General features: G+C 37.9%; 1 protein-coding gene across 1 annotated transcript; it reads left to right on the top strand.

Annotated features, from left to right (window-relative positions):
* The first annotated feature begins 35,453 nt into the window (after window positions 1–35,453).
* Window positions 35,454–59,704, top strand: LOC141540266 (vomeronasal type-2 receptor 26-like). The gene is made up of 5 exons (XM_074264518.1): window positions 35,454–35,578; window positions 38,116–38,407; window positions 52,423–52,495; window positions 57,590–57,700; window positions 58,776–59,704. The coding sequence occupies exons 1-5, from the start codon at window positions 35,454–35,456 to the stop codon at window positions 59,702–59,704; spliced, it is 1,530 nt and encodes a 509-aa protein (XP_074120619.1).
* Window positions 59,705–61,892: the final 2,188 nt, after the last annotated feature.

The raw sequence follows: 61,892 nt of genomic DNA, 5'->3' as shown, positions 1-61,892 counted from the left end.
CTTATTTGTCTTTTTCTGCTTCCTTTTACATCTCTCTCATTTTTATTCATACTTTTCTCTCTACCTCTCTGGCTTCATTTTGAAAATTCATTTAGAACTCTTTTGTGGCTTTAGACCAATTCTTACTTTTGTTGAGGACTTTGAATATCGGAGTTTTGACTTTGTTATTTTCTTCTTAGTATGGATTTTTCATCTTCCTGTTCATCACAGTAATTTTCTATGATCAGAACCACTTTCGGTTGTTTGCCAATTTTCCCAGACTATTCTTTGACTTTACCTGTGTATTAGAGTAGTGTCCTGTTTCCAGGGTAAAGGGGCCAATGTCCCAAGCTTTAGGAATTTTGTACAGTTATTTTCAGGGTTTCTTCTAGGGAGCTGGAAGTTTCACTTCTCCCAAGGATGTCTGATCTTGGAAGAAATGTGTTTATTAATGTCTTGGGCTATTTTCTGTACTATGAGTTACCACAAGCACTTTTTCCTGCTCTGCAGCTGTGAGAAGATCCATCTTCAGCTGTTGCTAAATGTTCTGGTGTCCTAGTTCTCTTCCTCACCCTTAAACTGTGAGCCAGGCAGGTGTGCTCTGAGTACTGACAAAGCAACCGAGTCCTGTCCCAGGGCTTTAAAAGAGACTCCTGTAATATCCTTCTCACAAGCTCTTCAACCCTTTTAACATCTGTGTTACAAGAATTCCTGTAATGACTGCCCCATTTGAAGTTTCTTCAGGTCCTGTGTCTTCAGTTGCTGCTGTATTGAGCTCCTGGTTTACACTGAGTGCTTTGAATGTCACACAAATGGTTTCATAGTTCATCCTGGAGATGGGAGAAAACCAATGGAGATTATCAAGGATGGGAGTGTCAGGGTCTGGCCTGGGCTTCAGAACAATCCTTTCCAAGGCAGGATGGAGGGCAGAGTAGGAGAGATTTAAGGCAGAGGCACCCACCAGGAGGCTATTGCAATAATCTGGGTCTGCAGTCATGAGGATGTTCGAGTAGCAGAGAGCAGGAGGGGAATATATTAGAGAGATGCTGCAAGCAGACCTTGGAAATAAATTATATAAAGGGGGTTAAAAACAATGAGGACTTGAGTGTGAAAATGAAACTACAAACCTGGGAGATGCAGGCAACCTGCAGGGTTTCAGAGGGTCCTTTCTGTGTCCCAGAAGAAACTCAGATTTGACCCCACCTGAAAATAAGAGCACAAGACTCCATAAATTCTCATGTACAATTGACTTTCCCCTAGGTGCCTCTCACTGATGAGCATTTCTTCTCTTTTTCAGATGCACTCCTATCTGAAGAACACCCAGTTTAAGAACAGTGTTGGTGAGCAGGTGTTTGTGGATGAGAATAGACGTACAGAGGCCCAGTATGCCATTATGAACTATGTATACTTCGATTATTTTAATGATCATCTTCTGTACGTGGGGGACTTTATCCCAGAAGCTCAGCCCGGTCAAGATTTTATAATTTGTGCAAATGCCATAGTGTGGAATCTGTGGAGTTCAAAGGTCAGAGACATTATTGTTGACTTATGCTCCTAAACAGGCAGAAACCTTGACCTATGTGATGTACTCTCCATTATTGACAGGTGCAGCTGGGTGGGAAAATGGCTAGAATGTAAGATCTCGTTCTCTTTCACTTGTCATAAGTTCATACATGTGTCCCCTGTTTTCTCTGTAGCAATCCTCTTTAACATTTCTTACAGCACTATAATACTTTATTATATTTATGCACATCTACATAGGTATATTGTTAAACACACAGAGAAATTTAGTTGCATATATATACATATATGTAAAGTTATATGTATGTATTCACACAGATATCTATTAATATAGCATGTAGTTCAACAAATCTTCAATTTTTAGATACCATTTCATATTCCCATTTTTTCCTATTTCGAAAGCAGGCATGAATATATTTTAATTTATATTTGCTTTAACTTATATAGGAAAAAATGAAAAAAACCTTTAACTTGTACGCAGCACAACAAAGAGCATTCAATATATAACCATGTCTTTCCATTACATATTGCTTATTTTTTCCCTAAAAGATGTATCTGTGTATCTATCTAACTGTGTGTGTGTGTGTGTGTGTGTGTGTGTGTGTGTGTGTGTGTACGTGTGTGTGCAAAACAAAAGTAACCATGTTCTATCTCTCTTTGGAGATAAATTGTTTATACTTGCATCTGTCCTTTGTTTTAGAAGTTATAGCACACAAAATGCCTTAGACTTCAAAAGTATTATTAGAAAACCAGTGCTGTTACTGTGCACAATATTTTCTTCTTTTAACTCATTATATTTTTTATTATTTCATGCAACTCTTTCCCTTTTTTTCTAAAATCATCCAGGTCACCATGTCTAATAGCACACCACTATTCTCTCACTATTATATACACCACATCTTGTTTAGTTATAGTGGATACAGCACCGACACTCGAGCCAGGGGAACCTGAATTTACATCCAATCTGAGACTGTACACTGCCAAGATGTTTGACCCTGGACAAGTCACTTAATCCCATTTCATGCATACACCCACAAAAACACACAAACACCCCCACACACACCCCCCCACACACATTCACACATACATTCACTCACAACCAATTAAGGCCAACATTTCTTAGAATTATCTTTTATCATCTCATTGTTGAAATGAACCAAGTCCATCAGAGCTGATCATCATATAATCTTTCTATTCTGTAAAATGTTCTCAGGGTTCTGTTCATTTCACTCAGCCTCAGTTTAATTAAGTTTTTCTGAAATCATCCTGGTCATCCTTTCTTACAGAACAATACTATTCCAGTAGATTCTTATGCTATAACTCATTGAGCTCTTATGCAACTGATGGGAATCCATTCAATTTCCAGTTCTTTGTCAGTATAAAAAGAAACCTTTTTCATATATGTGCTCTTTGCACTCTTTTATGATCTTGTTGAGATAGACATTGAGTACAGACACTGCTGGATAAGAGGATATGAATATTTTCTTACTCTTTTGAACATAATTATTCTTGAGAATGGTTGAGTCATTTCACAACTCCACCAATAATGCATTAATGTCCAAGTTTTTCCATATATCCACCAGCATTAATTATCTTTTTCTGCCATCTTATTCAATCAGAGAAAGTTTCCTTTATTTGGGTTTTCATACTCAATATTGATTTAGACTGCAGTAGTCCTCAAACTTTTTTAAAATAAAATTTATTTTTTATTAATTTTTATAATTATAACATATTTTTGACAGTACATCTGCATAGGTAATTTTTTTTTACAACATTATCACTTGTACTCCCTTCTGTTCTGAATTTTTACCCTCCTTCCCTCCACCCCCTCCCCTAGAAGGCAGGCATTTTCATACATATTAAATATCTTATAGTATATCCTAGGTACAATATATATGTGCAGAACCGAATTTTGTTGTTGTTGTTGTTGTTGTTGCAAACGAAGAATTGGATTCAGAAGGTAAAAATAATCTGGGAAGAAAAACAAAGAAAAATGCTCACAGTTTACACTCATTTCCCAGTGTTCCTTTTCTGGATATAGCTGATTCTGTTCATAATTGATCCATTGGAATTGGATTAGCTCTTCTCTATGTTGAAGATATCCACTTCCATCAGAATACATCCTCGTACAGTATCATTGTTGAAGCTTATAATTATGTCCTAGTTCTACTTGTTTCACTCAGCATCAGTTGATGTAAGTCTCTCCAAGCCTCTCTGTATTCCTCCTGTTGGTCATTTCTTATAAAACAATAATATTCCATAACATTCATATACCATAATTTACCCAACCATCCTCCAATTGATGGACATACATTCATCTTCCAGTTTATAGGCACTACAAAAAGTCTGCCACAAACATTTTGGCACATACAGGTCCCTTTCCCTTCTTTAGTATTTCCTTGGAATATAAGCCAAGTAGTAGCACTGCTGGGTCAAAGGGTATGCTCATTTTGATAACTTTTTGAGCATAATTCCAGATTCCTCTCTAGAATGGTTGTATTCTGTTAGGATTACTAGGTGAGAACTCAGGTTGTCTGGACAGTGACAAGGTGAGAATTCAGGTTGTCTGGACAATTACAAGGTGAGAACTCAGGTTGACTTGATAGAAGGAGCAAGCTCATTGGCTGAAGTGGTTCTTCCCAGAAGCCCTTGCATTATCCCACGCCCATTCTCTGGGAGGATAAAAGAGACAACATTGGGCCTGGAGAGCAGATTGGACTGGAGAAGGACAAGAGTTAAAGAGGAGAAGACTCTGCACTACATCTGGCTTGACACAGCTCTCTGCAGGAAGGGAAGTCGGCTCTCTGCAGGAAGGGAAGTCGGCTCTCTGCAGGAAGGGAAGTCACTTCTCTGGACAAGAGTTAACAGCAACTGCTTGGAGACAATGGTTCACTACAGGAAGAAGAATCTGTCTGAGAGATTTGAGTAGACACAGCAGATCTCTTCTCAGAGAGCGATCCAGCAGCTTTTGGAGACGACAGCTCGCTACAATTGGCGTCCACACGTGGGGCCAGGACTTTTGCTTATCCTGACAAGAGGAGCTAGACCAGACCTTCGCAATTTGGTGCCCAGACATGGTCCTGATTCCAGTGGAAAAGCCTCCCATCCAGATCTCAGTCTCTCTGACCCAGAACCGTGAGTAACGAGGAAACTTTGTTAAAGATTAAGTGAGCATGCTAATAGATAAATAAGGAACTTAACTTGTTAAGGGCTAAACCAGGAATCTCTTATAGTGAAATGGGGCAAACACCTTCTGTTTAAGGAAAATGTTTAGAGAGCATCATCAAGGTTATGAAAAGCCAAGGATTGATTATAATTTTGGAGGAGATTACTGAACTTTAAGAACTGTGAAGGTCATATATCCTTGTTTTTTCTCTGGAAAAATAATTGGATCTAGATGAGTGGAAATTAGTAGGAGAGCAATTAGGTGAACACTACAATTGCCTTTGTGACATTTTACCCTTTGGTTCCAGACCAAACTCAGTTTCCAAAGATACAATTCATACCTATAATTTAATCCAAATGGCTTTAAAAAATGTTATTCTAAAGGAAGAGATGAAGGAGCAAAATGGGGAAGTGTCAACTAAACTAGGTGAAAAGGATGAATCAGATAACAATGAAGTTAAGTACAATTCTGAGCAACAGCAACAGGAGCACCTCCCATCTCCTCCCTCAATTAACCCTTCAGGGGTGGAGCAAGAAGGAGGAGCGGAAGAGGCAGAAACACAAACAGAATTGCCTGTGAAGCAGCCTAAGCCTATGACAAGATTAGAAAAAGCATTGATTAAAGCTAAGAGAGAAGGACAGGATATAAGTGATTTTATACATGCATATCCTGTGATTGAAGAGATTGACTCTGTAGGTCATAAAAGGAGGAAATATACACCTTTAGATTTGAATAAAATTAAAGATTTGAAAAAAGGTTGTACCCTTTATGGGGCTACATCAGCTTATGTCAAAATGTTACTAGATGATTTGTCTTATGAAGTCCTAATCCCAAATGATTGGAAATCCATAGCAAGGACATGCCTGGAACCTGGAGAAAATTTATTATGGCTTGCAGAATTTCATGAATTATGTAAAATTCAAGTCAGATGCAATTTGGAAATAGGAGTTAACACACAATTCACTTTTGAGCACTTAGCTGGTGAAGGTCAGTATGGAGAGAATTCAGAACAGATTAATTATACCATGACAATATATGAGCAAATTGCTAAGGCTGCAATAAAATCTTGGGGTGTCCTCCCTGGACAGAAAGATCGGGGAGAGGCTTTCACTAAAATAGAGCAAGGTCCCAATGAACCTTTTGCAGATTTTGTGGGATGTTTGCAAACTGCTGTCAAAAGAACTATTGGAGAAAATTCAGCTACAGAAATAATGACCAGACATCTGGCTAAGGAAAATGCCAATGAGATTTGCAAAAGAATTATATGGGGATTAGACAAAGATGCTCCTTTAGAGGAGATCATAAGACGTTGTGCTACAGTGGGAACAAATGCTTTTTACACCCAGACAATGATGAATGAGGAAAGGCAGGGTCCCTCCTGGCAAGGGACTTCTAGAGAAACTCGGCGATGTTTTCAATGTGGAAAAATTGGGCATCTAAGAGCTCAATGTAGATATGGAGATACAGTAAGAAGACAGGGTGAGAGAAGACCTAAAACCCCATGTCCAAAATGCAACAGAGGACTCCATTGGGCATCAGAGTGTAGAATAATTCAGGGAAATGGGATGAGGGGCCCAGGTCCAGGGCCCCAGGAAAAAAAGACTTGGGGCATGATGGCAGCTGATGTTACACCCAAAGAACCTTTAGAAGGCCAGGACTCTGATTTAATCAACCAGCAGAAAAGCAATCACATGGCAGAAAGGGATTACCCAATCAGTCAGCCAAAAGGCAATCAGATTGCAAAAATGGATTACACTTGGGGAGAATACAGGCCTTTTAAACCAGCAGGGCTGTGTCCAGTGCAAACAACTCCAATGTAATTGCCAGATGATGAGAAGAGATTTAGAAAGTGGTAAATAGAAGGTAATTAGATAGGTTAACTGCCTGGGAGAGAGGGTTTGCTTGTATTTCTTCAGCAAGAGAAGGAATCAGATGGGTGCCAACGAGTCATATTCGCCTTGTCCATCAGAGAGAGACAGAAAAAGAGAAAGACCTCAAAATAAAGGAGAAGATCTAAGAAACATCTTACACCGAAAGAGCATGGCTAATAAAAAGACTGTTAAAGAACTTTAAAACCAGCAGGAATCATTGGACTTCCTCACACAAGATGAGACTAATGGACAATGGACTTATGGACATTTATAAATTTTCAATTTATGATTATTTGATTATGTTATTTGTTATATACTTCTAGAATGTATTATGTTACTATGTTACTATGTGCTTATGTAATTTATGTAATTATGTGTAATACCTCCCATATTGATGGATTTATGTTTCAAGGTCATGACTGTCCTATGTTCTAAATCAAAAGAAAGGGGGAGATGTTAGGATTACTAGGTGAGAACTCAGGTTGTCTGGACAGTGACAAGGTGAGAATTCAGGTTGTCTGGACAATTACAAGGTGAGAACTCAGGTTGACTTGATAGAAGGAGCAAGCTCATTGGCTGAAGTGGTTCTTCCCAGAAGCCCTTGCATTATCCCACGCCCATTCTCTAGGAGGATAAAAGAGGACACCACTCCAGAGATAGGAGAAGACTCTGCACTACATTTGGCTTGACACAGCTCTCTGCAGGAAGGGAAGTCACTTCTCTGGACAAGAGTTAACACTTCTCTGGACAAGAGTTAACAGCAACTGCTTGGAGACAATGGTTCATTACAGGAAGAAGAATCTGTCTGAGAGATTTGAGTAGACACAGCAGATCTCTTCCCAGAGAGCGATCCAGCAGCTTCTGGAGATGACAGCTCGCTACACAACTGCACCAACAATGTATCAGTGTCCCAGTTTTCCCATAGCCCCTCCAACATTCATCATTATTTGTTCCTGTCATCTTAGCCAATCTGACAGGTGTGTAATGATATCTCAGAGTTGTCTTAATTTGCATTTCTCTGATCAAAGTGATTTGGAACACTCTTTCATATGAGTGGAAATAGTTTTAATTTCATTATCTGAATATTGTTCATATCCTTTGACCATTTAGCAAATGGAGAATGGCTTGATTTCTTATAAATTAAAGTCAATTCTTTGTATATTTTGGAGATGAAGCCTTGATCAGAACCTTTAACTGTAAAAATGTTTTCCCAATTTGTTACTTCCCTTCTAATCTTGTTTGCTTTAGTTTTGTTTGTGCAGAAACTTTTTAATTTTAAGTAATCAAAATTTTCTATTTTGTGATCAATAATGTTCTCTAGTTCTCCTTTGGACACAAATTCCTTCCTCCTCCACAAGTCTGAGAGGTAAACTATCCTATGTTCCTCTAATTTATTTATGACTTCATTCTTTATGCCTAAATCTTTGACCCATTTTGGTCTTATCTTAGTATGTGGTGTTAAATGTGGGTCCATGCCTAGTTTCTGCCATGTCCTCAAACTTTTTAAGTAGGGGGCCACTTCACTGTCCTTCAGACTGTTAGAGGGCCGGACTATAGTAAAAACAAAAGCTCATACTCTGTCAATGCCCCTCATCCCATTTGCCATAACCAGGCTGGCTCCACAAACGTCCTCAATGGGCTTCTTCTGGCCCGAGGGCCGTAGTTTGAGAACTCCTGATTTAGAGCATGTTTTCATATGATTAGAAATGGCTTCAATTTCTTCATCAGAAAATGGTTAGTTCATTCTTTTGATCATTTATCAATTGGTGAATGGCTTATATTTTTTGTAAAATTGACTCATATACGTACATGTATATATAGATATGTGTACATACCTATATAAATGTACATATTTTTATATTTGAGAAAGGAGACATTCAAAAGACAGAGTACAGTAAAAAAATAAAAAATAAGAAAAGTCCCCAATCTTACTGGTTCTGTTCAAATATTGGCTATCCTGAGTTTTTTTTTGTTTTTTTTTTTTTGTTTTGTTTTTTTTTTAAATTTAATTTTTATTTTATTTTATAATTATAACTTTTTTTTTGACAGTACATATGCATGGGTAATTTTTTACAGCATTATCCCTTGCACTTACTTCTATTCAGATTTTTTTCCCTTCCTCCCTCAACCCCCTCCCCCAGATGGCAGGCAGACTTATACATGTTAAATATATTACAGTATATTCTAGATACAATATATGTGTGTAGAACCGAATTTCTTGTTGCACAGGAAGAATTGGATTCAGAAGGTAAAAATAACAGTTTACACTCATTTCCCAGTGTTGCTTTTCAGGATGTAGCTGATTCTGTCTATCATTAATCAATTGGAATTGGATTAGCTCTTCTCTATGTTGAAGAAATCCACTTCCATCAGCATACATCCTCGTACAGTATCATTGTTGAAGTGTATAATGATCTTCTGGTTCTGCTCGTTTCACTTAGCATCAGTTAATGTAAGTCTCTCCAAGCCTCTCTGTATTTCTCCTGTTGGTCATTTCTTACAGAACAATAATATTCCATAACATTCATATACCATAATTTACCCAACCATTCTCCAATTGATGGATATCCATTCATCTTCCAGCTTCTAGCCACTATGAAAAGGGCTGCCACAAACATTTTGGCACATATAGGTCCCTTTCCCTTCTTTAGTATTTCCTTGGGATATAAGCCCAGTAGTAGTATGGCTGGGTCAAAGGGTATGCACATTTTGATAACTTTTTGGGCATAATTGCAGATTGCTCTCCAGAATGGTTGGATTCTTTCACAACTCCACCAACAATGCATCAGTGTCCCAGTTTTCCCACAGCCCCTCCAACATTCATCGTTATTTGTTCCTGTCATCTTAGCCAATCTGACAGGTGTGTAATGATATCTCAGAGTTGTCTTCATTTGCATTTCTCTGATCAAAAGTGATTTGGAACACTGTTTCATATGAGTGGAAACAGTTTTAATTTCATCATCTGAAAATTGTCTGTTCATATCCTTTGACCATTTATCAATTGGAGAATGGCTTGATTTCTTCTAATTAAAGTCAATTCTTTGTATATTTTGGAGATGAGGCCTTTATCAGAACCTTTAACTGTAAAAATGTTTTCCCAATTTGTTACTTCTCTTCTAATCTTGTTTGCATTAGTTTTGTTTGTGCAGAAACTTTTTAATTTGGTGTAATCAAAATGTTCTATTTTGTGATCAATAATGGTCTCTAGTTCTCCCTTGGACATAAACTCCTACCTCCTCCACAAGTCTGAGAGGTAAACCATCCCATGTTCTTCCAATTTATTTATAATTTTGTTCTTTATGCCTAAATCTTGGATCCATTTTGATCTAATCTCAGTATGTGGTGTTAAATGTGGGTCCATGCCTAGTTTCTGCCATACTAATTTCCAGTTTTCCCAACAGTTTTTGTCAAATAATGAATTCTTATCCCAAAATTTGGGATCTTTGGGTTTGTCAAGCACTAGATTGCTATTTTTATTTACTATCTTGCCCTGTGAACCTAACCTATGCCACTGATCAACTAGTCTATTTCTTAGCCAATACCAAATGGTTTTGGTGACTGTTGCTTTATAATATAGTTCTAGATCAGGTACAGCTAGACCACCTTCACTTAATTTTTTTTCATTACTTCCCTTGAAATTCTCGACCTTTTGTTGTTCCATATGAATTCTGTTGTTATTTTTTTCTAGGTTATTTAAATAGTTTCTTGGAAGTCTGATTGGTATAGCACTAAATAAATAGATTAGTTTACGGAGTATTGTCATGTTAATTATATTCGCTCGGCCTATCCAAGAGCACTGAATGTCTTTCCAATTATTTAAATCTGACTTTATTTTTGTGGCAAGTGTTTTGTAATTTTGCTCATATAATTCCTGACTCTCCTTTGGTAGATATATTCCCAAATATTTTATATTATCGACTGTTATTTTGAATGGAATTTCTCTTTGTATCTCTTGCTGTTGGATTGTGTTGTTAATGTATAAAAATGCTGAGGATTTATGTGGATTTATTTTGTATCCTGCCACTTTGCTAAAATTCTGAATTATTTCTAATAGCTTTTTAGCAGAGTCTTTGGGGTTCTCTAAGTATACCATCATGTCATCTGCAAAGAGTGATAGTTTGATTTCCTCATTTCCTACTCTAATTCCTTGAATCTCTTTCTTGTCTCTTATTGCCGAGGCTAGAGTTTCTAGTACTATATTGAAAAGTAATGGTGATAGTGGGCAACCTTGTTTCACTCCTGATCTTATAGGGAAAGATTCTAGTTTATCGCCATTAAATATGATGTTTACTGAAGGTTTTAAATATATGCTCCTTATTATTTTAAGGAATAGTCCATTTATTCCTATACTCTCAAGCGTTTTTAGTAGGAATGGATGTTTGATTTTATCAAATGCTTTTTCTGCATCTATTGAGATGATCATATGGTTTTATTAATTTGATTATTAATATGGTCAATTATACTAATAGTTTTCCTCATATTAAACCAGCCCTGCATTCCTGGTATAAATCCCACTTGGTCATAGTGTATTATCCTGGGGATGATTTTCTGAAGTCTATTTGCTAATATCTTATTTAAGATTTTAGCATCAATATTCATTAAGGAAATTGGTCTATAGTTTTCTTTCTCAGTTTTCAGCTTACCTGGTTTAGGTATCAGTACCATGTCTGTGTCATAAAAGGAATTTGGTAGGACTCCTTCAATCCCTATTTTTTCAAATGGCTTACATAGCATTGGAGTTAGTTGTTCTTTAAATGTTTGGTAGAATTCACATGTAAATCCATCTGGTCCTAGGGACTTTTTCTTAGAAAGTTGGTTAATAGCTTGGTCTATTTCTTTTTCTGAGATGGGACTATTTAGACTACTTACTTCTTCCTCTGTTAATCTGTTTTTTTTTTTTTTTTTTTTTTTTTTTTGTGAAGAATGTTTTCCATTTGATTTACTTAAAATTATCTGTTTTGCATTTTTAATATTCTCCATTTCTTCTTTGGTAATAAAATCCTCCCTTCTCCAAATATCCAAGAGATAGACCAGTCTTTATTCCCATAATTTGCTTAAACTATCACCATTTATGTCTAAATCATGAATCTTTTCTATCTAATCTTGATATAATATTTTAGATGTTGGTTAGTGTCTAATTTTTGCTATATTATTTTCCAGGTTTCCCAGCACTTCTAGTCAATGAGTGAATTCTTCTCCCAGAACGTGGAGTTTTTCATATTTTGAAACACTAGATTAATATAATTGTTGACAATTCTGCACCTAAATTATTCCACTGATCCACTATGTTTTTTGCCACTACCAAATACCTTTGAAGGGTACTGTTATAATAGTTTTATTTCTACAAGTTCTAGGCCTTATTTGTTTGCATTTTTCATTATTTCATTAATTCTTGAAATTTGTTTTTCCAGATGAATTTTTAAAATTATTTTTCTGATTCTAAAAAGCAATGTCTTGGTAGGAAGATGAGAATGGCACTGAATAAGTAGCTTAGTTACAATTAACATTTGATTTGATTAGCTTGGCCTACAAATGAGCACTTGATATATTTCTGATTGTATAGATCTAATTTTATTTGTAGGAAAAGTGTTTTGTAATTCTGTTCCTATATTTCCTGCCTTGATCTTAACAGACAGACTCCCAAATATTTTATATGCCTATCATTATTGTAAATGTCTTTTCCTTTCCATACCTTGCTGCTAAGATTTGTTGGTAACATATAGAAATGCTGATAATATATTTGTGCTTATTTCTCATTCTGTGGAACTGATAATGTTGTTAATTGTTTCTAGTAGCTTTATAGTTGATTCTCTAAAATTGTATAAAGATAAGATCATGTTATCTACAAAGGGTGATAGATTTTTTTCCGGTAAGAATTACCAGATTCATTCAAAAATTTCTTCCATTCTATTTGCTTAAAGTAACTCTTCTAGTACATTACTGAATAATAGTGTTGAGAATGGGCAACCCTATCTTATTGTAGATGTGTTGAGCTTATCTTCATTACCTATAATATTCGCTGAAAGCTTTAGCAAGATGCTATGTATAATATTTAAAAGAACTCCAATTATCCCAATGCTCTCTAGTGTTTTTAATAAAAAATAGATGTTGTATTTTGCCAAATAAATTCTCTGCATGGATTGAGGTAATTGTATGACATAGGTTACTTTGGTTTTCAATATAGACTGTTATGTTGACAGTCTTCGTTATACAAAGCCAACCTTGCATTTCAGATATAAATCCCACTTGGGCATGATGTAATATGTCTAGTGATAAGCTACTAGAATTTCTTTTCCCATACTTTAAGTTTTTTTGCATCAATATTCATTAGGGAAATTGGTTTATAATTTTCTCTTTCTATTTTGGCCTTTTTTGGTTTACACATGAACACAATTTCTATGTCAGAAATTTGGTAGGATTCCATATTAAATAATTTTCCCAAATAGTTTACATAGTATTAGAATTCATTGTTCTTTAAATGATGAAGAGAATTCACTGGTCCAGAAATTTTTTGAGGGGATTGGGTTAACTACTTTTCCTATTACCCTTTTCTAAAATGAACCTGTTTAATTATGTTATTTCATTTTGTGTTAAAAGGGACAAGCTTTATTTCTCTAAGGAAACATTCATTTCAGTTAGATTCATGTCATCTTTATTACCATAAATTTGGGGAAAGTATTCCTAATTTTTGCTTAAATTTTTACTTCATTCATGATAAGTTCATGCTGTTCATGTTTGATACTGATAACTTGGTTTCCTTCTTTCCTTTTTCTAATCAAATAAACCAAAATTTTATCTATTTTGTTCTGTTTTTTTCACAAAACTCAAATCTCAGTTTTATTATTAATTCAAGTTTTCTCCCTTTCAATTATATCGATGTCTAATTTAATTTTCAGAAGTTCTATTATTTAACTGGAAATGTTTAACTTGTTCTAGCTCAAGCTTTTTTACTTGATTGCCCCGTTCATTGATCTCCTCTTTATCTATGTTATCCATATGAACATTTAGAGACATACATGTTCACCCTTTACTGTTTGGCTGCAATGCATATTTACTGGCATGCCATCTCCTTATTGCTATTTTCTTGGGAGAAATTATTGACTGTTTCTAACATCTGTTGTTAGATTTACTAATTTATGATTCAATTATATAGTTTCTAATTACTTTTGGGTCTATTTTTCCATGGTCATTTATTTTAAATAATTTGTGTTGCAGCATGATCTGAAAAGCATGCATTTTGCATTTCTGTCTTTCTATATTTGATTCAGAGGATCTTATGCTCTAAGAATGGGTCAGTTTTTGTAGAAATGTTATGCTCCATTGCCAAAAAGATCTATTCTTCTCTATCTCCATTCAATTGTCTTCAGAGACCTATCTTACCTAATTTTCTAAAATTCTATTCACTTCCTAAACTTCTTTCTTGTTTACTTTCTGGTTGGATTTATCTAGTACTTACTATTTTGTAATTACTATTTTGTCCCTCCTGGTTCTCTTTTCCATGTCATTAGTTTCTCCAATGAAATATTTTATATTTTCTTCAAAATTTTCACTTATTTTTACTTTATTTCATTGATTTAATGTGTCTACTTGAGTAATTCATTTGCATTTGTCAGATTCTAAGTTTTAGTAAACTACTTTTTTTCTGTCAGTCTTTCACCTACTTTTGCATTTGGCCAATTATAAAAATTGGCCATGGACATTGACATGGACTTTTTGCTCCATGGCTTTTTAAAAAATTTATCAAATTTTATGTTTAAGGAGTTATTTTCTTTTTCAATTTTCTCAAACTGATTTTCATTTTTTGACAATCTTTTTTAAAATTATAGCTTTTTATATGGGTAATTTTTCAACACTGACCCTTGCAAAACCTTCTATTACAACTTTTCCGCTTCTTTCCCCTACCCTCTTCTCTATATGGCAGATCAACCAATATATATTAAATATATTAAAGCATATGTATGTAACATGTACAATATATATATATGGATTTTAAAGGAGAGCTAGAAAAAATGGGGAAAGGAAAGGAAAGCTTTGCAAGAGGTTCAGGATAACATATGTAGCTCATTAAAAGATAGAAAAGAAAAAGAAATCAACTCCCTGAAAAACAGAACTTGTGAAATGGAAAAGATAAACAACTCCCAGGAAAACAAAAGCTGTGAATTGGAAAAGGTAAACAAATGAAAATAAAACAGAATTTGTGAATTGGAAAAAGAAAATAATTCTTTTAAAACAACTTATGAAAATGGGGAAAAGTTCCATAGAACAAAACAACTCATTAAAAAAATCAATTGGACAAATACAAAAAGAAATAAAAAAGTGAATGAAGAAAATCATGCTATGGAATATTATTTTTCTGTAAGAAATGACTAGCAGGATGATTTCAGAGAAGCCTGGAGAGTCTTATAGGAACTGATGCTAAGTGCAATGAGCAGAACTAGGAGATGATTTTATACTTCAACAACAATACTATATTATGATCAATTCTGATGAACATTGATCTCTTCTCCAATCAGAAGATCGAAATCTCTTCCAATGAACAGAAGCAGCTACATCCAGAGGAAGAACACTGGGAAATTAATATGGATCACAACATACCATTTCCACTCTGTATTATTGTATGCTTGCATTTTTGTTTTTTCCTCTCAGATTATATTTACCTATGTGGTAGGGACCAGATCAGATTCACCTTTAGATCTAGAGCCAACCGGATTTTAGCCTCCTCAGGGTCTGAAGTCTCCTCTCTTTCCATATAGAAGGTATCAACAATTAGAGTGTGCATTGCCTTTTTGGTCATTTTAAGAAAAAAACAAAAAAAACAAAAAACAAAAACAAAAGCTACAGTCTGGAGGGCAGTGTGGTATTTCCAAGTTGCCTCTACAGACAATAGGAAGTGGCACTGAAGCAGCAGTGGGACATCACCCACAGGCTGGGTTAAGATTAGCCATTGTGCTGAAATCAGTGGCAGAGGGGAAAGCAGTATCTGCACTGGGAGCAATGTCTTTGGCTGCACTTGGATCACTCTGAGTCACTCCATTTGTTGGGTGGGTGTGGCCAGGTCTCTAGAGACTCTAGAATTTTGGGGTTATAGACTTTACCCCTGTGTTTACAGCTTCTCCGCTGATCTATTGGCTTGCTGCCAGGGCAGAGTAGCCCACACTGTGCTAAAGTGCTTCCCACAGATTTTCCACCAGCAAAGACCACACCATGCCCCCCTCCAGTCTGCTCAGGGTGAGCTGTTTCCTGTGGTCTCACTGCCTGCCTGAGGTCTCTGCCTGGCCTAATCCCTTTCCATCCCCATTCAAGAGCAAAACAGACCTTTTCTAGAGAATTTCGAGGATATTTTCAATTGGCAATGTGTTGTACTCCCAATATCTGTGGGTTGTGACAGTCAAGCACTAATTCTGAGGCTGAATTTTGATGAAATTGATTGAGGGTAAAGGAGAGCTTAAGAAGATGCATGTGTTCTCTCCAGCATCTTGTTACCACCCCAACCCAAATTGATTTTTAAGAAATAATTAATTTCTATATTTTCCCATTTTTGCCAAATTTGTTTTTTAAGAGTTGTTTCTTCTAGACAATTCCAAATTTCCATTTTCAAGCTTTGGTTTTTATTTTCAAATTGTCTTATTTTTCCTTCATAATTCTGATTCCCACATTTTTTTTTATCTCATCTCTTTTTAAAGATCTTTTTTTGAGCTTTTTCAACAGAGGCTTTTGAGCTTGACAAGAGTCCATATTCTCCCCTGAGATTTTACTCATAGGCATTTTGCCATTGTTATCCTCTTCCAGGCTTCTATTATGGTCTTCCCTGACTGATATCTGTCTATGGTCAGAGGCTTTTTTTTCCTCGTCTGCTAATTTTTAAAATTTGAGCTCTGTTCCTTGGACATGGAAGAGATAGTTTCAAACTTCTTTTGCAGAAGAACAGGGGTCTCTCACTGACTGTGTGGGGCCAATGGTGCTGCAGGCTTTGCCACTGGGCTGGTTCATTGAGGTTCACTGACTCCAAGGTTCTCTTCTATGTTTGCCCTCAATGTCTCACAGCAGAACTACTGATGCACTGGCTTTCTGGATGAGGACACAGTAGACACTGTTGCTGTAGTTTGACTAAGAGCCTCACACTAAATTCCCAATGCTGGAATTCTCCAGGCTGTCCTAGATGCACCCCACCTCTGCTAGGCTATGATGTACCCTGTGCTGTCCACAAAGGCCTTTCCTGAAGGCATTCCAATATATCTCAAGCTGAAAAATTACATTCCAAATGTTTCTGGGTTCTGTCACTCCAAAACCCAATTGGGCACCTGTTCTGCCAAAAGAGTACACCACTCTTTCACCAATTCCTTCAATTTCTCTTTCTTCACTTATTACTTAAGAAAGCATTTCCAGTACAATATTGTATAACAAGGGTGTTAATGGGCACCCTTGACCATATTAGAAATACTTCTTTTTTTTAATTTTATAATTATAAAATTTTTTGACAGTATATATGCAGGAGTAATTTTTTTATAATATTATCCCTTGTATTCATTTTCCCAAAATTTCCCTTCCCTCCCTCTACTTCCCTCCCCTAGATGACAGGCAATCCCATACATTTTATATGTGTTATAGTATAACCTAGATACAATATATGTGTGTAAATCCAATTTTCTTGTTGCACGTTAAGTATTAGATTCCGAAGGTATAAGTAACCTGGGTAGATAGGACAGTAGTGCTAATAATTTACATTCAATTCCCAGTGTTCCTTCTCTAGGTGTAGTTGTTTCTGTCCATCACTGATCAGCTGGAAGTGAGTTGGATCTTCTTTATGTTGAAGATATCTACTTCTATCAGATTACATCTTCATATAGTATTTTTGTTGAAGTGTACAGCGATCTTCTGGTTCTGTTCATTTCACTCAGCATCAGTTCATGTAAGTCTCTCCAAATCTTTCTGAATTCATCCTACTGGTCATTTCTTACAGAGCAATAATAAGGAATACTTCTCGGCAATTAAAATTCACATTATTTCGGGAACAGTACTTGCAGTACAATGGCCATCCCCAAGAAGAAGCTTCAGGATCTTGTTGAGATCTCTCCCATATCTATGACTGAGACTGGGGAAGTCATCTTCTTTGTAATTGGCCTACATATGGACTATCTTTGAATGGTCAGGGTGTGAAATACATTTTTGTGAATGGTTCAGTAGGAGAAGGTTTGTCACTGAGTGTTGGAAAAGAGTAGGTGACAAATGGAAAAAATAAGTTGGACCATGTCATCCTTCATATACATTTTTAATTATGTATCTATGGAGGTGGTTCTCAAAACCAGAATGGCAAAAAACAGCTGTGTTTTTCTTCACAAACATAAATAACTATCAGTTAAAAATGTTTATTCCAGTCTCCTGTCACTATCTTAGGTTCCCTCTGCAGTATGTAGTGCCAGTTGTCCTGCTGGATTCAGGAAGTTGCCTTTGGAGGGGAAACCACCTTGTTGCTTCAGTTGCTCCCCATGCTCAGAAGGAGAAATCTCCAGTCATAAGGGTGAGTTAATGCAAGGAACCCTAGCTCCTGGTATTTATGGAAGAACTAGCATGTCTCGTTGGGTCTTCACTGCGCATGTGACAAGGCAATAAAAGATTTGTGAAGATCACAAAAAAGAGGGATAAACAATGAGGAGAAAAATATTTTTTAGGAAACAGAATGTTGAAAGCAAGTATGGATCTAGTGTGTCACTGAAGCATTCTAGCTGCTAATTTCAGGTCTCATGGATCTGAAAGGTAGGGTGAAAATAAGGTCAATCCAATATTCCAAATACTAGTGAAAAAATCCCAATGGAGGATCCAAAGACAATTTTTCTTTTAACTAATTTATGGAATGAAGATATTAAAGGGTTACCTTTTCATTGTTGAATATATCATGGAAAGACTTCATTTCTCTTGGGATTTATAAAAGGAACAATTCCAAAACAAAAGAAAAAGGTTTTCTATAAGAAACTTGCCAGCTATTTAATAAGTCATTAATCAATCAGTCAATCAATAGTCATTTAGTATGAGAAGAACTTGGTCATAAATAATGGGACAGAGTGATAAAAAGGAGGTGAATCCTTCATTCAGGGAGATTCTATTCCAACAGAGGAGATAATACACACAGTGTCTTTATCTACCAAGAAAATGTTTAAAAATTCATATAAATTCAACAATATTAATTCTTGAAAGGTGTAAACTGGGGGCTGGAAAGAATGAGGAAGTATGGATACAAGCAGCTCCTCAACTTGAGTTGTTGCCCAACACAACACAGAAGTAATTTGTGTATTTGATACTAAAAGGCTCCACTGTCTAAGCTTACTGTCCTTAGTGATTAGGTTTAGAAGAAAAGGTGACATCACTTATGTAAAAGAAATAAAGAGAACTTGAACCAAAGCCAACTAGTGATCAAGGGCAAGAGTAGTTTTGATCTGACCAGTATACCAAGGAACTTACCACTGACTGGGTCATCCAGTAAAGAGAAAATGGGGTTTTGCATCCTATGGAAGCAGAAGGACTTGCTGCAGCTCTCCTGACTATTTCCTGCTGTGGGAAAATAGAGAAATGTTTTAATCTAAATTTTAAGCCCTTGTTTGTCTCCTGCAGATGCTGAACAGTGTAAGAAGTGCCCAGAAGATGAATATCCCAATGAGCAGAGAGATCTCTGCCTCCCCAAAATTGTGACCTTCCTGGATGTGAATGACCCTTGGGGGAAGGCAGTGACAGCTGTAGCTCTTTCACTCTCATTCCTCACAGCCCTGGTTCTGTGGGTCTTTGTGAAATTCCAAGACACTCCCATAGTCCAAGCCAATAACAGGAACCTCAGCTACCTGCTCCTCACCTCCCTTTCCACCTGCTTCCTCTGCTCCTTGCTCTTTGTGGGCCGTCCCACCACTGCTTCCTGCCTTTTCCGACAAACAGTATTTGCAGTTGTGTTCACAGTGGCTGTTTCCTCCATTTTGGCGAAAACCATCATAGTGGTTCTGGCTTTCAGGCTTACAGGGCCAGGGAGCAGGATGCGGATATTCCTTCATCCTAGAGTGCCCTATTGTGTTGTTCTCATCTGCTCTGGAATTCAAGGGCTTTTCTGTGTCATCTGGTTGGGGAGCTGTCCCCCCTTTCCAGAGGCAGACACACTCTCTGAATCCAGGCACATCATCCTCACATGTAATGAGGGCTCCGCCTTTGCATTTTACTGTGTCCTGGGCTACATGGGCTTTCTGGCCCTGGGCAGCTTCACCATAGCCTTCCTGGCCAGGAACCTGCCTGATGCCTTCAATGAAGCCAAGTTCATCACTTTTAGCATGCTGGTGTTTTGCAGTGTCTGGATCTCTTTCCTCCCCACATATCAGAGCTCCAAAGGGAAAGCCGTGATGATTGTGGAGATCTTCTCCATCTTGGCCTCAAGCATTGGGTTACTGGGCTGCATTTTTATTCCCAAATGTCTTGTGATTCTCCTGATATATTGGGAAAATACCATAAAACAGAATAAGAATCAAAGGAGTTCCAGGAGCAAGAATTTTTCTTTTTTCTAAAATTTGATTTCTTTATTTCCCCCCCCCCCCATTCCATGTAAAACACTATTTTTAACTTTTTTTTTTTTTTTAAAGGTTTGACTTCTACATTCTCTCCCTTCTTTTTCCACCTCAGAACCACTGAGAGGCCACCCATGCAGTTACAGAAAATATTTATATAAATGTCTTGTTGAGAAATATACAGGCATTATTCCTCCGGTTAAGAAAAATAACCCTTAAAAATAAATTTTTTACAAACTGTGTAACACCAACAGTTTCATCATAAAGACTTTCAGAGTAGTTTTGGATCATTGTGTTGTTGAAAAAGGAAAGTTATTTGCAGGTGACCTCTCCACTCTATTGCTGGACTTTGTAAACATTCCCTTTCAGTTTTCATATTGAAGAGGAAATCCCAAAACTCCAAAAAATCCTTAAAGGAGAAAACCTCCTTTGATTCTGCCTCTGTGAAGGGACTCCACCCCAAGCACAAACAGTTTCTTCATTGTTATCTGGGTTTTATCTCCCTTCAGCTTGTAGCCATAACCCCCATCATAAAAAGATGCAGACTGGAGCTCTCTCTTTGCAGGGCGTCTGAACATGCCAGCACCATGCCTGGCACCAAAGGCTCTCTGCCCACTAGAACAGTTTCCGGTGCCCTTTTAACTCCACCTTCACCTTTTACTTTAAGGAGACATTAACTTTACTTCCAAATCCCAAAATAAACCTCTTTTATCAATCTAGGGTTTCGGGTCTGTAAATTCCTTTACAAGGGACTCTTGGGCTGCCACTAGACCTCACTGAACTCTGTATCCTTGTGCCAAATCCAAAGGGATTGAAGGGGAGCTCCATTTGACTACCTGTATCCCGAACCTGTCACTAGACCTCAATTAAACTCTAATTTCATGTAGGTACCCCCAATTCTAAACCTCATCACTATGTGTGTGAATATCTTTCCAGATTTTTCTGATCATCATATTTACAGAATCATTAAAGTATTCCATCACAATTCCATACCACAATTTCTTTGGCCATTCTGCATTTGATGAGAATTCCCTCAATTGACAATTCTTTCCCCAAGAATAGAGGTGATATCAATATTTTTGTACATATATTTCCTTTACTTTCTTTCTTAAACCCTTTTAGTTTTCAAGCCAAGTAGTGTTAATTTTAGATGGAAGAATCTGCATAATTTTATGGGCTTTTCAACATATATCCTATATTTTAATCATCAGTTGAGAACTAGCTCATATTTTAATATATTTCATTCCTTTATGTATACATTTGAGAAGAGCTGGCTGCAACAAAGAAAGTTGCTTCAAAATTGTTTTCACTATGTCTATTGCTAACTGCATTTTCCTCCTTTATTCTATTTTGTTTTTTTCCAATTTATCCCTCGTAAAAGGCTTTTACTTTTCATCATACATTTCACAATATTCCCTCCTTTCTCACCATAGTCCCTGCTCGTATTCCTTTATCCTCCTACTATCTTGCAAAATAATATTGATTTCTATACCTATGTTGAGTGTGTATGTTATTTTGTCTTAGAGCCCATTTGAATGAATATAATATTCACTCCCTCTCCCTCCTCCCCTCTCTTCTGTCTACTAAATGCTTTATTTTGCCTTTTTAATAGAGGATAATTTATGCCATTCTACTTCTCCCTTTCCCTTTCTCCCAATACATTCCACCCACTTTTAAATTTAATATAATTTCTTTCATAAACTATACTTTCATATTCATATTCAATTCACACCTATGCACGCTGTTTATATAAACTCCTCCTAACTTCCCTAAAAATGGAAAATTTCTCTTGAATTGCAAGGATCATCCTCCCAAGTACAAATGTAAGCAAATAAATCAGGTTAAATGCCTTATTATTTCCATTTCCTGATTAACTCCTTGTGCATCTCCTGAGTTCTTTATTTGAAAGTGAAAATTTCTGTTCAGCTCTGGTCTTTTCACCATAAATACTTGGAATTCCTGTATTTTACTGAATTCCTACCTTTTTCCAGAAGGTTTATTAACAGTTTTACTGGGCAGGTGATTGCTGATTACAATCCTAGCTCCTTTCCTGTATAGAAATTCATATTTTAAATACTCTGATACTTTAAGAAAAAAGTGACAAAATATCATGTATCCTGACTGTTATTTCACTGTACTTGAATTGTTTCTTTCTAGATATTTGCAATATTTCCCATTTACCTAAACATTCTGGAATTTTACTACCCTATTTCTGGACATTTCCTTTTTAAATGCTTCAGATGGTGATCACTGTTTTCATTCCACTTCTCTTTTACCCTCTAGAATACCAAGAGTTTTCCTTGATAATATGTTACCAGAAGATGTCTTGGAAGATTCTGCTGGATCATTATTTTTCCAATGAGATGTATCACATTGTTTTCTACTTTTTCATTATGTGTATTTAGATTGATCATACCTGGATTTCTCATACAGGCATTAGCTTCCATTTGACCAATTATACCTCAAAGAAAAAAAATATCTATATCTATATCTATATATCTATATCTATATCTATCTATCTATCTATCTATCTATCTATCTATCTATCTATCTATATTTACCAAGACAGTAGCAGATTCAGAGTTATTACTCCTTGTTTGTGACATCAAGCTAAGGCTGGGACTTTGCTGCTTGATCTATATCACTCCTAAGCTCCTACCTCACAATGGACCTTTGCTAATAGGAAGTTGTCTTAGGTTAGAAAAATGTTCTAGTTCATCTTTTTCTGAGTAATAACACTCATTGTTTTAAAGGAATTTGGAGCATTTGCTATGAAATCTTAAGTGAGTTCATTCTTTATTTGCCCTTCTGAGCTCTGTTTGCAAGACGGTTTTGGGAGAGTAGAATAGCGTTTCTTTTTCTTTCTTTCTTTTCTTTTTTTATATTAAAGCTTGTTTATTAAAAAAAACAAGAACAAAAACGTATGCATGGACAATTCTTCAACAGTGACCCTCGCAAAATCTTGTATTCCAATCTTACCACAAGATGTCTAGGAAGGCTCTGCTGGATCATTATTTTTCCAATGAGATGTATCATATTGTTTTCTACTTTTTTGTTATGTATATTTCAATTGATATACCTGGATTTCTCATACAGGCATTAGTTTCCATTTGACCAAGTATACCTTATATTTTTACCAAGACAGCAGCAGATTCAGAGTTATTACTCCTCATTTGCGACATCAAGCTAAGGCTGGCACTTTGCTGGCTTGATCTATACTACTCCTGAGCTCCTACCTCACAATAGACCTTTGCTGATAGGAAGTTGTCTTAGATTAGAAAAATGTTCTAGTCCATCATTTTTTTTTTGAGTAACAACACTCTAAAATGTATTTGTCATTGTTTTAAAGGAATTTGGAGCATTTGCTGTGAAACCTGAAGTGAGTTCATTCTTTATTTGGCCTTTTGAGCTCTGTTTGCAAGATGGTTTTGGGAGCGTAAAATAATGTTTCTTTTTCTTTCTTTCTTTTGTTTTTTTTTCTTTATTAAAGCTAGTTTTTAAAAAAAAGCATGTATGGACAATTCTTCAATACTGACCCTTGCAAAATCTTGTGTTCCAATTTCCCCCCTTTCCTCACCCCTTCCCCGAGATGCCAAGTAGTCCAGGATATGTTAAACATGGTATAAATATAGATTAAATTTTATATGTTCATACATACCTATGTAATAATCTTGTTGTGCAAAAAATCAAATGAAACCAGAAAAAAACTTATAGGCAAAATAACATGTAAAAAAACAACAAAAAAGTGGAAACGTTCTGTTGTGAAGCACCCCAAGTTCCCACAGTCCTCTCTCTGGTTGTAGATGGCTCTCTTTAGCACTAAATCATTGGAGCATCTCATTGTTGAACAGAGCCATGTGCACCAGAACTGATCATCATATAACCTTGTTGTTGCCGTGAACAATGATCTCCTGGTTCTGCTCTGTTCACTCAGCATCAGTTCATGTCAGTCTCTCCAGGCCTCTCTGAAATCACCCTGCTGGTCGTTTGTTATAGAAATAATTAGAATAGAATTTCTGGGGATAACTGCCTTGAATAACACAGTAGGAACAAGGCCTTCATGAAGTACACAAATTTTGACTCTATTACATTAAGTAGACTGTTACCGCCAAGTGCTACAATTTATGATTGTTACAATAGACAGACTTACTGCTAATCACTGTTTAATGTTCACGGCAAGCTACAAGGAAGAGCAGGGTGTGTATCTATAATCTTGAAACATTCACTAAGTAACCTGAAGACTCCAGTGTTTTTTCAATATTAGTTTAGAGAAAATGCAGACCCTGGCTCTCAGATCAATAAATGGAATGCTTAGATGGTACTTGGCTGGCTCCTGTGCTTTTGTTTCCACATTCATCCTAGTTGGGGGAGAGGGCATCCACACTGGGACTCAACTAGACAGGGACCTGAATGCCATTGCAGAGGACAGGGGCCTCTTGGTGAGCTCCAGGATTAAGATAAGAGGTGAAATTAGTTTACTTCCAGGCTAAAACAAGATTTTTTTTACCAGTAAATTTAAATTTTGTAAATTTGAGATCAATGGAGTGCACATAGTGATCAGAATGGGGCAAAAGCAATCAGGTGCCAGGGACTGAGAATGTTATCTGAAAGTCTTAAAGAAGCGAGTAAAGGAAAGAGAACTGGTAATTACTACAGGACAGTTACAGGAATTTTTTGAGTCTGTAGAAAAATGTTGTCCTTGGTTTTCACAAGAAGGAACAATCCATGTGGAGAAATGGAAGACAGAGGGAAAATTAAGGAGTGAATAATTCAGAGAAACTGGGCCAGGAGTTTTTCCAGTTACTTTATTTTCTATTTGGAAATATTTTGAAAATCTCTCTTCTGCCTCCAGAAGGAGTGCTTTTAAAGTACTAAAGTGCTTAAAGTAGATCTGTCTGCTGGTACTGTGGAGGAAGAAGACAGGGACCAAGCTATAGAATGTTTAAATGTTAACAAGAAAGAACAATTCACAGAACCGACAGATCCCTTTTTAGAGGCTTCTCCTCAATACAGATCTGAAGGAAAACTAAATTCTTATAGAATTGAATCAAACAGACTAGTTCTGGAGGCAGTTAAGAGAGCCAAAAAAAGGGAGAAGACATCCTTTTAGAAATGCAGTTAGCTTTGCCAGCTATTGAAAACCCAATCCTAGCAATCCAGGACACAATAGGAGAGAATAACAAATGATAGACTTCTAGTTACTGAAAGTGTTACATCAGGCTGCTTCCAGTTATGGTTCCAATAGTCCCAATTGTATTCTATCACTGATGGGGAGATAGCCCAAATTTTATTGAGAAAACTTGCCCTTGAAAATGCTAGTGCAGATTGTAAAATTATATTATCTAGGGGCAAACTAAAATGTCTTTAGTAGAAATGTTCCAAAGGCGTCATGTAATATTCTCTTCTCTAAAATGTAGTGTTCTCTGGGAGCAGGTTTCTTGGGGGGCTTCTGGGAGCAGCTTTCATTTCAGTTCAGTTTCAATAATCACCTCAAGTTCAGCCAGGAGGTAAAGTCCAAATCCTTTATTGTCTTTTCACAGTCTTTTCTCTGTTCCTGGGGCCCAGTTAGCTTTAGTAGAGGCTTATCTGTCTCCTTGGTTCCAAGAGTTTTCTCAGAATGTCTCCAGCCAGCACAAAAGGTGGAAGTTGGAGTGAATCTTGACTCCTCCCCCCAGAGAGTGGGCTTGTGGGTCTCTGCCTTGTGAATCTCCCTGAACTCCAAGAGCAGGTTTTTCCTTTAATGAGCTTGTCACCTCCTCCCTATATATGCTCTCTTAAAGGTGTGCATCCTGTGGAATTATAGTAAGTACTAAGTACAAGTAAATTAGAGGATCATCATCTCATCAATTCCACTGAGTACCTTGTTTCAAGTTCTAGCCCATAACATCCCCATGTAGGATCAGATCAATCCCACTGAACCGTGCTAAATTAGATAATTGTTCTCTATCAATTGCAGTGATTTAGCACCTTGTAAGAATCCTGACAGTGTCAGAAAGTTGGACCTTTTTTCAAGCCCCAGTAACGACTGCTGCTCTAAATCAGGATAAATCACAATCTCAGAATTTTTCAAAATCTCACAGATGCTCTAATTGCGGACAGTGGGTCATATGAAGACAAATTGCACTACACAAAAGGTTGCGTCACATTGCAATTCAGCTGATTAACCTTTGACTTTATGTCCAAAATGGTGGAAGGGCCAACAGTTGGGCTTCTGAATGTCCCTCTCACAATAATAGGCAAGGTAATGAGAAACCGGAAACTCTCCTCAGGGCCAGCTCCAGTCCCAGATGATGGGAGCTATACTTGCCCTTATTCCTTCCAAACTGTCTGCAACCAGTACTTTAATCCTGCTTATTGACAATATGGGATGGAATACATGTGACCCCGGGAAGTCCTGATTATGTTCTTTGGTGTCACAGTGAATTACTGGCAATGTGGGAACATGTTCTCTCCCCACTGGAGTCTAGTAACTACTGTTTATGAAGCCCATCCTATGAGCCAGGCCCTGTGCTGAGGGCTTCACAATTCTGACATTTGATCCTCACTGCACCCCCAGGAGGTAGGTGCTATTATTACCCCATTTTACATCAGGGCAAACAGAGGTGATCAGAGGGGTTTCCCAGGGTGCCACAGCCAGCAGGTGTCTAAGGCTGCAGTGGGACTGGATTCTCCCTGGCTCCAGCCTGAGCTCCATGTTCTGCCCCCTTAGCTGCCCCTTTGTTCAGGCCAGGTGCCCCTGGAGCTCCTGACTTAGCCCTTGCCCTCCCCCTTAGCTTGGCTCTCTCCCTTTCCAGCTCAGGTGTCAGAGAACAATAGACTTTGGTAGCACCATGGAGAGCCCTGGGCCCCTCTCCCACAGGCCCCCCCTGTTCTGCCTGAGGCTGGACCAGATCATGGACCTGGAGCCAGGAGCCCTCAGAGGTCAGGAGTCCCGGCCTCTTCTGCTCCAGAAGAGGCCCAGGGAGGTCAGGGATCTCAGCCAATCACAATATCCGCTGGGATCCCCCTGGAGGCAAATGATGGGGGATCAAAGGAGCCTGTGCTGAGAACTCCCTCTGTGCGGGTCAGTGTGTGAAGCAAAGGCCACAGCAGAGGTTTGTGAGCTCCTGGTCCTGGGTTCTAATGACAAAGAGGCCCAGAGAGGGGATTCAGCCTCAAGGACAATGAAAAGGTGCTCACGGAGCCCTGGCAAAGGAGGGGGCAATGTGGCATGTTCTTGTGTATTATTCCCGTTGATGCAGGGAGTCTCCTGCATTGAACTGAGTTCCTTGGAGTAGGGACTATATTTTGGCTTCTTGAATGTCCCCATGGCTTAGCCTAGTCCCGGCACAGAGAGGTGATCCATAAATGCTGGGGCTTGACAGCTGCTCTGAGCTCCCAGCAGGACATTTCCTGACATCTAGGTTTGGCTGCTCTGAATTTCCATTTCTGTCCAGCTCTGCTCAGCTCCTGACGTCCTGCTTAAGGCAGCGCTCCAGTTTCTGAAGATGTACACTCCCACAGAGTCACAGATGGACAAGGGGAAGGGGGCTGGGGAAGGAGCAGACATGTTCTCGGCACTTCCCATGGCTTGTAATGTTCTTTGTTCAGTTCGGTTTTCTTGGGCTCTCTGGGAGCAGCCTCCCTTTCAGTTCTGTAATCACCACAAGAACAGCCGGGTGTTAAAGCCCACATTCCGAGCCCTTTATTGTCCCCTTGCCTGGGGCTGGGCAGCTTTCTTCCAGGCCTTTGGGAGTCTTGCTTTCCCTGGAGAGAATGCAGGAGGCCAGGCCAGGCACCAGGAGCCAGACTCAAGGTGGAATGAAGTTCTCTCCTCCTCTCTGAGAGCTTAAGCTCCTGCCTCCAGTTCTCTGGTCTTCTCTCCCTCTCTGGCCCTGGCTGAGTTTGTCTGAGCTCACATGCTCTCTTCCCCTAGGTGTGAATCTTGGAGAGCTGTATTAAGTACTAAGTACATGCACTGAACCAGAGAGCTGTTAATCCCCATGTTAAACTAGACAACCATTGTCTTTGTCAATTGCACTGATTAACCCCTTGGAAGAATCCTGGTTTCAGAGTTCTGGCCCAAAGCAATGGTTCTTGAGTAAGGGGGTAAGTGACGGCATTAAGCTGAGCCTTCTGCTCTGAGAGGCTTAGGGCTGACGGCCGCTTGGAGACCTCCCTTCCTGCCCACACCTCAGCCCCTCCTCTTTTTCTTGTTCCTGGGCTGCCCCTGTTCTTTTCTGGAGGCTCTGTATGGGACAGCACTCCCTCTGATCTGATCACTCCCTCATCCTGAGGCTTTGGGTGGTTCCAGGAGGTGTGAGGGCCTCATTCAGAGTTAATTGTGATAGAAGGAGAAATGTTCTTCTATCACAAAGGTCAGTCCTTCTAAGTGGGGGAGGGGTGGGAGATACATTTGGCTTACTCAATGTGGCAGAAAGCCTTGAGCCTGTGCCCCGCCATTGTGGGGACAAGGACCTTTTCCCTGTAGTATACAGTCTCCTTAACTTAAACCTGGCAAAATGACTCAGGGGGAGAAGGAGCAGGTACATTCACTTCAGACTCTGGGAGGGTTAATGTAGGGAACCCCTTATCGCCCGACTCACCCACAAACCGGGACAAACATTTTGGCTCTTTGCTGAATAACATTCACCTTGTTTCGAGGATACAGCAACTCTTGCTGTGACCTAGTATTTGGGCTGGGGAGGATCAAATATAAATGGCTACTGTGCTGGGGGAAGGACTTTTGTCTGGGAATAATAGCTCCTCTCCCTCATCTGTGACAAGGAGCTGCGTGTGAGCTCTCTCTTTTAGGTCCTTTTTTGCATCTTGAATTTTATTTCTCTTCCACTATTCCTTCCCAGGGTGTGGGGCCCAAAAGGCCCCTGCCCAGAATGACAGCTCAGAGTTCACTCAGAGCGGGAAGCAGAAAAGCTTGTTTATTACAGCATCTCATGAGGGCAGTCCCACTGTGAGGTAAAGAGACTCACAGCAGGAGGGCCCAAGACTCATGGGATACACACCCTTTTTTATAGGTTTTTTTTTTTTTTTTACAAGAGATTATGTGAAGGTCTGGGCTAGCTCCTCTGAAGGCTCAGAATAAGTCCTTGTCAGGATAAGCAAAAGTCCTTGCCCCATGCTGTGGGTGCCAAACTATAAAGTTCTGATCATCTCTCAGTTGGAATCCTTCTCTGGGAGGAGTCTCTTTTCTGTATCATCTTTTCCTCTGTGAGCGGGTTTCTGGGTTCTCTTCTCCAGCCAGCCTCTTCTTCTTCTTCCCGAATCCTGGCTCTGAATCTCCTCCAGCTCTTGTTCTTCCCCAATCCAGACTCCTCCTCCAGGCCGCCGTCCCAACTCTGGCCCAGAGTAGACTCACTCCAGGCTCAATGTTGTCTTCTTTTATCTTCCCAGAGAAGGGGAGTGTGAAAACTCAGGGGCTTGTGGGAAAATTACTTCTACCAATGAACTTGCTCCTTTTAAAGGTTGTATAAACTCCTTTTCATATGTAAATTCCTCCTCAGAAGTTCAAAGGGGTAAACTCCCTTTAAAGGCCAGAACCAAAGGTGTGAACCAGAGAATTGTTAAATACCAATTCAGCACTTAGTAAGAACGTAACATCATTACACTACAAATTAGGAAGCATTAAGAAGCCTGGGCCTCCTAATTGAATATTGCTGTCAAAAAAAAAAAGGAAAAAGAAAGATGAAAATGGAACGTTTTTGGTTTGCCTGAAATTACCTGCTTTTTAGGAAACCACCCATCAGCAGATGACTAAGCTGGCAGTGTTTAAACTGATAGGCTAAATAATGTCAGACATTGATAAATGCAACCAGTTTAGGCTAAGTAACTATGTCTGTAACTGGCCTAGGTTTAAATAAATAGAGGCCTAGACACGTTGTAATTCATAGGGAGAAACAGTAATAATGAAAATAAAATATAGAAAAAAACATTCACATCCCTGTGAGTTCTTCCTGTCATTTTTCCATTCCACACACCAGTAAGGGTGATTTGGATGGGGGTGAGAGGGATTTCTTTCCTCTCTCCCAGGTCAGTGGAAGTTGTAGTTACAAGAAGGGAGCATGGGAACATGGACCTGCCTAGGCAAGCCCAATTACTGGCCGCCATAGTATTCCATATCTTTCCTTTAAAGTGTCAGTGATCCCACTGAGGGAAAACCGCAGGGGCTGTTTGCAAACTATTTTGTAATAGAAAGACTAAATAAACAACACTGTGAGGCTCTTTCTGAATTTTGTTGAAGTGTTTACAAATACATCCACACATTGTTTCTCGGTTCCACACAACTCTTATTAGGACTCTCACAGTTAAATAATGTCACAAGGTCATTTTCTTTAAGCTAATTATGGCCCACCCTCCTCCCATTCTATACAACTTTGATTAAAAAAAGTTAACTTTGCAAAAAAATTAGTAAATAAAAGAAAGAAAGTGCCAGTGATCAAAAATGCTGGAGGGGGGAGGAAGTTTCCACTCTTGTGGGTCAAGACAACTCTCAATAGGAGGTGATTTCTTTGATGTACAAGGGTTCTGGGATAAGAATTCAGATCATTCTGCACCATCTGGGAGCTAAAGAATAAATCTGAGTCAAAACCATTCTTTGCCAGACCTGGACAGCTAGATCTCCCATCTTTGGGCAGGTCTTGGGGCCAATGGAAGTCTGCTTTCCAGTTCTGCAATGTTGTTCTGTTCCAGGAGGATGATGGGCTCTTATTAGATGCATCTCAGATGCCTGGTTCTGAGTCCTTGCCTGTTGGGACTTCTCTGTGAGGAAGGAAATGAACAGTTGTCCTGTTGCCAGTCCACCTGTGCATCTTATGTTCCCTTTTCTAGCCAGAATGGCAGTTGTCTCTTCAGTGTTCTGGATGGGCTGCAATGGTCCCTTCAGAACCTGAAGGGTCCGTTCCCCCTTTTCTTTACCAGAAATTCACTCCAATATCCCCAACGAAAAGCAGGTCCTGAGGAGGGTCAAAGTAAAAACAAACAAAGTTCTGTGGAATTCCCAGAGTTCTCTGCCAGAGGGGGAGGGCTGACTGAAGTTTCCTTGCAGAAAGGGCTCCCAGCAGGATCCCAGATTAATTAATGGACATGGAAACAAAGTCCTTCAAAACCACTGGTGTCTACCACAACTTCTTTATTCAGAAAATTTCCCAGGAAATGTTCTGGTGCTTGTGGCTTGTGTGTCTGTGTATGTGTGTGTCTGTGAGTAACTGAAGCCTCGTAAATCCCCCCAATATCCTCTGCTAGAAGCACTTTGAGGATACCCTACACATGATTTATTTATTTATTTAAAATTTTATAATTATAACATTTTTTTGACAATACATTTGCATAGGTAATTTTTTACAACATTATCCCTTGTACTCCCTTCTGTTTTGAAATTTTCCCCTCCTTTCCTCCACCCACTCCCCTAGATGGCAGGCATTCCCGTACATATTAAATATCTTATAGTATATCCTAGGTACAATATATATGTGCAGAACCGAATTTTGTTGTTGTTGTTTCAAAGGATGAATTGGATTCAGAAGATAAAAATAATCTGGGGAGAAAAACAAAAAATGCTCACAGTTTACACTCATTTCCCAGTGTTCATTTTCTGGATGTAGCTGATTTTGTCCATCATAGATCAATTGGAATTGGATTAGCTCTTCTCTATGTTGAAGATATCCACTTCCATCAGAATACATCCTCATACAATATCATTGTTGAAGTGTATAATGATCTTCTGGTTCTGCTCATTTCACTCAGCATCAGTAGATGTAAGTCTCTCCAAGCCTCTCTGTATTCCTCCTGTTGGTCATTTCTTACACAACAATAATATTCCATAACTTTCATATACCATAATTTACCCAACCATTCTCCAATTGATGGGCATCTGTTCATTTTCCAGTTTCTAGCCACTACAAAAAGGGCTGCCACAAAAATTTTGGCACATACAGGTCCCTTTCCCTTCTTTAGTATTTCCTTGGGATATAAGCCCAGTAGTAGAACTTCTGGATCAAAGGGTATACATAGTTTAATAACTTTTTGGGCATAGTTCCAGATTGCTCTCCAGAATGGTTAGATTCTTTCACAACTCCACCAACAATGCATCAGTGTCCCAGTTTTCCCACATCCCCTCCAAAATTCATCATTATTTGTTCCTGTCATCTTAGCCAATCTTACAGGTGTATTGTGGTATCTCAGTGTTGTCTTGATTTGCATTTCTCTGATCAATAGTGATTTGGAACACTCTTTCATATGAATGGAAATAGTTCATCATCTGAATATTGTCTGTTCATATCCTTTCACTTTTTATCAATTGGAGAATGGCTTGATTTCTTATAAACTAAAGTCAATTCTCTATATTTTGTAGATGAGGCTTTTATCAGAGCCTTTAATTGTAAAAATGTTTTCCCAATTTGTTACTTCCCTTCTAATCTTGTTTGCATTAGTTTCATCTGTACAAAAGCTTCTTAATTTGATATAATCAAAATTTTCTATTTTGTGATCAATAACGATCTCTAGTTCTCCTTTGGTCACAAATTCCTTCCTCCTCCACAAGTCTGGGAGATAAACTATCCTATGTTCCTCTAATTTATTTATGACCTCATTCTTTATGCCTAAATCATGGACCCATTTTGACCTTATCTTAGTATGTGGTGTTAAATGTGGGTCCATGCCTAGTTTCTGCCATACTAATTTCCAGTTTTCCCAACAGTTTTTGTCAAATAATGAATTCTTATCGCAAAAGTTGGGATCTTTGGGTTTGTCAAACACTAGATTGCTATTTTTATTCACTATCTTGCCCTGTGAACCTAACTAGTCTATTTCTTAGCCAATACCAAATGGTTTTGGTGACTGTTGCTTTATAATATAGTTCTAGACCAGGTACAGTAGACCACCTTCATTTGATTTTTTTTCATTAGTTCCCTTGCAATTCTCGACCTTTTCTTCTTCCATATGAATTTTGTTGTTATTTTTTCTAGGTCATTAAAATAGTTTCTTGGGAGTCTGATTGGTATAGCACTAAATAAATAGATTAGTTTAGGGAGTATTGTCATCTTGATTATATTTGATCACCCTATCCAAGAGCATTCAATGTCTACACAAAATGTTTGATCTTCAAATATAGAACTCAAGAGATTTCTAAAAAGGTAAAAAGAAATCTTGAGAACTATATTTCTGCCATAAAGATATGTAAAGAAGATATGAATAATTTGTCCTATGTAGGCTTTATAAAGAAGCTTTGTTCCAACTTTATTTTTTTCCCTGGAGATTTGCTTTAAAGTGGGAACAATAGACCCGTGAGAGAAGCCTGAGCTCCTCATTTGGAGGGGCTAGTTCCCTCAGGACACATCTGTGTCTAAAGCATTTTAGATGTAGAGCCCTTTGTGGGAGGGCTGTATTTAAAGCTGGTAATGGGTCACTAGAACTCACCCTGTTGGATCATATTGGGTAGTAAGGATCCATAGATTTCACTCTAGGAATACAGAGTAGAAGGGGGGACATGGGGCTACCCTGTCATGGAGACTAGAAAATTATAGAAATCTTGAGTGGATCTTCCATTGGAAGGGATTCAGATTGGATAGGGACAGTTAGGTGACAGGAGGAAAGTTCAAATCTGCCTCAGGGATTTATTGGAATCACTTTGTGACCCAAGGCAAGTCCTTCACCTTATTTGCTTCAATTACTTCATCAATCAAAGGCCTTGGAGGGGGAGCAGCAAAGCCCTCTAGGAAAACCTCAAAATGGGGTCACTGAGGATTAGACCTGACCAAAATGACTGAACCTTACAGGGCCCATTTCCTAGATCCTGAGAAGGAAGGGACCAAACTAGAATCACCAGGTCTCTGAGGTCCCTGCCAGTTCTGGCTGTATGATCCTTTATGTTGTTATAGGTAATCAGGGGGGGAAGATGGCCTGGGATCAAGTAGGCAAAGGCAGATATACCAAAGTGTTTTGTATTTGATTCTGTTCATTTTTCCTCCACCGCTCTGACTGGTTTTCCCTGTCAGGAGCAGCATCCCCTCCCCCAGGACTAAACTGATCTCCTGAACTGGAATTACTGAGGAAAGTTGCCCCATTTCATCCACTAGGGGGCCTCTCCCTCAGACTGGAGGCTGAAGGATGGAGCCACAAGCTCTGCTCCAAAGGCTTTCTGACTGCAGGAACTCCGCCTGTGACCTTCTCTAAGGGCAGTGGTTGGGAGTAGGAGGGAATTAGCTTTTGGGTAAAAACCTCAGGATTGTTCTGCTCCATATTGTGTAAAGGCAGGCAAGTCATTCTAATCTCCTGGGAATCATTTCTCATCTGTAAAGCAGAGATTTCATGAAAGATTTCCTGCAAATGTCTCTGGGACTTCAGAAGTCTTTTCTCCAACTGCCCAAAGTGCAAAGGTGTGTCTGTGGATCCTGTGATTTTAACCTCAGATGGGGAAGATGGGCCTGCAGGTGTCTTTGTTCTGGTTGTTGGAGAGAGGAAATCTGTCCTCAAAATCCTGGTCTGAGGAACCTCTGAGGCTCCTTTCATCTCTAACAGACGGATGTTACAATCCTACAGAAAGAGGGAGACCCACTGGCAGAGGAAAACTATGAGCATTGGACTGTCTATAATGACTCTTCTAAGTGGATTTCACTGCGCCCTGAGCCTGGGACCTGGCTCACATGGACACTGGTGCAGGGAACTTATGAGCATCAAGGCTACAGTTTTACAGTCTTTTAGGGAAATTGTCATCTGTGAAGGATTTAATAAATCTTGTGTCCTACAATAGAATATTTCTCGAGGTTTCTCCAGCACAGGTTATGGGCTGAAGTCAGGTCACAAAACTGTTTTCCAACAAAAGGCACTTCAGGGATGGAGCCTGACTTGGCACAAGGGACAGAGAGGTCAAAACATAATTTTGCACTTATGATTTCCCTGGATGCAGGGACTCAGCTGGAGATGCCCCAGGCAGGCTGGTCCCCGGAATTCTTCTGAGACTGAGATTTCTCTGAGGAAAATCGAGTAAGACGAATGGACTCAAAATTATCTAAAAATAAATGTACCTGGAGACAGAGAGAAAGTATATAATGGTCCCTCATCTTACACCTTTGTCCTTGTCTTGCACATGGACCTGACTAATGTCCCTCTGCTTCCTCTAGTGTGACCTGGAGATCAGAGCCTGGGCTTCTGTAGACAGACAGGCCGTGTCTGGTGCTGAAAAGTTCCTGCTCAGTCCCTGACTCCAGCAGCTGACTTGGCTGGAGCAGGAGCAGTCGTTCCATTGCCTCAGAGTTAAAACATTGCTTACTGTTCAGGGAGATGTGGCCCCACATTGTGAGAAGCATTTCTCACCTCGTTTCTTCCCTTGCTCTGTCTCTGCTGCTGCAGCTTCCAGGGTCTGGGCAAAAGTGCTATGAGGATCAACCGATGTATTACATCCCTGGAGATGTGGAGATCGGCTTCTTTATCCCCCTACAGTCACCTGAAGTGAGCAATGTCACAGGAGCGGAGCGGTTTCAGAGGCCTCCTGACAAGGCTTGTAGGCCTTACACGTAAGTGTCTCTCTCTGCCTGTGCTCATTTCCACTGCGAGGATGCAAGAAAAGTCCTCAATGTTCAGTATGAGTTGGGGTGCTCTCCCCTCTCCCTGTCTCGTCATGTTTGTATCTTCTTGGCAGCTTTCATTGTGTCTCTTTAACTTCAGAGCTGAAGAAAGAAAACCCCTCTCCCCTCCTTTCCCCTTCCTTTTCCTCACCAAACAGGTCATCCCCAGGCTTCTCAGTCCCTACCAGGCTCAGTCTTTTATCTCCCTCCCTTTCAGTCCATCCTGACTTCATGTAAATAGTGAAAGGTTAATGGCCTGAAGCAGCAGAAGTACTTGGGCCCTGCTGCCTTTCTATCCTAGGTCAGAGTTCTTGCCGAGTGTCCAGATCCTGAACAAGGAGAAATCTGCCCCTTTCACAGCAAGGGAAGCTGTGTCTCCTCTCCAGCTTTGCCTATCTGACAACAAGAGAGCGCCCCTTGTTAGGAAGCCTTGGGACCCCTTCTTCAGGAAATTTAGTGTTAGGGATAATTCTACTCCTCCCATCTCATCTGTGAGTTGGAAACATGATCTTATGTTACTCCTTCCTGTGGGTAAATGAATTTATCATTATTTTCTATTCTTTTTGGAAGAAGTAATGGTGTCATGAAGGTCAGTGTGTCCCAGCTTAGGGAATCTCAAAGGTACTGAATAAGTTAGGACTGATGGAGCCAGAAACTGAGGGATGGGAAATTTGACTTTATTTGGAAAAGACAGAATTCTGCAGGATGGAGCTCTAGCAAGTGCTCAGCCTTGCAAATGGCTTTATGAAATGCCTGTTCCCTCTCAGGGATGTCTGGAGAATTCTGTTTCTCGAGGTTGTGTGAGAGGGGCTTCTTTTCATTTCTCAAGCAAACTCTTCCTTAACCAGGGACAGATGTGTGTTTATTTACTTTCTGGGATTTTGACAAACATCCTGACCTTTGTGATGTTGCATAAGTCTTAGTTTTGTGCATTGTCACTATCAACTCTCTTTGCAAATCCCTCCTTTCCATAGCAGGATCTCAGTATACAGCCATGCAACACTCAAATATAACTGTTTGTATGTCTGTGCTGTAGCAAAAAGATTCAGACTCCTCCACCGATTTATGTGTCTTTTTCCTCTGTCACCTCAGAGGAGAAGCTCATTGGCTATTTACTCTGTCTTCTGCTTGTGGAAGACACACCATGAGATTCCCTGAATGGTTCTTTGGCAGATAAGAGCTCTTTTTTGAACCTTATTCTAGTCTTATGTCATTATTTAATTCCTCTTGATTCTTTTTTAATTTGTACTTTTCTTTGTTCTTATAAATAAAATTTCTCTATGAATCAATATTAATAAATTATAAATATTTCATTACAATTGTGCATATTTTTGTCTAATAAATAAGGCCATTAAATGATATGAATTATTGGTTATTCTTTTGCAACTTTACTATGCTTCATTTTGTTCTATTTGTTGTTCAGCATCTAGGAAAAGTGGGAAACTTGACCTAGAGGGAGAAGCGTCACCACCCACTGGTGAAACATTAAACAAAAATCCTGTTCTAAATCAAATGCCCTTTTATGTTTTATGAATTATTTGATTTTTCCCTTGAGAACTGCACCTCAAGGAGAAGGCAAGGCCTCCATATTATCAGCATCAATGATAATTTGATGGAAATTGAATATGCCACTGTAATGTTACACTAACATTTCCTATCCATTAAAACAAGCCCAGGTTGTCACTATTAAGAATATTGTACAAGGTTTGGTCAATTTTTAAACATGGCCTAGAATAATAAAGGTATAGGTTTTTTGCTATTGGGCTCCTGGTTGAAGATCTAGTAGTAAACCAAAATCTTGGGACACACTTCTCTTCTCAGATCATGAGAGAAAAGGAAAAAGTGAGGAGAGAGGAAAGCTGAACCAGGAACTCATTTTATCGGGGATATTAGATAGGATCTGAGTAAAATATTGCTGTTCTACATCTGTGGCACATTCTATTCTCACACTGATTAGAATTTAGAGGTGTAATTTCTTCCTTTTAAAAGGACCTCTTTGCCAAATACCCAGATATCAAAATTTCCTCAGTTTTCATAGACAATGATGATCTCCATGAAATCTTCCCTTATTTCTTCAGGGAAATATGGTCTCACTGTACAGTTTCCATATATATCAGAGACTCTAACCAATCTAATCATTCTTTTCCCACCTTGCATCACAGTACCTTCTTCCTCCCTTCCATTATACTCTGTGACTTCTAGAATCAACAACTATCCATGTCTTATTGTGGAAACAGTGAATGACTCAATCAACCAGAGTTTCATTAGGACATATAGCCTGTAGTCCTCACCCTTTAAAAAATTACCAAAAAAAAAAAAAAAAAAAGAATACTGGAACAATGTGTATGGAGAGAGGTTATTTTGAATTCAAATAGAAGGAGCTAAACAGTCCTTAGTTCTGTCTAAATGTTAGGAAAGTTCTTCTGAAATGAATTCTGTGTGAAGTTTGCATTAATGTTCTATAACATTTACCATTAATTCACCAGATATATTGAAAAAAATTACCAGCATCTTTACATGGCTGCCTTCACCCTGCATCAGATTAACAGGAATCCCAATCTGTTGCCCAACATTTCCCTGGGATACCGTGTGTACAACTCCTATTCCAGTGAAGAAAGGACCTTGGAGAACTACCTGCGGTGGCTGTCTGGAACACACCAGCCCCTCCCTAATTACAACTGCAGAGAGCCAGGAAGGGTTGTGGCTGCCATTGGAGGAGCCACATCAGCTCTCTCTGTTCAGATGGGGACCCTGCTTGACCTCTACCATTTACCCCAGGTGAATGAGATAGAACCTAATACATTCTCTGGCTTCTGTTGCACCTAGTAGTCACAGCAGTAGTATTAGTAGTAGAAGTAGCAGGAGCAGCAGCAGTAAAATAAAATGCATTTATGTATATCTTTTAAAAATTATGAAATGTTTCACAAATGTATTTCTTTTGATCTTCACAACAAACTCATAATGAAGATATTCTTATAAGTCCCATTTACAGTGGAGAGTACTGTGACTGAGAAAAGTTAGATTGTTATCATGCAGCTAATGATCAACTGGGATACTAATTAATCTGGGTTTTCTTAGATCAGTTTAACTCTCTAGTGACTGAACTGTCGTCATCATCAGGGAAAATGAACAACTCCTGGAACATCAACCATATTGTAAGTAAAGAAGGCATTTAGCCTTCAACCCAAGAAAGGATCTGAAAGCAAAACTAGTTCTATTTGCCCATTATACAGATAAGTTCAGTAATGATTGGAGAAGTTAAAGTGTTTACTGGACACTACACACTTCAGTGACGGATGAGAACTGATTAAGTCTTACCATTCTTGACTTTAAGTTGAATGAACTTTCAGTATTTTATACCTCATTCTATGAACTTCATTCTTCATAATCTCTTAGTCCCTCACTATTAGTCCAGAATTTATTGAGATGAGAATTATTTATAAAAGGAAACTGAGCATGAGCACTGATGTATAAGGTGCTTGTTTTAGGCAGCACTGGGAAGCTTATCCACAGAGCTGTCCTAAGAACTTCATATTTACATTTACGAATGGACAAGAGTTTGAGAACATTATTCACATTATTAACTTTAATAATGGGCACAGAAGGAGAGCAGAAACATTAGGTGCAAGGAGTGACATTTCAGAAAGCACCTCATCTTTTCCAAACTGAAAAGAGATCTCTCTGAGCACTGTGGTTTAAGCAGGGTGCTTAGTGAACTCTGTCACTGGTCAGTCAGATGGGTGACTGTTTAGTGTGTTCAGAAGCAAGAAGAAAATTCCGGATGATTTCATGTAAGAGAAATAATAAATATTTAGATGGTTTCCTTTAAAGGAAATGGAGGTCAGTATTGAATATGGAACTACTCATGTGAAAAGGGGAAGGACTGGAAGCCTCTCTCCATTTCTATCCACATCCCTTATTTTAAAGCTCTCCTGACCTAACATTATTTAACTATTATTTCTTTATAGATACAGATTCACTATTTAAAGCCCCTGGATAAAAAGCAGTTGAGATCTTTGTTGTGTCACTAACATTAAAATTATAAATAGTCCTGACCATATATGTTGAGAACAGTAAAAACAAAAACTTATAAGCTCAAAGAGCATCGGAATTAACTCCAGATGTCCTTGTGGAAACATGACTGAACTGTCTAAACGACGGATTCATGAGAAAGCCTTAATCTGGGACCTTTGTTGCCAGATAATATAACAGCAGGAAGTCTGGTCAAGAGAAGAGGCAATCTGTTCCATTATGGGATTATTTTTCCTTGATCCTGATCAGAGAGAACATGGCAGGATAAGTTGAATAAGTCTCCTTCACCAAATAGGCAGAGTCTTTCTTACTGTAATGTGTGGGTACATATGTGACCCTTAGATCTGAAACACTATTTGTCATAGATGATTTGAGTTTTTATCAGCCCTCTTATGCAGTCCGAGAATATCTGTATTTTTCAATGAGACAAATATTCTTGCCAAAGATTGAGGTAATGATTATCAAATTTTGGAACAGACCTTCTGATATGTCTTAGAGAATAAACAATAGATTTCAAGTTGTTTCTGATGACAGTTAATGTGGGCTCATCTGTAGAGTAGAGTAATGTTAGGTATAAAGAATCATGAATGTCTTACATGGTGTTAAACTGTGCTCTCTTTTTCCATAGTTTCATGTTTATGAGAACTTTAAAGAAGAATTAGACCACTTGTGTGAAGATTAGGACATGATTCAGCAATGTTCAATTATTTTACAATTATATTTATTTTCTTAAATATTTACAAGCACATTGTTACTATATCATATTTTATTGCTTCCAGTAATAGCATCTCAAAAACAGTTTTTTAATGTTTTGAGTTCTACATTCTCTTTCTCTGTCTTCCTTTAAGGTGCACCCTGCTTAAACTGGTAACCATTCAGATATCCGTTATATATATACAATCATGAAAAACATTTCCATTTCAGTTATTTTATAAAAGAGAACTCAAAAGAAAGAAATAATAAATGAAAAATAGTATGCTTCATTCAGGATTCAGACAATATCAATTGTTTCTCTATTGGTGGAACATATATTTCTTCATTAGTTCTCTCAGAATTTCTTGATTCATTGACAAGAATTTCTAAATCATTCACAGTTCCTTATGGTACAATAGTGCTATTGGAGTGTAACATGCTCTCCAGATTATGCTCACTACACTTTACATGTTTGTACTTAGAACTTTCCAGAAATTTTCTCTTGCTTCTCATTTATACCAACCTATTTACATTTCCTCATCATCATATACTAAAGATAGTATAACCATTTTACAATTGAAATATGTGCATTTGACTTCCAATATTTAGCCATAGCAAAAACAACTGCTTAATGAATTTAGTTCAAATTGGTCCTTTTTCACTTTTGTAATAATATTGGTATCTAGATTTATCAAAGGTATTATTGGATAGAAGGATATGAACAGTTTTATAGCCTTTTGATCATCTTTTCAAATTTTTTCCCATAATAATTAGATCAGATTACAATTCCAGCGTGTTATGTCCCTGTTAGGATTACTAAGTGAGAACTCAGGTTGTCTGGACAGTGACAAGGTGAGAATTCAGGACAATTACAAGGTGAGAACTCAGGTTGACTTGATGGAAGGAGCAGGCTCATTGGCTGAGGTGGTTCTTCCCAGAAGCCCTTGCATTATCCCACGCCCATTCTCTGGGAGAATAAAAGAGAGAACAGTGGGCCTGGAAAAGGAGTCTGCCTGGAGAAGGATAAGAGCTGGAGGAGATTCAATAAGAAGACTCTGCATTGCATCAGGCTTGATGGGGCTCTATGCAGGAAGGGAAGTCACTTCTAAGGACAAGAGTTAACAGCAACTACATGGAGACAACGGTTCACTACAGGAAGAAGAATCTGTCTGAGAGATTTGAGTAGACACAGCAGATCTCTTCCCAGAGAGCGATCTGGCAGCTTCTGGAGACGACAGCTCGCTACATGTCCCCAGTTTACAATATCCCTTACAGGATTTTTTATGATTCTCTTTTTCGTTATGTTAATCAATCTAATAAGTGGGATGTGGTACTGCAGAGTTGTTTCAATTTGCACATCTCTAAAAATAGTGACTTAGAATTTTTTTCATATGCCTAGAGATAACTTTGTATTTGAAAAAGGAAGTCAATCTACAATACACATTACAGTTCCCTTGCCCAGTTTACTGCTGGATTTTACCAGAGACTCTTCTTACAAAAATTTTCCACGTTTTCTGCTTTCCTTTTATGTTTTTGGGATATTTGTAAATCTGATAGGCGTCTTTTATGACATCCAACTTGTTTTGAATTGCATTTCTCTAATGTTGAAAAAACATTTTTTGTTTCCCTGTTTGTTCTATTTATAGCAATGATACATGAAGAAGAATGAGCTGTCAGTATAATTGAAAAGTCATATTCTTGGACATCCTTAGTGATTGGGAGGATGTCAGCTACTCAGCTACATTGTACTGGGGGTGTCTTTCCTGTATCACTCATTTAGATCTCACTAAGTTCCTTTAGGAATATCAGTTTTCTGATTTCATAAAACTAGAAATAAATATTCAGGGTCTATTGGAAACCAGTTAGATTTTCTTGTTGAAAATACCACAATTAAAACCAGTAATGACATCTACAGGTGAATATTATTTTTTCCCAAATCAAAAAAGTACACAGTTCTGATCATGTGGTTTTCTTTCATTTACCAAAGAAAACCTTGTCTTCAGCCTCAATAATGTAGAGCTGGTTTACTCTAGCAATTTGCTCTGGGAAAATGATCAAATGAAGAAATAATTTATCTATTCTGGTTCCTTTTGGAAGCTTAAAGAAGATTCATTGCTTGAATGCTTTCAATAAGTCATTGTCTTTTTGAGAGCTCAGAGAGAGGTAGACTTTCAGAGAGAAATTGCCATTTTTGATAAACTTTATAATAAAATCTAAAACATTCTTCTAACAATAAATATGCCCATTAGAGTGTATATTTTACTTTAGTTCTCTCAGCAGCAGCATGCACCTGCTCATCCATAATTTTTTTTCTCATCCAGGTTACTTACGGTCCATTTGATCCCAGTCTTGCTGACAAAGTCCAGTTTCCTTCCCTATATCAGATGGCCCCCAAATCCTCTTCTCTTCACCGAGGAATTGTCCGCTTATTGGCATATTTTCAATGGAACTGGATAGGTCTGATTGTCTTTGATGATATGAGAGGTGAGGAATTCCTCAGGGAAATGAGAGAAGAAATGAAAAAAAATAGAGTTTGTGTGTCTTTAATGGAGAAGATCCCTCTCAGTGACAGAAAAAATAGGGAGACCTCTAAGGGTTTCAAGTTCAGGATCCTAATTTCAGAAGTCAAAGTCATTGTCATTCATACTGACACAGACTCGTTAAAAATTATGGGAGACCCACCAGGATTTTTATTTCCAACCAAGAAGGTGTGGATTGCTACATCTCATTCAGACACTACAACCAGAGCCTTGTACCATTATGGTTTCACTTTCCATGCTACTCTCTTCTTTTCACCCTTGACTAGTCCAGTAGCTGGGTTTGAAAGTTTTATAAGGGAGCTTATATCTCCTTTAGATATGAGGGACAATTTTATTCAAGCACATAGGCCATCACCTTTGAAATGCTCAAATCAACCAGATATCCCTGAGCAAGATTTATATTTACCAAATGCCTCCCTGAAACATTTACCTCTTTATCCTGTGGACATGACCACATCTGCCTTGAGTTACAACATCTACAATGCTTTATATGCTGTGGCTTGGGCTCTCCATGAAATACTGATGAAAAAATTTGAGAAAAGGTCCTTGGGAAATAAAGAGTCTGCTTTACCTCATCCATGGCAGGTAATTTGGAAAGAGTAGTGCCTTTTTTTTTTAAATTTATTGTGCCTACTTTTCCAGTTTTTTCTTTTTCTTTTTCTTATTAATTTTATAATTATAAATTTTTTGACAGTACATATGAATGAGTAATATTTTTATAACATTATCCACCATATTCATTTTTCCAAATTTTCCCCTCCCTCCCTCAACTCCCTCCCCTAGATGACAGGCAATCCCATACATTTTACATGTGTTACAGTAAATCCTAGATAAAATATATGTGTGTAAATCCAATTTTCTTGTTGCACATTAAGCATTGGATTAGAAGGTATAAGTAACCTGGGTAGAAAAACAATAGTGCTAAAGTTTATATTCAATTCCCAGTGTTCCTTCTCTGGGTGTAGTTGTTTCTGTCCATCATTGATCAACTGGAAGTGAGTTGGATCTTCTTTATGTTGAAGATATCCACTTACATCAGAATATATCTTCATACAGTATTTTTGTTGAAGTGTATAGTGATCTTCTGGTTCTCCCCATTTAATCAGCATTAGTTCATGTCTCTCCAAACCTCTCTATATTCATCCTGCTGGTCATTCTTTACAGACCAATAATATTCCATAACCTTCATATACCATAATTTACCCAACCATTCTCCAATTGAAAGACATCCATTCATTTTCCAGTTTTTAGCCACTACGAAAAGAGCTCCTACAGACATTTGGCACATACAGCTCCCTTTCCCCTCTTTAGTATTTCTTTCGGATATAAGCCCAGTAGTAGCACTGCTGGATCAAAGGGTATGCAGTTTGATAAGTTTTTGGGCCTAGTTCCAAATTGCTCTCCAGAATGGCTGGATTCTTTCACAACTCCACCAACATTGCATTAGTGTCCCAGTTTCCCCACATCCCCTCCAACATTCCTCATTATTTGTTCCTGTCATCTTAGCCAATCTGACAGGTGTGTAGTGGTATCTCAGAGTTGTCTTAATTTGTATTTCTCTGATCAGTAGTGATTTGGAACACTTTCATATGAGTGGATATAGTTTCAATTTCATCATTGGAGAATTGTCTGTTCATATCCTTTGACCATTTCTCAATTGGAGAATGGTTTGATTTCTTATAAATTAGGGTCAGTTTTCTATATATTTTGGAAATGAGACCTTTGTCAGAACCTTTAACTGTAAAAATATTTTCCCAATTTGTTACTTCCCTTCTAATCTTGTTTGCATTAGTTTTGTTTGTACAGAAACTTTTTTAGTTTGATGTAATCAAAATCTTCTTTTTTGTGATCAATAATGATCTTTAGTTCTCCTCTGGCCATAAATTCCTTCCTCCTGCATAGGTCTGAGAGGTAGACTAACCTGTGTTTCTCTAATCTATTTATGTTCTCATTCTTTATGCCTAAATCATGGACCCCTTTTGATCTTATCTTAGTATATAGTGTTAAGTGTGGATCCATATCTAATTTCTGCCATACTAATTTCCAGTTTTGCCAACAGTTTTTTTCAAATAATGAATTTTTATCCCAAATGTTGGTATCTTTGGGTTTGTCAAACACTAGATTGGTATAGTTGTATCCTTTTTTTGTCCTCTGTACCTAATCTGTTCCGCTGATTGACTGGTCTATTTCTTAGCCAATACCAAATGGTTTTGGTGACTCCTGCTATATAATATAGCTTTAGATCTGATACACCTAGACCACCTTCATCTGACTTTTTTTTTTCATTAATTCCCTTGAAATTCTCGACCTTTTATTCTTCCATATGAATTTTGTTGTTATTTTTTTTTAGGTCATTAAAATAGTTTCTTGGGAGTCTGACTGGTATAGCACTAAATAAATAGATTAGTTTAGGGAGTATTGTCATTTTTATTATATTTGCTCTACTTATCCGCAAGCACTGAATGTCTTTCCAATTATTTAAATCTGACTTTATTTTTGTGGCAAGTGTTTTGTCATTTTGCTCATATAATTCCTGACTTTTCTTTGGTAGATAGATTCCCAAATATTTTATACTCTCAACATTTGTATTGAATAGAATTTCTCTTTGTATCTCTTGCTGTTGCATTTTGTTGATGATGTATAAAAATGCTGAGGATTTATGTGGATTTATTTTGTATCCAACAACATTGCTAAAGTTCTGAATTATTTCTAATAGCTTTTTAGCAGAGTCTTTGGGGTTCTCTAAGTATGCAGTATATCTGCAAAGAGTGATAGTTTGATTTCCTTATTACTTACTCTGATTCCTTTAATTTCTTTCTTGACTCTTATTTCCGAGGCTAGCATTTCTAATACAATATTGAATAGTAATGGTGATAGTGGGCAACCTTGTTTCTCTCCTGATCTTACTGGGAAAGGTTCCAGTTTATCTCCATTACATATTATGCTTACTTATGGTCTTAAATATATGCTCCTGAATATTTTAAGGAATAGTCCATTTATTCCTATACTCTCAAGCGTTTTTTAGTAGGAATGGATGTTGGATTTTATCAAATGCTTTTTCTGCATCTATTGAGATGATCATATGGTATTTATTAATTTGATTATTAATATGGTCAGTTATACTAATAGTTTTCCTATTCTTGCATTCTTGATTTAAATCCCACTTGGTCATAGTGTAGTATCCTGGGGATGATTTTCTGAAGTCTTTTTGCTAATATCTTATTTAAGATTTTAGCATCAATATTCATTAAGGAAATTGGTCTATAGTTTTCTTTCTCAGTTTTCAATCTTCCTGATTTAGGTATCAGTACCATGTCTGTGTCATAAAAGGAATTTGGTAGGACTCCTTCATCCACTATTTTTTCAAATAGTTTATATAACATTGGGGCTAATTGTTCTTTAAATGTTTGGTAGAATTCACATGTAAGTACATATGGTCCTGGGGATTTTTTCTTGGGGTGTTGGTTAATAGCTTGTTCTATTTCTTTTTCTGAAAAGGGACTATTTAACATTTTACCTCCTCTGTTAATCTAGGAAGCCTATATTTTTGGAGGAAGTCATACATTTCACTTAAGTTATCAAATTTATTGGCAAAGAGTTGGGCAAATTAATTCCTTATTATTGCTCCAATTTCCTCTTCATTGGTGGAAAGATCTCTCTTTTCATTTTTAAGACTAACAATTTGATTTTCCTCTTTCCTTTTTTCTGATCAGATTTACCAAAGGTTTATCTATTTTATTTGCTTTTTCATAAAACCAACTCTTGGTTTTATTTGTTAATTCAATAGTTTTTTTTTTACTTTCAATATTATTGATTTCTCCTTTTAATTTTAGTATTTCAAGTTTAGTTTTTGGTTGGGGGTTTTTAATTTGGTCTTTTTCTAGCTTTTTAATTTGCAGGCCCAATTTGTTAATCTTTTCTTTCTCTATTTTCTTCAAATAAGCCTCTAAAGATATAAAATTTCCCCTTATTACCGCTTTAGCTGTATCCCACAGATTTTGGTATGATGTTTCATCATTGTCATTATCTTGGGTGAAATTATTAATTGTTTCTATAATTTGCTGTTTCATCCAGTCATTCTTTAAGATGATATTATTCAGTTTCCAATTACTTTTTGGTCTATTTACCCATAACTTCATATTGTATATAGTCTTTGTTACATTGTGATCTGAGAAGAAGGCATTTACTATTTCTGCATTCCTGCATTTAATTTTGAGATCTTTATGTCCTTATATATGGTCAATTTTTGTATAGGATCCATGAACTGCTGAGAAGAAAGTATACTCCTTTCTATCACCATTCACTTTTCTCCAAAGGTCTATCATACCTAGTTTTTCTAATGTTCTATTTATCTATTTAATTTCTTTCTTATTTGTATTGTGGTTTGATTTATCTAATTCTGAGAGTGCAAGGTTGAGATCTTCCACTATTATAGTTTTGCTGTCTATTTCTTCTTGAAACTCTCTTAACTTCTCCTTTAGGAAGTTAGATGCTATACCACTTGGTCCATATATGTTTAGTATTGATATGGCTTCATTGTCTATGCTACCTTTTAGCAGGATATAGTTTCCTTCCTTATCTCTTTTAATTAGATCAACTTCTGCTTTTGCTTGATCTGAGATAAGAATAGCTACCCCTGCTTTTTTGGCTTTACCTGAAGCATAATAGATTCTGCTCCAATCTTTTACTTTACTCTGTATGTATCTCCCTGCTATAAGTGTGTTTCCTCTAAACATCATATTGTAGAGTTCTGGTTTTTGATCCTGTCTGCTATCTGCCTCTGTTTAATGGGAGAGTTCATCCCAATCTCATTTACAGTTAAAATTACAAATTCTATATTTCCTGCCATCATATTATCACCTGATTATGCTTTTTCCCTTGACCCCCCTGAACCCTTTCCCCAGTATTTAATTTATAGACCCAAATTGTGATGCCCAGCCCTCCCTTTTTAGGATCCCTCCCTCCTCCTTTTAAGTTCCTTCCCCTTTCTTGTACCCTTCACTTATTCTCCTTTTCCTTTTCCCTTTTCCTCTCCCCCTTTTAATGAGGTGAGAGAGAATTCTCTCAAAAACAAATATATCAATTATTTATTCTTTGCGCCTACTCTGATGAGAGTAAGATTCACACAATGTTTCTCCCCCTCTCTAAATTCCCTCAGATGTGGTAGATTTTCTATGGAATGTAGTTTCCCTCTTTTTATCTCTCTTTCCCCTTTTTCTATACTATCCCCTTACCTTTACTACTTCCCTTTTTATATTATATCAGTAAAATCAAATTATCCATGTGGACTTTTTGTATATCCACAACAGAGATACAATTCTCAAGAGTTCATTTTACTTTTTTCTGCTTCTCTTCAGTCTTATGGATGTAGATCAAATTTTTAAAGTCTGGTTTTTTTCTTAGAAACAAAGGGAATTCCTCTGTTTCATTAAATGACCATCTTCTTCCATGGAAGAAAATGCTAAACTTAGCTGGGTAGTTTATTTTTGGTTGCAATCCTTATTCTTTTGTCTTTCGGAATATCAGGTTCCAGGCCCTTTGATCTTTTAATGTGGAGGCAGCCAGATCTTGAGTGACCCCTTATTGTGGCACCTTGATATTTGAATTGTTTTTTCCTAGCTGCTTGCAATATTTTTTCCTTAGTTTGGTAGTTCTGCAGCTTAGCCACAATGTTATGTGGAGTTCTTTTTTTAAGGTCTTTATCAGAAGGTGTTCGATTAATTCTTTCAATGCCTATTTTCCCTTCTGTTTCTATTATCTCTGGACAGTTAGGCTCTTTTTTTTTTGATCATAGTCTTTGGAAGTCCAATGATCTTCAGATTATCTCTCCTAGATCTATTTTCCAGGTCTATAGATTTTCCCAGTAAGTTTTTGACATTATTCTCTAGCTTTTCTTTTTTTTTTGTTTTGTTTGACTGATTCTTGTGTTTTCAATGAATCATTCATTTCTATTTGTTCCGTCCTGATGTTTAATAAGTTATTTTCTTCATTCACAGTTTTTAGTTCTTTTTGTATATGCCCAATTGAGTTTTTAAATGAATTATTTTGCTCTGTTGAATTTTTTTCCATTTCCTTAATTTTTTTAGTGAGTTATTTTCTTTTTCCAATTCACAAATCCTACTTTCCTGTGATTTTTTAACCTTTTCTAGTTCACAAATTTTGTTTCCCTGCCACTCCTGTGAATTCTTTATTTTTTTCCAACTCAAATTTCAGGATGTTGTTATTCTCTATCATAGCTTCTCTTTCCTTTCCCCATTTTTCTTCAAACTCTCATAATTTTTAATAGTCTCTTCTAGGAGAGATTTATGTGATGGGGGGCAGGTATCATTCCCCTTTAGGATGCCATCTGGAGACTGTCTGCTGTTAGCTTCCTCAGGGTTGGATACCGTTCTTTCTCTGTATAGAAGGTGTGAATTGTTCTCTTAGCTTCTTACTCATTGTTAAAAATCTGTTAGGGTTTGTCCTTGGGGTAAGAAGTTTATTTACCAGCTTCCTCCCAGATTGGATGGATGCAGCGAGTCCTGTGCCTGAGCTAAGAGAGAGCACTGGGAGAGAGTTCCCCTCTTTCCTCCCTGGAAATGACTCAGAGGTGGTTAGCACCTCTGCAGCTTCTAGGAGTGCTCAGTGAAGGACCCCACTGTGTAGCCTAGAGACTGCCCTGAGGTTTAAGGCTGAACAGTGAAAGTGTCACAAACCCCAGCCTATGCCTCCCTTGGGACTGTGGATATCAGTAGCTGATGTGAAAAGCCCCTGTGCTCAAACCAGAAGTGTCTGCCCGGAAACCACGGTCCCTACTTCAAAGGTTCTGCTTCTCTGGGAGTTCTGCTTCTCTAGGAATTCCACTGCTGCTAGAATTCCACTGCCTCAGGCTGAGGCCCACACTATGTGGATTAGAGGCTGTCTTGGGCTGTATCCACCACTGTTCAGGCTCTCAACTACGCCAAGGAGAAGCCCTGGGCAGCAGAAGGTGGCTGCACAGCCATGCAGAGATCTGATAGGCCACTTCTGGATTGGGGTGGATTTAGGATATGGCTTTATATTTTAAAGTAGCTTGATTTCTCTTCTGATTGGCTGTTTTATAAGCAGAGAAGAGCTAACAGCCTGTGCCAGATTCCTCTATCTCAGTGGCTTCTCTGATCCCAGAGTTCTCCCCAGCCCGATCTGCACAGTGTGCTAGCACCTAACCCTGTCTGTGCTGATCTTTTTTTTCCTGCCCTTGGAATGGACCTTTTCTGTTGAAATTCCAGATTCTCTTCAGCTGGTAAGTTGTGCTTCTAATCCTTGTGGTTTTTATCAGTCCAATATTATTTTTGAGGCAGATTTAACTAATTGGTATTGTGGGAAGAAGGGAGCTTACAAATTCGCGTGTATCTTCTCCGCCATCTTGGCTCTTTAGCTATGATTTTTTGAGTATGTATTTTAGTAAGAAGTGAGACATGGGAGACATTGAAGACTTTTAAATTTCTAAAATTATTCTGATTGTATATTCCTCAAAGATTTTATTGTTGGTTTCCAATATTTGTCAAATAGCATATAAAGTTAAAATGAAATTTCCTTCCTAAAGTCTTAGAATTGTAAATAACCTTAGGTTTCAGATCTACTATTCAGCTCTGGACTTCTTTTATCATAAATATTTGAAGGCCCTTTATTTCATTAGAAACCCAATTTTTTTTTCCTGAAGGACTGAACTCAGATTTTCTGGGTAGGTGATCTTTAGTTGTAAGCCAGATCCTTTTTTCTCCAAATTAAACTATTCTATGCACTCTGATCTTTCCATTAAGAAGGTGAGGATTGTTTTTTCATCCTCAATGTGGCTCCAATGTATATATGTGTTTCTTTCTGCATCTTGCACTATTTCCTCCTTCACTTGGAGATCTGGAATTGGGCTATAACCTCCCTGGTGACGTCCTTTGGGGATCTTTTTCAGTAGATGATCTGTAGCTTTTTTTATCCTTTATTTTCTCTTCATATTCTGGAATGCAGGAGAAATTTACTTGATACTTTCTTGAAAGATAGAATCCATGTTCTTTTTGATTGTAGAACTCGTGTAGTCTCATAATGATAAATGATCTCCCTTCTTTCTGTTTTCCAGGACAGCATTTTCCATTGTGATACTGCATACTGTTTTTCATTCTTTTTCCTTTTGCTTTTGTCTTTAATTTCTCAAAACATCACTACCTTCTACCTTCTTAGTTCTAATCTTTAAGGAAATCTTCTCCTCAATGGGCCTCTATATTTCCTGTTAAATTTGTTGAATTCTGATTTTTAAGGCTTTTTTCTCTTCTAAGTCTTTTTCTGCTTCCTTTTACATCTCTCTCATTTTTATTCATACTTTTTCTCTACTTCTCTGACTTCCTTTTGAAAATTCATTTAGAACTCTTCTATGGCTTTAGACCAATTCTTACTTTCATTGAGGACTTTGGATATAGGAGTTTTGAGGTTGTTTTCTTCTTAGTATGGATTTTTCATCTTCCTGTTCATCACAGTAATTTTCTATGGTCAGAACCATGTTCGGTTATTTGTCAGTTTTCCCAGCCTATTCTTTGACTTTATCTGTGTATAAGAGTAGTGCCCTGTTTCCAGGGTAAAGGGGCCACTATCCCAAGCTTCAGGAATTTTGTGCAGCTATTTTCAGGGATTCTTCTAGGGAGCTGGAAGTTTCACTTCTGTCAAGGTTGTCTGATCTTGGAAGAAATCTGTTTATTAATGTCTTGGCCTCTGTTCTGTTCTGTTCTGTGAGTTACCACAAGCACTTTTTGGTGCCCTGCAGCTGTGAGAAGATCCATAATCTGCTGTTGCTAAATGTTCTTGTGTGTTAGTTCTCCTCCTCACTCTCAAACTGTGATCCAGGAGGTGTGCTCGATCTGGGTACTGGCAAAGCAACCGAATCCTGTCCCAGGGCTAAAAGAGACCTCTGTGATACCCTTCTGACAAGCTCTTCAACCCTCTTAACATCTGTGGTCCAAGAACTGCTGCAATGCCTGCCACTTCTGCAGTTTCAGGTGTTGTGTATTCAGTGGCTACTGTATTGAGCTCCTGGTTTACACCAAGTACTTGGAATGTCAAACAAATGGTTTGATAGTTTATCCTAGAGATGGGAGAAAAACCAATGGAGATTATCAAGGATGGGTGTGTCATGGTCTGGCCTACATTTCAGAACAATCCCTTCAAAGGCAGGATGGAGGGCAGAATAGGAGAGGTTTAAGGCAGAGGCACCCACCAGGATGTGAAGTCATGAGGATGTTCCAGTAGCAGAGAACAGGAGGGGATCATAGTAGAGAGATGTTGCAAGCAGACCTTGGCAATACATGATATAAAGGGGATGAGAATCAATGAGGACTTGAGTAAGAAACTGAAACTATAAACCTGGGAGATGCAGGCAGGTATCAGATGGCCATTTCTATGTCCCAGAAGAAACCCAGATTTGACCCCACCTAAATATAAGAGCACAAGACTCCATAAATTCTCATGCCCAATTGCCTTTCCCTGAGGTACCGCTCACTGATGAGCATTTCTCCTCTTTTCCAGCTACACTCCTTCCTGAAGAACACCCAGTTTAAGAATATTGTTGGTGAGCAGGTGTTTGTGGATGAGAATAGACGTACAGAGGCTCAGTATGCCATTATGAACTATGTATACTTCAATTATGAAAATGATCATCTTCTGTACGTGGGGGACTTTATCCCAGAAGCTCAGCCTGGGCAAGATTTTACAATCTGTGCAAATGTCATAGTGTGGAACCTGTGGAGTTCAAAGGTCAGAGCATTATTATTAATTTATGCTCCTAAACAAGAAGAAAACTTGACTTATGTGATGTACTCTCCATTGTTGACAGGTGCAGCTGGGTGGAAAAATGGCTAGAATGTAAGACCTGGTTCTCTTGCACTTGTCATAAGTTCATACATGTGTCCCCTGTTTTCTCTGCAGCAATCCTCTTTATCATTTCTTACAACACTATAATACTTTATTATATTTATGCACATCTACACAGGTATATTGTTAAATAAACAGAGAAATTTATTTGCATATATATGTAAAGTTATATCTATGTATTCACACAGATATCTATAAATATAATATGTAGTCCAACAAATCTTCATATTGCGGATATTATTTCATATTCCCATTTTTTTGCAATCTCCAAAGCAAGCATAAATATATTTGAATTTGTCTTTGTTTTCAAATTATATAGTAAAGTATGAAAAAACCTTTAACTTGTACACAGCACAACATAGATTTAATACATAACCATGACTTTCCATTACATATTGCTTACTTTTCCCCTAAAAGATGTATCAGTGTATCTATCTATCTATCTATCTATCTATCTATCTGTGTGTGTGTGTGTGTGTGTGTGTGTGTGTGTGTGTGTGTGTGTGTTTGGGTGTGTGCAAAACAAATGTATCCATGTTCTATCTCTCTTTGGAGGTAAATTGTTTATACTTTCATTATCCTTTGTAATTGATTTTAAAAGTTATAGCACACAAAATGTCTTAGACTTCAAAAGTATTATTAGAAAACCATTGCTGTTAACTGTGCACAAGATTTTCTTAGTTCAATTCAGTTTACTTTTTATTATTTCATGCAACTCTTTCCCCCCTTTTTCTAAAATCAACCAAGTCATCATATAATTATTATATACACCAAATCTTGTTTAATCACAGTGGGTAGAGCACCAACATTGGAGCCACGGGGACCTGAGTTTACATCCAGTCTGAGACACTGAACACTGCTTAGATCTTTGACCCTGAGCAAGTCATTTAATCCCAATTCGCACACACACAGAAAAACACACACACACACACTCACACACACACACACACACACACACACACACACACACACACACACACACACACACACATTCTCTCAAAACCAAGTAAGACCAAAGTCTATTAAAATTATCTTTTATCATCTCATTGTTGAAGTGAAACAAGTCAATCAGAGCTGATCATCGTATAATCTTACTACTCTGTAAAATGTTCTCAGGGTTCTGTTCATTTCACTCAGCATCAGTTTAATTAAGTTTTTCTGAAATCATCCTGGTAATCCTTACTTACAGATCAATGATATTCCAGTAGATTCCTGTCCTATAACTTATTCAGCCCTTCCCCAAGCGATGGGAATCCACTCAATTCCCAGTTCCTTGTCACTATAAAAAGAAACTTCTTTTGTCCTTTTTTATGATCTCGTTGAGATAGACACTCAGTAGAGATGCTGCTGGACAAGAGGATATGCACATTTTCTTAGTCCTTTGAACATAATTGCTCTTGAGAATGGTTGAGTCATTCCAGAACTCCACAATAATGTTAGTGTGCAAGGGTTTCCATATCTCCGCCAACATTAATTATTATCTTTTCCTGTCATCTTACTCAATCAGAGAAAGTTTCCTGTATTTGGATTTTCATAGTCAATATTGATTTAGAGCATGTTTTCATATGACGAGAAATGGCTTCAATTTCTTATCTGTAAATAGTTGGTTCATTCTTTTGACCATTTATCAATTGGGGAACAGCTTGTGTGTTTATAAAATTGAGTCATATACATACATAATGTGTACATATATATATATGTATGTATGTATACATACATATAAAGTATATGTATTTATGTATGTGAGAAATGACACCTTCATAAGAGAGAGGGCAGTAAAAAAAAAAAAAAAAAAAACATTCCACAATCTTACTGATTCTGTTCAAATCTTGGCTATTCTGAGTTTTTTTTTTTTTTTTTTTTTTTTTTTTTTTTTTTTTTTTTGGTGCAGAATGTTTTCCATTTGATTTACTCAAAATTATCCATTTTGCTTTTATAATATTCTCCATTTCTTCTTTGGTCATAAAAATCCTCTCTTCTCCAAATATCCAAGAGCTAGATGAGCCTTTATTCTCATAATTTGCTTATATTTGTGTCTAAGTCACAAATCATTTTTTTTTCTTATCTTGATATATTTTAGATATTTGTTAGTGTCTAGTCTCTGCTATATTATTTTCCAGGTTTCCCAGCACTTTTAGTCAATGAGTGAATTCTTCTCCCAGAACATGGGGTCTTTCATTTTATCAAACAATACATTACTATAATTGTTGACAATTCTGCATTGTGTACCCAACTTATTCCACTGATCCACTATGTTTTTTTGCCATTACCAAGTACCTTTGAAGGGTACTGTTATAATAGTTTTATTTCTACAAGTTCTAGACATTATTTGTTTGCATTTTTCAATATTTCATTAATTCTTGAAATTTGTTTTTCCAGATGAATTATTTTTCTGATTCTAAAAAGCAATTTCTTGGCAGGAGGATTAGAATGGCACTGAATAAGTAGGTTAGTTAGAATTAACATTTGATTAGATTAGCTTGGCCTACAAATGAGCACTTGATATATTTCTGATTGTATAGATCTAACTTTATTTGTATGAAAAGTGTTTTGTAATTCTGTTCCTATAGTTCCTGCCTTGATTTTAACAGACAGACTCCCAAATATTTTATATGCCTACCATTATTGCATATGTCTTTTTCCTTTCCATACCTTGCTGCTAAGATTTGTTGGTAACCTATAGAAATATTGATAATACATTTGTGTTTATTTTACATCCTGTGGAACTGTTAAAGTTGTTAATTGTTTCTAGTAGCTTTATAGTTGATTCTCTTGAATTGTATAACTATAACATCATGTTATCTGCAAAGAATGATAGATTTTTTCCTGCACAAATTACCAGATTCATTAAAAAATTTCTTCTCTTCTATTTCCTTAAATAACACTTCTAGTACATTACAGAATAATAGTGGTGAAAATGGGCAACCTTATCTTATTGTAGATGTGTTGAGTTATCCTCATAAACATATAATATTTGCTGAAAGGTTTAGCTAGATACTATTTATAATATTTAAAAGAACTCCATTTATCCCTATGCTCTCTAGTGTTTTTAATAAAAAATAGATGTTTTATTTTGCCAAATAATTTCTCTGCATGCATTGAGATAATTGTATGACATATGTTACTTTGGTTTTCAATATAGACAATTATGATGATAGTTTTCCTAATACAGAGCCAGCCTTGCATTTCAGATATAAATTCCACTTAGACATAATGTATTATGTCTGGTGATAAGCTACTAGAATCTCTTTTTCCATACTTTTTAAGTTTTTTGCATCAATATTCATTAGGGAAATTGGTTTATAATTTTCTCTTTCTATTTTGGCCTTTTTTGGTTTACACATCAATACAAATTCTAAGTCAGAAAAGAAATTTGGTGGATTTTTTCTTAAATCATTTTTCTAAATAGTTTACATAGTATTAAAATTCATTGTTTTTTAAATGATGAAGAGAATTCACTGGTCCATTTGTTTTTTAAAGCGTTGTTTCTTCTATACATTTCCATATTTCCTTTTCCAAGCTTAAGTTTTTATTTTCAAATTGTCATAATTTTCCTTCCTAATTCTTATTCCTGAACATTTTTTCTCTCCTCTCTTTTTTAAGATCTTTTTTTTTTTGAGCTTTTTCAAGAGAGGCTTTTGAGCTTGAAAAAAGTTCATATTCCCCACTGAGATTTTACTCATAGGCATTTTGCCATTGTTATCCTCTTCCAGCCTTTTATTATGATTTTCCCTGACTGATATCTTTCTATGGTCAGAGGCTTTTTTTTTGTTCCTCTTCTCACTTTTAAAATTTGAACTCTGTTCCTTGGATACACAAGAGATAGTCTCAAACTTCTTTTGCAAAAGAACAGGGGTCTCTCACTGACTGGGTGGAGGCAATGGTGCTGCAGGCTTTGCCACTGGGCTGGCTCACTGAGGTTCACTGACTCCCAGGTTCTCTTCTATGTTTGCCCTCAATGTCTCACATCAGAACTACTGATGCACTGGCTTTCTGGATGAGGACACAGTAGACACTGTTGCTGTACTTTGGCTAAGAGCCTCACACTAAATTCCCAATGCTGGACTTCTCCAGGCTGTCCTAGATATACCCCACCTCTGCTGGGCCATGATGCACCCTGTGCTGTCCACAAAGTCCTTTCCTGAAGGCATTCCAATATATCTTAAGCTGAAAAATTACATTCCAAATGTTTCTGGGTTCTGTCACTCCAAAACCCAATCTGGCACTAGTTCTGCCAAAAGTGTACACCATTCCTTCACCAATGCTTTCAATTTCTCTTTCATCTCTTATTACTGAAGAAAACATTTCCAGTACTGTATTGCATAGTAATGGTAGTAATGGTGTTAATGGGTAACCTTGTTTAACCCTTGACCATATTAGGAATACTTCTAGGCAATTAAAATTCACATTACTTTGGGAACAGCACTTGCAGTACAATCAATGGCCATCCCCAAGAAGAACCTTCTGGATCTTGTTGAGATCTCTCCCACATCTATGACTGAGACTGGGGAAGTCATCTTCTCTGTAATTGGCCAATATATTGACTATCTTTAAATGATCAGGGTATGAAAAACATTTTTGTGAATGGTTCAACGGAGGAGAAGGTTTGTCACTGAGTGTTGCAGAAGAGTAGGTGACGAATGGAAAAAAATAAGTTGGACTATATCATATTTCATATACACTTTTAATTATGTACCTGTAGAGGTGGTTCACAAAACCAGAATGGCAAAAAATAGCTTGGTTTTTTTTTGCATACATAAATAGCTATCAGTTAAAAATGTTTATTCCAGTTTCCTGTCACCATCTTAGGTTCCTTCTGCAGTATGTAGTGCCAGTTGTCCTGCTGGATTTAGGACGTTGCCTTTGGAGGGGAAGCCACCTTGTTGCTTCAGCTGTTCCCCATGCTCAGAAGGAGAAATCTCCAGTCATAGGGGTGCGTTACTGCAAGGAACCCTAGTTCTTGGTAATTTGTAGTAAAACTAGCATATCTCTTTGGGTCTTCACTGCACATGTAACAGGGCAATAAAAGATTTGTGAAGATTACAAAAAAGAGGGAGAAACAATGAGGAGAAAAATATTTTTTTAGGAAACAGACAGAATGCTTAAAACAACTATGGATCTAGTGTGTCACTGAAGCATTCTAGATACTAATTTCAGGTCTCATAGATCTGAAAGATAGGGTGAAAATTGGTCAACCCACTATTCCAAATTATAGTGAAAAAAACAATGGAGGATCCAAAGACAATTTTCTTTTAATTAATTGCTGAAATGAAGGTGTTAAAGAGTTACCTTTTCATTGTTGAATATCCTGGAAAGGCTTCATTTCTCTTGGGATTTATAAAAGGAACAATTCCAAAACAAAAGAAAACGGTTTTCTGTAAGAAACTTGCCAGCTATTTAATAAGCCATTAATCAATCAGTCAAGCAATAGCCATTTAGTATGAGAAGAACTTGGTCATAAATAATGGGACAGAGCGATAAAAAGGAGGTGGATCCTTCATTCAGGGAGATTCTATTCCAACAGAAGAGACAAGAATACACACACTGTATCTACCAAGAAAATGTTTAAAAATTCATATAAATTCTACAATATTAATTGTGGAAAGGTGTAAACTTGGAGCTGGAAAGAATGAGGAAATATAGATACAAGCAGCTCTTCAACTTGAGTTGTTGCCCAACACAACACAGAAACAATCTTGATATTTGATACTACAGGGCTCTACTGTCTAAGCTTATTGTCCTTAGTGATTAGATTAAGAAGAAAAGGTGACATCATTTATGTAAAAGGTATAAAGAGAAGTTGAGCAAAAGCCAACCAGGGATCAAGGGCAAGAATAGATTTCATCTGGCCAGTATACCAAGTAACTTACCAGTGACTGTGTTATCCAGCAAAGAGAGAATAGGATTTCGCATCCTATGGAAGCAGAAGGACTTGCTGCAGCTCTCCTGACTATTTGCTAATGTGGGAATGTAGAGAAATGTTTTAATCTAATCTTTGTCTCCTGCAGATGCTGAGCAGTGTCAGAAGTGCCAAGAGGATGAATATCCCAATGAGCAGAGAGATAGATGCCTCCCCAAGACTGTGACCTTCCTGGATGTGAATGAACCTTGGGGGAAGGCAGTGACAGCTGTAGCTCTTTCACTCTCATTGCTCACGGCTCTGGTTCTGTGGGTCTTTGTGAAATTCCAAGACACTCCCATAGTGCAAGCAAATAACAGGAACCTCAGCTACCTGCTCCTCATCTCCCTTTCCTTCTGCTTCCTCTGCTCCTTGCTCTTCTTGGGCCGTCCCACCACTGCTTCCTGCATTTTCCGACAAACAATATTTGCAGTTGTGTTCACTGTGGCTGTTTCCTCCATTTTGGCCAAAACCATCATAGTGGTTTTGGCTTTCAGGGTTACAAGACCAGGGAGCAGGATGAGGATATTCCTTCATCCTAGAGTGCCCTACTGTGTTGTTCTCATCTGCTCTGGAATTCAAGGGCTATTCTGTGTCATCTGGTTGGGGACCTCTCCCCCCTTTCCAGAAGCAGACACACACTCTGAATCCAGGCACATCATCCTCACATGTAACGAGGGCTCCGCCTTTGCATTTTACTGTGTCCGGGGCTACATGGGCTTTCAGGCCCTGGGAAGCTTCACCATAGCTTTCCTGGCCAGGAACCTGCCTGATGCCTTCAATGAAGCCAGGTTCATCACTTTCAGCATGCTGGTGTTTTGCAGTGTCTGGATCTCTTTCCTCCCCACATATCAGAGCTCCAAAGGGAAAGCTGTGATGATTGTGGAGATCTTCTCCATCTTGGCCTCCAGTGCTGGGTTACTGGGCTGCATTTTTATTCCAAAATGTCTTTTGATTCTCCTGACATCATGGGAAAATACCATAAACCAGAACAAGAATCAAAGGAGATCTAGGAGCAAGAATTTTTCTTTTTTCTAAAATTTGATATCTTTATTTCCCCCCATTCCATGTAAAACACTATTTTTAACTTTTTTTTTAAAGGTTTGACTTCTACATTCTCTCCCTTCTTTTTCAACCTCAGAACCAAGGAGAGGCCACACATGCAGTTACACAAAATATTTATATAAATGTCTTGTTGAGAAACATACAGGCATTATTCCTCAGGTTTATAAAAAGAGCCCTTAAAAATAATTTTTTTACAAACTGTTTAACAACAACAGTTTCATCATAAAGATCCTTGGAGTAGTGTTGAATCATTGTGTTGTTGAAAAAGCAAAGTTATAGATGGCGGAGAAGAAACACACGACTCAGTGAACGTCCTCACTCCCTCACAACCAATTAGATAAATTAAGTCTCAGAATTAGCTCAGGACTGATAGATACCACAAGGACTGGAAGCACGACTTACCAGCTGAAGAGAATCTGGAGTTTCAACAGGAAAGGTCAGTTCTCAGGGGAGGAATAAGAAAGACCAGCACAGACGGTGGGGTAGGGGCACACTGCGCCCATTGAGCTGGGAAGGGCTCTGGGATCAGAGAAGCCACTGAGGTAAAGGAATCTGGCACAGGCTGTTAGCTCTTCTCTGCTAATTATTTAGCAGTTCAGAAGAGAAAGCCAAAATATTTTAAAACTCAAATTAGATTTTCCCCGATCCTGGGGGGTGACTCAGCAGAAAATCGGCACCAGGGGGTGCGGCCTCAGCTACCTCCTGAGAATAGTTAAGAGATTGACAAGTGGGTGGATACGGCCCAAGGCAACACACTCTGCCTAGCTTAGCTGGAGGGAGTGGAACTCAGCTCCAGGAAGTCCCAGAGAAGCGGAACCTTTGAACTAGGGACCGCGGTTTCTGGCAGACACTTCCAGTTTGAGTGCAGGGGCTTCTCACATCACCTGCTGCAGACATCCACTCCCCACCCGGACACATAGGCTGGGCTCTGTGCTGTCTTTACTATTCTACGCCCTCGAAGCACAGTAGTGCTAATCACCTCTGAGGCACTTCCAGGGAGGGGGTGGGGAACTCTCTCCCAGAGCTCTCTCTAAGCTCAGGCACAGGAGCCGCTGCATCCATCCGGTCTGGGAGGAAGCTGGTAAAGAAGTAAATAATTTCCTACCCCAGGGACAGACCCCAAAAGATTTTTTTAAGTATGAGCAAAAAAGCTAGAAAAACCATAGATTCCTTCTATACAGAGAAAGAGCGGGTATCCAACCCCGAGGAAGTTGACAGCAGAGAATCAGGAGACAACAACCTAAAGGGGAACGATCCCTGCCCCCCATCACATAACTCTCTCCTAGAAGAAGCTCTTAAAAAATTGAGGGAGATCGAAGAAAAATGGGGAAAAGAAAGGGAAGTTATGATAGAGAATAACAACGTCCTGAAATTGGAGTTGGAAAAAATAAAGAATTCACAGGAGATGCAGGGAAACAAAATTAGTGAATTAGAAAAGGTTAAAAAAACACAGGAAAGTAGGATTTCTGAATTGGAAAAGATAAAAAAGTCTCAAGAAAATAGAATTTCTGAATTGGAAAAAGAAAATAATTCTCAAAAAAAAATTAGGGAAATGGAAAAAAATTCAATAGAGCAAAATAATTCATTTAAAAACGAAATTGGGCATTTACAAAAAGAACTAAAAACTGTGAAAGAAGAAAATAACTCCTTAAAAGTCAGGATGGAACAAATAGAAATGAATGATTCACAGAGAACCCAAGAATCAGTCAAACAAAACAAAAAAAATGAGAAGCTGGAGAACAACGTCAAATACTTACTGGGAAAATCTATAGACCTGGAAAATAGATCTAGGAGAGATAATCTGCGGATTATTGGACTTCCAGAAAACTATGACCAAAAAAAGAGCCTAGATTCTATTTTACAGGAAATTATCAAAGAGAACTGTCCAGAGATAATAGAAACAGAAGGGAAAGTAGATGTGGAAAGAATTCATCGAACTCCTTCTGAAATAGACCCTAAAAAAAGAACACCACGGAATATTGTGGCTAAGCTGCAGAATTACCACACAAAGGAGAAAATCCTGCAAGCAGCTAGAAAAAAACAATTTAAATACCAAGGTGCCACAATAAGGGTCACCCAAGATCTGGCTGCCTCCACATTAAAAGATAGAAGGGCCTGGAACCTGATATTCCGAAAGGCAAAAGATCAAGGACTGCAACCA

This window comes from Sminthopsis crassicaudata, chromosome 1, assembly GCF_048593235.1.
Source record: "Sminthopsis crassicaudata isolate SCR6 chromosome 1, ASM4859323v1, whole genome shotgun sequence".
Taxonomy (NCBI): domain Eukaryota; kingdom Metazoa; phylum Chordata; class Mammalia; order Dasyuromorphia; family Dasyuridae; genus Sminthopsis; species Sminthopsis crassicaudata.
This window is presented reverse-complemented; position numbering and strand designations above follow the sequence as displayed.

Bases quoted from the DNA above. Each gene is read 5' to 3' on its own strand.
- LOC141540266 (XM_074264518.1), top strand. From the start codon at position 35,454: ATGTATTACATCCCTGGAGATGTGGAGATCGGCTTCTTTATCCCCCTA. The intron at 52,496-57,589 runs GTACAGAGGCTC...TTCCTTCTGCAG, and splicing joins GTTTGTGGATGAGAATAGAC to TATGTAGTGCCAGTTGTCCT. The intron at 57,701-58,775 runs GTGCGTTACTGC...TGTCTCCTGCAG, and splicing joins AGAAATCTCCAGTCATAGGG to ATGCTGAGCAGTGTCAGAAG.